This window comes from Megalobrama amblycephala, linkage group LG16 (genome assembly GCF_018812025.1).
Source record: "Megalobrama amblycephala isolate DHTTF-2021 linkage group LG16, ASM1881202v1, whole genome shotgun sequence".
NCBI classification, from domain to species: domain Eukaryota; kingdom Metazoa; phylum Chordata; class Actinopteri; order Cypriniformes; family Xenocyprididae; genus Megalobrama; species Megalobrama amblycephala.
In genome coordinates, this window is record NC_063059.1 from 43,595,537 (window position 1) to 43,667,625 (window position 72,089).

Sequence of the window (72,089 nt, forward strand, 5' to 3'; positions counted from 1 at the left end):
TGGACACACTCAGAGGGGACGAGATCAGCTGCTGCTGGTCTGGAGGTGATCCAGATGAGAGCAGAGGGAAGCAGATTCCCCACAATGAGGTTCATCAGCAGCTCGTCCACTGAGGCTGATTCAGTCACATCACACAACCTCACATCGCTCTGAAAATCCAGAGACAGACGACTCTCATCCAGACCATCAAAGATGAATGAAACTTTATACTTATCACTAGATATTTCCATTTCTTTTGTTTCAGGGAAAAAGACATGCAGAAGGTCTGAAAGACTCAGTGTTTTGTCTTTCATGAAGTTGAGCTCTCTGAATGGAAGTGGAAATATGAGCTGGACGTCCTGATTCTCTTTCCCTTCAGCCCAGTCCAGGATGAACTTCTGCACAGAGACTGTTTTTCCAATGCCAGCGACTCCCTTTGTCAGCACAGTTCTGATGGGTTTGTCTTGTCCAGGTAAAGGTCTAAAGATGTCATTGCATTTGATCGGTGTGTCCTCTATTTCTGCTCTCCTGGACTGTGTCTCAATCTGTCTCACCTCATGCTCATTACTGATCTCTCCACTTTCACTCTCTGTGATGTAGAGCTCTGTGTAGATCTCATTCAGGAGTGTTGGGTTTCCCTGCTTTGATATTCCCTCATACAAACACTCAAACTTCTTTCTCAGATTTGATCTCAATGTGTTGAGGACTTCAGCAGGTTTAGAGTCATGGCTGTAAGATGAAAATACCAAATTATTACACAAGTTAATGTAAAGTGAACAGCCATAAATTACAAAATGGATTTGTTGTTTGCTGTATTATGGGACACAGAACATCATTAGGTTTGAATTATTAATCATGTGTTTGAGTGATGTGTGATGTGATGCAGCACTTAAAATTAAACAACAACAACAAAAGTCCTACATTTTACCTGTAACCAGGATTCATGCTTTCATTAAAGTCATGTGGTTGAATCACAGGCATGAACACAGTTTTGTTTTTTACTGGTCTGGATAGAAGATTTGACCTTAAATCAGAATGAAGAGGGTAAAGAATCAGATGCACTGATATTGATGTAATTGTGTCATTAACTGAGTAACGGACAATATTAACAATACAATACATAGAGCTGTGCACAAGAGCACAATGATTATCATTAATAGACTGGAACTTGCAGGATATGATCTTAGAATTGTTTGGATCAAATCCAAATGCTGTATATTAATAATAATTTCATAAAAATCAAATACTACATGAACATCTTTTATAGAAATAATATACCTGAGATCAGGCCGTGTGTCTTCACTCTTAAACACTGGTGGCTCAATCATAGACCAGTTACTCTTCATAGACACACAGCTGGACTCTGGGTTTGAGCTCTTCTGCTGGACTGAACTGTAACAGAGAACAGATTCAATTTAATCCATTATATATATATATATATATATATATAGATAGATAGATTTAGTGTTCATTGTTTATGTCCATTTTTTTCTGAATTTCTAAAACACTAAACCCCATTTTTTGAACCAAATTCAGCCTAAACCAATTTGTTGAATAAATCACTCTTTCTGTAAAACCTTAGACAAGTACAGGCATTTAGACAGCATTTGCAAATTATCATGCACTCTTTTTGCAAAACTCTAAACACATTCTCACTCACTTAAACACATATCACACTGTGATGCACTTGTGTTGCAAAACTCAGTTGTCATCATTTACACACAACAACTCTAAATTTTTGTAAGAAGTGGTGGACGAGGATGAGGATGAGGACGTGAAAGAGCAGGAGAGTGTTGTAAAGGATGGATCCGCCACACTAGAGGGTTTTCCCTTTGCCTGACAAGAGACCACATTTTGCAATTGCACATTTTTTTTTTTTTTTTTTACCGTTTTGGCTTTTGCAGTTGGACTACTGTATTTTTACAGTATTCAAGTGCTGAATATACAGACATTCAGCAGTATTCAATACAATCCTATACAATTGTTTCACTTTACTACTGTAAGTTGTGATTATTATACTTTATTACGTAATTGCAAAATTTGTTTACTGTTACAATGATGGTGTGGTTCTTCATTTTTTCATGCAGTGTCTAATGAATGATCTGTAGTATTAATAATATTGAGTCATGTGTTTGATCTCAAAGCATTAATTATTTTTGAGCACAAATAAAATGGTTTTGGGGCAATTGTTTGATTTTGCCAGAAGAGAAAGATGTTCTCTGAATGTAGTTTAAAGTTTTGATTTTGTGTTTAAGATTTTGAGAAAGTGGGTGATACATTCAAGAAATGTTTTAGTAATTCGGAAAAACTGTAATATAAGTTTCAAGTTTATAAAAACTTATTTAATTTTATAAAAAATAAAAACATTTCATCAAAAAAACTTTGAGGAAACTTTATGATCTTTTTATTTAATATTTCATGTTAGTTTTAAAACAAAAACACATAATATTTGTTCTGTATAATGCTTCTGTGACCTGTGATATCTTTGTCTGTGATGTAATACAATATTTAACAGTTTTTGTTGAAAGTACCTGGATCTTGGATAAAAATCTCCATCTCTGGATCCTTGTGAATCAGTCATGATGAAGCTGCAGGAGAATCTGATGAGTTTGATCTCCTCCACTGACCCTTAAAAAAAATTTCACACACAAAATGAAATGATTGAATTAATTAAACAACTTTCATATGTTCAGCTAAATTATCTTGAGTGTGGGAGAAAAAGGATCATGTGACTGTGTAAACTCAAGCTCAGTCATTTATGTTTACACATATGCTGTTAAACTTCTGAAGAATCACACACATCACCAAACACAAAAGAAACCTTGAAGTGAAAGAAACCCTTTATTAAAGATTTTATATCAAACAATCACTAAAAATGTCCTCCAGTGATTCATATTAATATGAGGAAGTCACCACACGTGAACACTCACCTCGATCAAACTTTTAGAAGATACAGCTTCTCAAATCTTTCAGCTTCAACAACAGGAAGGTACACTGAAATTCCTGCGTAAACTTTTCTATTAAACACATTAATGCTCTGTTTTTTCTGTATTGTTTTCGTATTTTACCTGCTTAAAATGGCAACAAGAGAATTCTAACTTCTTACTTTCACTTTCTATTTGTGACGAGAGAGAGAAAGAGAGAGAGAGTGACGTAAACAGAGATGCGCGTTCATGAGAGCACCAGTATGGACCAGCATGGACCAGCTCAGGACCAGCATGGACCAGCATAGGACCAGCACTTGAACAGCATAAACCAGCTCAAACCGGCATACCAGCTTCAAAACCTGGTAAGGTTACCAGCATATGCTGTTTTTTTTCAGGAGGGTACACAGTGCTTCATAGAGTTACACAGGCGTTACCCGGCACGAGATTGGTCCTGGTTAACTATTTTAGTAAAACACTCTCACACGTTACTTTTCTTTACTTTTCTTTACTTTCTTTACAAATTATTGCCTGAAGAAAAATGAAACTTTAAACATGATTATTTACAATCATTATGTTGGTAAACACAATTAGAATAATTTATGCTAAGCATGTGTACATTTTTAGGCAAACCTGTTAAGTTATTAAACAATATTTTATGTAGATTTCTTTGTGTTTTATATAATGACCACTAGGAGGTGTTTTAGGCTTATGTTTTCCTTGATTGGTTTTCCATGAAGAGTTGAAAACGAAAGTTAAAAAGTAATGCACGTTTGTTGCATTTTACCACGAAATGAGAGTTTTGTGTCTTTATCAAACACATTAATGATTTATCTCTCATTCACCCGCAAATAATTGGAATGTTATTTTTTATTACTTGGCCAATCGGTGGATATAACCATGAACCGCGTGCATCACTAACACACACACACACACACACACACACACACACACACACACACACACACACACACACACACACACACACACACACACCTATTTAGGCAGTGATTTTGGTAGCCTGACTGGAAAACACATTAGCCCCAAGACGTCAGGCCAGCGATTCTGCGAGCCCTGACCACTGTTGTAATAAATTATATAACACTACTAACCTACAACATCCACAAAACAAATGCACCAAAGTTTCATTTTGGGTACAAAATGGACAGTCCACCCTTCTAAATGTTTATGTTTATTAGTGGCTATAGCCCCATGTATTATTCTCCACTGGAGATCTGCTGCCCGTTTATCAATTGGCTGTTAAACAAAGATCTCCAACAGCCTTTCACCGACTAATCTGGGCCAGAAAAAAAAAAAAAAAAAAAAAAAAATCCACCCACGTAAATGTTTTCATTTCTTCCAAAGATCTCATATGGAGTACCTTTACACACAGAATATAAGTCTGTTTCTTGTCCAGCTCTTCAAAAGAACACAGGTGTACATTGGAAAATAAAAGAAAACTATTCTCTAACCAAGACCCTCTACCACCATTGGGGAAACATCAAGAAATGGGAAAGTGCATTCACACCCATCCTCCCACTGACCAATCACATCACAATCACTAGCAAAATCCTTCAGTGACTGTGGCAATGACTCACAGATCTTTTGATGCCTTTAAAATCTGCCATGCCTGTAGAATTGAATCATAAAAAGCTCTGCAGCTCTAATCCAATGACACCTTGACCAAAAAAAATTAACATTTTCTTCTGTAAACTTTGAATCAATGCCTTTGGTGGATTTAAAAACATAAATATATGCCAAAACATGGAAGCAGCCAAATTATTAATTACTAAGACACATACTCTACACTACTTTCCAAATTATTATGCAAGTGACATATCAGTAAGATTTCAGTACAATAAACATTCAGATTTTAGTTTTTCTAAGAAAATGTTTGTTTGTTTATTTATCCATGTCTTTTTAGATAACTGGTATCAATCTCAGACAAAATATCTAATCTAATTGATGGAATCTATGGATATAATCTATGGAAACCCTACTTAGAGGTTGATCCACATTATTAAGCAAGTCACAGTTCTCATGCAATATGGGCAGGAAGAAATATCTCAATGTTGTGCAAAAGGCATGAAAACAACTAATATTGTGTGAAAACTGAATGGATATTATTGAATTATCATAAGATTTGTGAGTGATTTAGAGCACAGCAGAACTTGGTCAGATAAAGGTTTATTAATGAAAGTTCCTGTCCAAAAAAATTTATTGTATTAAAAAGCCAGCAATAAAAAAGCCAGTGTTGAGCAGCAAACAAGTATTTGAAGCTGCTGGTGTCTCTGGAGTCTCGAGAAGCTCTCCGTGCAGGCTGACAGTTGTGCGTAAAGATGCATTTCAGCCACTCCAAACCAAAGCTCACAAAGAGAAACATTTACAGTGGGTGTAGAAATACATGAAGACTCATTTTTAAATAGTTTTATTCACTGACTAATGCCGTACGACATTGAATGGTCTAAATGGATGGGTTTCTGGATGCGATTGCGACGTCAGCAAGGAGCTGGCGGGTGCTACAGGTAGCCTATATGCACTTCAGACAGGAGCAGGGACCTCTCCAGGCCAGCAGACATGAGTATGTTTAGGGCAGAGATTGTATGTATAAATAAATAGTAAATTAAAGATTTGAATATTAAAATCTATCTGAATTATATAATTAAATTATATCTGAATTTTTTTTTCTCAATTACAAATTGCATATATTTAGGTCATGACTACCTATGTCACACTTTTTTGATGCCATTGGTGTAAGACAATCAATATTGATATTTTGTCCCAATCTCCAGGCAATACCGCTACACAGCATACAGGCAAGTTGTCCGCTGGGCCTATGGCATTCTGGGCAGGCACATCATGAAGCCCTTACCTGCATGTGTTGTGTCAGCCATTATGAGACAGTTTTCAGAGAAAGGAGGAATTTATAAAGGGACTGAATGGCCCCATTTTGGTGACGATGTATAAAAACTTGTAATTTATATAGAACTAAATCATAACAAAAGTTATCATGTGACAATTTAATGATAATAATAAGTTCCGGCTGCATGGTTACGGTGAGGCCTTCATGCAGCAGCCTCAGACTAATCACTTCTGCTTGGGAATCACACTAAAGTGTTGTTAACGTGTGTTGAATCGTGAATGCTGTGCTAGATACACACAACAGCCTCATCCTTGTTGATCCTCTGGAGGGATCTGGAACAGGGAGCAGGTGTAGTGGAAGACAAGACTCCACCTGGAGTATCCCACTCTCAGAGACTCCATGAGGGCTGATGCATGCTGAGGGAAGGAAGCAAAAGTTTAGATCACATTCATTGTCTGACTTAATGATATTTAGGAACTGCCTGAAACTGCTAACCGTGTGATGGCTTTTCCTTAACAGGACGGACTACACAGACACCTTTGAGGAACCTTGGGTAGTGAACCGCAAAACACACCTCACCATCACTGGATCGAGCAACTTCTCTGCTGACATTGTGGTTAAAATGCAGGGCTGCCAAGAGAAGTCTGTAGAAAAAGTATAATTTGTACCCATTACAAGTTGTGCATATGTGAATAAACCCAGAAGTAAAAACAACATATAGAAAATCTTTCTTGTATAGTGAGTTAGGGTGACGTGACTAAAAAGTTCCATTACTCATCGACAGGACACAATATCCAAACAGAATAAATCCTGGTCCCCATTAATAGGGTTTACCAAGATAATACAGTTCTACATTGTATTGTCATAAAGGTTGTAATGTTTTTTGTTAAAGGTGTTTCAAGTGGTGATGATTCAACTTAATATTCATTTTTGAGAGTGGTATGAGATGCTCTTGTTCAAACATTAACAATCTTTGCACAGCATCAATTACTGCACATTTACTGAAAGTTGGGCTGCTGTGTTAGACTGCATTAGTTTCAGAAAGTACTCATTCTTTCACCATCACATACTCACCTGCTGTACATCCCAAGGAAAGAGAACCCAGTGTGCTTTGGTGCAAAATGCAGGATGAGGGAATGAAATGCCTCCAGTGGAAAGGTCTGATGCTGTGGGGAAACTGGAAAAACAAGCACAATAAATATTCACTATACATTTTTCAGGCACATAATGGACACAGTATGTTGTACCTGGTTCCAGCAACTCCTTGTTCCTTGCTTCCCCCTCCAGAGGTGGATGTGCACAGCAGGGAAATGTAGGAGTGCCATGTTCTGGATGTTCATGGATGTCCTGAACATGGCTGACCATGCTTTTCCACTTGGCCTCCATCACATCTGCATCATTAGGAGTGGAAGCTGCAGTCCAGTAGAGGTGGTTAATAACAGCTGGCCTCCACAGCTTCAGATCTTCACAATCCCTCTCCTTTGCAGCAGCATCCAAAGCTTTCCCTAGACCTGTTTCGGAACAGAAACACAAAATGTTTAAAAGGAAAATGTAATTACCAAAACTACCTTCATCAACAGACATACTTTTGCCAATATGCCAGATGTCAAAAAAATGGCTTGTTCCTTTTGGACAAAACACCTCCCGCATCCACTTGGCAACCTAAAACGTGGGACACACATATTGATTATAAGAACATTTGATTTTAATTGTAAATAAAGTCAGCAGCAAGATTTTTTTGTGTACATGTGCGTCTTTACCTGCTGATTTCTGTCTGTGATGAGGGCTGACACTTAAAGATGTTGCTCAGTCAGAAACCTTATGCTGCGCTTTAGACCCTCTAACTCACACCAGGAGCTACTTTAGACCTCTGAGCTCTGTAAAACATTTGGTCATGTCAATGTGTAAAATTAGACAGGTGATATGAGTGTTTGATAACATTAACTTACCTGGACAAGTTGAAGATCTAAAACCGTGTTGATTCTGTCCTCAATCAAAGAGTATGTGCCATATTTTGCACAATGGCCAGGAGAATCTGACCTGTGAACATCAAAAACAGTTTAATTCAGATGTTTACGCACAAAAACTAATGCATTCAACTATATTATATCACACAGTTTTGACTTGTTTTCTATTTTAATGATATAAGCTGAAGTGTGCTACCTGCAGTCTCCAGACAGGATCAGTCCGCCCCTCATCTCGTTCAGATCTCTAATGACCTCTGCCTGCTTTTTTTCATACACAAACTAATATTAAAAGAATAAGGGTGGGATTCCTGAAGTGGTTCCTCATCAGATGTGTCACTTCTCATTTCCTCTGGGATCCATGACACATCACCAGGTTTGTGCATGAAAACAGAGGATGATTCATCATTGCTGTGCACAGGACTGGGCAGTGAAGTTGATGTTTGTTACGTAAACCTTTCTGTCTGAGTCCCACACTGACCATCTTGGGCTGTGCCTGGACAGCTAGAATAAGAATACGTCCACTTTTATGTAATTGTGCAACAGCATATGTCACTGCTTAGGTACCCCTGTCCAACCTACTGCAATCCCAAACAACAACTTTGTCACAAAATATAAATGTGTTAATTAAATTGTGTAAAAGTTGTACCTGCCTGCATCAAACAGAAAATGTTTTACAAATTATTTGCCCTCCTACATTATGTAAACAGATGATGGCATGTACAATTAGTTCTAGGTAAGAGTGTTAATCTCCCTGATGAACAATGTGAAGGTCAGAGGTTACACTGTGAGCCAAAGTGAAGCACAGATGATTGAGGGGCCAGTGGAGAGAAAGCCTCTTGCTCTGAGTCAGCAAACACTGCAGCACTGGCTGTAGATGCATCTTGCCCTTCATTGCTTGCAATGTCTCCCAAATCCTTATAAACATGATGATGACACCTGTTGAATCATAGGCTACGACGCAAGTTATGCTGCGCTCCAGACGAGGCTGGACATGGGAATATCCCAATTTAAATGGGATAAAATAGAAGTGTGTACTAAATTTCCTCATGCAATGATTATTTTGGGTGGGGATTTTAATACTGTTATGGATGAAGAAATAGACAGGTGGCAGCCTAAAAACAATGAAATAAACATGTGAATGAAAAAAAAACCTATGTGCACAGGGGCGTAGTGTCACGGTAAATCACGGAGACAAACAGACAGATCCAGGTGCAGGGTAGTTTAATGGGTAATCCAAAATCGTGAGTCCAGAAACAGGCAAGCGTAAAAATCCAAAAGGCAGTCAATCAGAGAACAGGAAAACAAACAACGAAACTGGTAAACTGAACTGAAAACTCCAGGACAAAGGCAGAAACAAACAGGGTATAACTAGACAGACACTGATGAGGGAACACAAAACAGCTGGGTGCAATGACATGAGATAATGAGTCCGGGAAGTGCGTTATGGGTAATAAAGTTCACAAGTGGGGTGAGACACAGTCCAGATTGGAGTTCCCTCTAGTGGCAAACAAGGGCACTACCAGTAATGATCATGACATTACCTCCCCTCAAAGGAGCGGCTACCAGACGCTCCAGACAAAAAAAAAAACAACAAAAAAAAACACAAAAACTCAGGAGGGAGGTGGAAAGGAGGAGGACCAGGGGGAGGTGGGATGGTGGGATGGTGGGCCAGGTCCAGAGTTTCCAACAGAAGGCCAGGGGGGAGCCGGGGGAACAGCACATGGAGACTCTAGTAGGATCGGGGTTCTGGCAAGTTGCCAAGGCGGTGCTGAAGGAACTGACCAAGCGGGTGCTAGCAGGCCTGGAGTCCTGGCTGACTGCCAGGGCGGCGCTGGAGGAACTGACCATGCGGGTGCTAGCAGGTCTAGAGTTCTGGCTGACTGCCAGGGCAGCGCTGGAGGAACTGACCAGGCGGTTTTCGACAATTCACACGGTCTTAGCGATGGCGGCAGGGCAGAGGGCCTGGGCAGTGGCGGCAGGGCTGACCAAGGGTGCTCCGCGGCCGTATCAGGGAGAGCGGGCAGCTCGGTGACGACCTCCGTGGCCGTATCAGGGAGAGCGGGCAGCTCGGTGACGACCTCCGTAGCCGTATCAGGAGAGCAGGCTGCTCCGGGACGGCAGCGGGCTCGGGCTGCTCAGGTGGCGCCGGCAGGGCAAGGCGCTTAGTTGGCACCAGCAGGGCAAGGTGCTTAGTTGGCGCCGGCAGGGCAAGGTGCTTGGGAAAACGAAGAGCAACCTCTAGAGTGGTCTCCGGGCCTTGAAGGACGGAGGAAGCCTTTCTCCTCCTTCTCCTCCTCTTATGATGGTGAGGCGGTGGCTCTGTGCCTACCTCATCTATAGGCACCAAAGTGGACTCACTGACTGGAGCGGGCTCACTGGCTGGAGCGGGCTCTGGAATGGACTCACTGGCTGGAGTGGGCTCTGAAGCGGGCTCATTGACTGGAGCGGGCTCACTGGCTGGAGTGGGCTCATTGACTGGAGCGGGCTCACTGGCTGGAGCGGGCTCTGGAGCGGGCTCACTGGCTGGAGCGGGCTCTGGAATGGACTCACTGGCTGGAGCGGGCTCTGGAGCGGGCTCACTGGCTGGAGCGGGCTCATTGACTGGAGCGGGCTCACTGGCTGGAGCGGGCTCACTGGCTGGAGCGGGCTCTGGAATGGGCTCACTGGCTGGAGCGGGCTCACTGGCTGGAGCAGACTCACTGGCTGGAGCGGGCTCACTGGCTGGAGCGGGCTCACTGGCTGGAGCGGGCTCTGGAATGGGCTCACTGGCTGGAGCGGGCTCACTGGCTGGAGCAGACTCACTGGCTGGAGCGGGCTCACTGGCTGGAGTGGGCTCTGGAATGGGCTCACTGGCTGGAGCGGACTCACTGGCTGGAGCGGGCTCTGGAGCGAACTCACTGGCTGGAGCGGACTCACTGGCTGGAGCGGACTCACTGGCTGGAGCGGACTCACTGGTTGGAGCGGGCTTACTGGCTGGAGCGGACTCACTGGCTGGAGCGGGCTCTGGAGCGGACTCACTGGCTGGAGCGGACTCACTGGCTGGAGCGCACTCACTGGCTGGAGCGCACTCACTGGCTGGAGCGGACTCTGGAGCGGGCTTACTGGCTGGAGCGGACTCACTGGCTGGAGCGGACTCACTGGCTGGAGCGGACTCACTGGCTGGAGCGGACTCACTGGCTGGAGCGTGCACACTGACTGGAGCGAACTCATTGGTTGGAGCGGGGTCTGGTTGACCCGGTGTGGCCCACTTACTCCGAAGTTCAAGATAGTGGACGAACCCCCAAAAGTCCAGGTCTCCCAGTCCATCCATCTCCCAAAGAGGTAGTAACGAGTTATCCAGGCAACCATTCAAAAGGTCCATTAAGGCAGCATCATTGTATCCCAGCCCTACCGCCAGGGTCCAAAACAATTGTGCAAAGCCTCCTACCTCCACCTCCTGTTGTTTCAGGGTCGGCAAATTTTCAAGACGACCCATCCGCTCCTTTACAGTAGCCGGAGGAGTGATACGGATACCCATCCTGCTGGATCTAGTATTGCTGGAGTTTTCTGTCACGGTAAATCACGGAGACAAACAGACAGATCCAGGTGCAGGGTAGTTTAATGGGTAATCCAAAATCGTGAGTCCAGAAACAGGGAAGGATAAAAATCCAAAAGGTAGTCAAACAGAGAACAGGAAAACAAACAACGAAACTGGTAAACTGAACTGAAAACTCCAGGACAAAGGCAGAAACAAACAGGGTATAAATAGACAGACACTGATGAGGGAACACAAAACAGCTGGATGCAATGACATGAGATAATGAGTCCGGGAAGTGCGTTATGGGTAATGAAGTTCACAAGTGGGGTGAGACACAGTCCAGATTGGAGTGCCCTCTAGTGGCAGACAAGGGCACTCCCAGTAATGATCATGACACGTAGTTTGTGGGGGGGATGGGGGGGAGGTAACCCCCCCAATATTCAAAGCCATCAGTTACAACCCCCCCAATACAATACAACCATACCAACGTTCAACCTCCCCAGAGTTGAAACCAAATCTACGCCCTTGTATGTGCAAGATTGGATCTTTTGGATATCTGGAGATATACTTACCCACACCAAAGAATGTATACCTGGAGCAATAATGATTTGACTAAACAATCTTGTTTTGATTTTTGGTTAATTTCTGCAAATAGTGCAGATGATGTTGAATTAATGAAAACTGAAACTTCAGTATTAACAGATCACAATAATTATTAAAATCAACAAAGATGCTGTAAGTCCAGCTGGTCCTAAAAAAATGTATTGGAAATTAAATAAAAACTTGATAGAGAATGAATGGTTTAAAAATAAAGCCACTGAACTTATTGGAAAATATTGGAAACAGGCATGTATCTTCAATAAATTTGGTCACAATTGGGAATTAATGAAATTTGAAATGCAAAGCGTAGCTATAAGTATAGGGTAAAAAATTGCAAAAGTAAAAAAAGAGAAAGAAAATAAATTAATTGAAGAAATAATAATATTTGTTTACTGGATAATTCTAACAAATGATGAACTTAATACTTAAACTCTTTGCAATTACAATTAAACACAATTTATGTAGACAAAGCTAGAGGTGACTTTATAAGACGTAGACAGAAGTGGATGGAAAACAATAAACAAGTATGTAAAAACAATCAAGATATCGCTGAATATGTCACCCAGTTTTATAAAAATATATATACTTCAGACCCTTATAATGATAGAGAAACAGATTTATTTTTGAGTAACATTTCTACACAAAGAAAATAGATGAAGAGTTTAAATTATTTTGTGACAAAGATATTAGTCTAGAAGAGGTTAAAAATTGTATTGTAGGCTTGAAAGATAATAAGTGTCCAGGGAACGATGGGTTTACCAGTGAATTCTATAAGATGTTCAGTGGTCAGTTTTCTCCTCTTTTAGCAGCCATGTTTAAAGAATCCATTGAATGTGGGGAATTACCTGCGACTCTCAAACAAGGTCTTATTACAATTATTCCTAAGGCTAATAAGAATAAACTTTACATGGACAACTGGAGACCAATTACCCTTCTGAATAATGATGCTAAACTTTTTGCTGTAGTTTTTGCCAGAAGATTAAAGAAAGGTCTGGAAGAAATCATTGAGAAAGAACAGTCAGGGTTTATGACTGGGAGACATATCAGAAATAATATCAGATTAATTTTAGATATGATTGATTACAATTGCTTTATACCAACTGATTCTTTTATTCATAGACTTTTACAAAGCATTTGATACCGTGAGTCATGAGTTTACGTTCAAATGTATTCAGCATTTTGGTTTTGGAGATTACTTCCAAAAAGCTGTTAAAATTATTTACAACGGATGTAATTATTAATGTGTACAATTGGTAGATTTAAGATTAATTAAGGTATACAGCAGGGTAGCCCTTTATCTCCATTTTTGTTTTTATTAGTTACACAAATTATTTAAATTGTGTGAATTGGCCAAGGATACTACTATTCTTCTTAAAAATGATTCAGAAATAACAAAAGTGATTAATTGCATTAAAGAGTTTTTCTCAGTATCGGGTCTTAAAATAAATATAAATAAATCAGTGCTGTTTCCACTTAAAGAATGTAATTGAACAGAATTACATGGTATTCCTATTAAACATGCAGTTACATATTTAGGAGTTATTATACATAAAGATGAGCATGAACACAGTGTGCTCAAATTCAAGCCAACAATTGACAAAACAAAATTTAAATATCTGGCTTCAAAGAGATTTATCCCTGAATATTACTATCCAAAGCAGAAGGGATATCAAGATATGTTTATGTGTCTTTAGCTTTAGATCTAATGTGCGCAAAGAATTAGACAAAATGTTATTTAATTTTTTATGGAGAAATAGACACCATTATTTGAGAATAGAAATTTTATGTAAACAAAAGAGCAAAGATGGATTATCTGAGCTAAATTTTTAAAACTTTAAATAATACATTCAAGATTAATTGATTGACCAAATTTATTAAAGAAAAGGATAATATTTCCAAAACATGTGTTTGACATGGTGGGCGGCATAGATCTTCTTTTGAGATGTGATTTTAAAAGTGAAAATTTAGTCAAATTAGCTAAATTTCACAAACAAGCTTTATTGGCCTGGATGCTGGTGTTTAAGTACAATTTCCCCCCAAATAAAAATGTTATTTGGAATAATAGGTGCATTCAATAAAAAAAAATAGATTTATCTTCTATAATAGTTGGTATGAAAATAATATTTTGGTAGTTAGACAACTTTTAAATTCAAATGGTAATTTGTTCTCTTATAGTGAATTCTTGGATAAATTTGGGTTCATTTACGCTGTTGTATTTGACGCCAAACCTCAACAAGTTATACATTTTGTAAGAGCTTGTGGAAGTGATTCTTCTGAGGCAATATTCATTAAAGACAGCATGTTTATAGGAGACATCATGATATTTTGAAACACAACTGTACAAATAAACATATTAGGAATATTATAACAGGTGAAACAGCTACTCATAAAAGCTTATTGCGGACCTGTGTATTTAGAAATATAAACTGGAAAAAAGTTACAGTGGCATGAAAAAGTATGTGAACCTCTTGCAGAATCTGTGAAAATGAGAATTATTTTAATAAAATAAGAGGGATAATAAAAAATGCATGTTATTTTTTGTTTAGTACTGTCCTGAGTAAGATATTTTACATAAAAGATGTTTGCATTTAGTTCACAAGACGAAACAATAGCTGAATTTATTAAAATAACCCCATTCATAAGTATGTGAACCATTGATTCTCAATACTGTGTGTACCTGTCTGTACCTGATGATCCACGACTGTTTTTTTGTTTTGTGATGGTTGTTCATGAGTCTCTTGTTTGTCCTGAGCAGTTAAACTGAGCTCTGTTCTTCAGAAAAATCCTCCAGCTCCTGCAGATTCATCAGTTTTCATATTTGAACCCTTTCCAGCAGTGACTGTAGGATTTTGAGATCTGTGTTTTCATACTGAGGACAACTGAGGGACTCAAACACAACTATTAAAAAAGGTTCAAACATTCACTGATGCTCCAGAAGGTAACACGATGCATTAAGAGTCGGGGTGTGAAAACTTTTGAACAGGATGAAGATGTCACAATTTTTCTTATTTTGTTTAAATATCATTGTTTTTCATTCAGTACTGCCCTTCGGAACCAACAGAAGATACTTGCATGTTTCCCGGCAGAAAAATGAAGTACAATTTACCTTGATATTTGAATTCAAAAGTTTTCACCCCTCGGCTTCTCGGGATCTTTGGGTTCTTCTTTACCTCTCTCACCAAGGCTCTTCTCCCCCGATAGCTCAGTTTAGCTGGACGGCCAGCTCTAGGAAGGGCTCTGGTCGTCCCAAATGTCTTCCATTTAAGGATTATGGAGGCCACTGTGCTCTTAGGAACCTTAAGTGCAGCAGACATTTTTTGTAACCTTGGCCAGATCTGTGCCTTGCCACAATTCTGTCTCTGAGCTCTTCAGGCAGTTCCTTTGACCTCATGATTCTCATTTGCTCTGACATGCACTGTGAGCTGTAAGGTCTTATATAGACAGGTGTGTGGCTTTCCTAATCAAGTCCAATCAGTAAAATCAAACACAACTGGACTCAAATGAAGGTGTAGAACCATCTCAAGGATGATCAGAAGAAATGGACAGCATCTGAGTTAAATATATGAGTGTCACAGCAAAGAGTCTGAATACTTAGGACCATGTGATATTTCAGTTTTTCTTTTTTAATAAATCTGCAAAAATGCCAACAATTCTGTGTTTTTCTGTCAATATGGGGTGCTGTGTGTACATTAATGAGGGAAAAAAAATGAACTTAAATGATTTTAGCAAATGGCTGCAATATAACAAAGAGTGAAAAATTTAAGGGGGTCTGAATACTTTCTGTACCCACTGTATATATCCAGCTAGAAGTGTGTTAGAGAGGTTTAATTTAGAGATTGATTATTCATGTGATTTTTGTTCAATAGAAAAAAGAATCTATTGTCCATCTGTTTTGTAATTGTATATACACAAAGATTTTTTGGGTGGAAGTGAAAAATTTAATTAGAAAGGGACCCACTTTATATTAAGTGGCCTTAACTACTATGTACTTACATTTAAATTAATCATTTGATACAATGCACTTATTGTGTACATACATGTTTTTACATTGTACTTATATTTTAAAAACACCTGCATGTAATTACAACTGTAATTAATTTCTGTAATTACATTTATAATTACACTGTTGATCCATCCCTTAATCCTTACCCCTACCCTTAAACCTACCCATACCACCAAAGCTTTCCCTAACCATACCCATATCCCACCTCGATAGCTGCAAATGTGTTTTGCAATTCAATATGAACCCAATAAGTACATTGTACTTATTTTTTGATGTAAGTACATAGTAGTTAAGGCCACTTAATATAAAGTGGGACCTAATAATAATATTTTTACTTTTATTGTACAATTGTTTATTATTTTGGGGAAATTTCACATACACAAGAAGAAATGGTCAGGATCCAAGCCTAATTTTATTCATTTTCTTCAGGAGACTAAGGACTACTGCACCAGTTTGGAGAACATTATAAATAAAAAAGCAAGGAAGACTTGTCATATTTTTAAGGAATATTCAGTTTTTGATTAATGAATCAAGTTTGTATGCTCTGGCATGTTTTTTTTTTTTTTCTTTCTTTCTTTTGTGTAATACTTTTACACAAAAATACTTTTAAGTACCCCGACTTCAGAGGTCGAATGTCCCACTTTGAGTGGCGTTCCAGATGTTATTTCCTAGAAGGAGGTAGGAAAAATCCAAATTCCCATCTGTCTGGAACACAGCATTAATATAGAAGAATAAAATGTCATCAGTAAGTGCCAGTGGTAAACAAATAGAGCAAGATGAGTCGCACTTTGGTAATTGTGGTTTTTATGTGTGCTGAAAAAAGTGGAGGAAGTGAAAGAGGAGAATATGGATGTGGTCATGGCTAGGGAAAAGAGGTCAACTTGGTATGAGATTTTGCAAATGGAGCTTGAGGAAAGTAGCTTTAAGTTTTATCGCCATGTTGAGTTGATCAATACGCCATTTCATGTTGTATTTTTATTGGATAGTCAGTAGACGAAGGTCGTAGCAGCAAACATACAATGAGATGATCATGACACTGTCAGAAAATTATCGCAGGCTATCTTTGATCACAAGACAGTCTTTGAACCTCTCTCACTGTATGATATTTAGGAGCCACAATTGTTTCACGATGTCCATCTTTCGTCTGGGACAGCCCAAAATCATACAGTGTGTACTAGGCATTAGATAGAATAAATCTTTTTGAAGGAGACTTTGAGCTTTGTAATTTTGCAGATATTATACAGTTGAAAACGCATCATATGAGCCCTTTAATACATTAATACAAATGTAACACAACTATTATTAAAAACATGATGTATACACTCAAGCTTCCATTATTTGTTTTCCAAAAGTGAGCTTGAACTTTTTTTTTCTTCATAATTATGAAAAACAAATCTTTCATTAGTCTTTGTCTCCCTCTGCTGGTACAACACAAACACAAACATATTCAGGCTCTATATTTTCTTTGAAACAAAACTAACTTTTTTGAGTTTATACTGTGCCTTTATACAAATACAATGGTTAATCCCTGATTGAGAAACTGTAATTTGCTGCTCTAAAATAAAAGGTGTTTCACTGCCGCCTTCATTATGTCTGTCAGAGGATCATTGAAAACTAAATTAAGTCTTAATTTATAACAGTGAAGTCACTGTATCTTCAGTCTCTGTTGATTCTGTTGACTGTGAGTCTCTGTAGTGGATCCTTATTCACGATCAGATGATCATCAGAAGATCAGACTGTCATCTAATCCTAAAATAAAACACACAGTCACATATGCAGTATGAGACATTACATCTCTCATGTAATGTCGCAGATGTAATTACATCTGTGTTCTTTTCATAAGAAAACTTAGCACTGACTAGATAAGCTATATTAATTCATTATGATAATATTGCTTCTATCTGATGCTCAAAGAGACTTTACTAAATCAAAAGGACAAGAAAGGTCACTTTAACACAATCGACAGCTGATCCAGAACCAGCAGAAATGATCACTACACTCTAGGGCTGTGCCGATAAACGATATCATATCGAATCGCAATAAAATATATGTCGATAACGATGATAAGCTCTGGGCATTTTTACTCGAAATGGATTAATTTAAGAGCCAATCATACAGCAGAAATATGCGACAACAGCCAATCAGCGTGCAGCTTTAAACGTTCAGGTCAAAGAACAAAGTCAATTTCCTACAGCATTTTGCAAAGAAAACTCGACACAAGGACGACAAAAATGAGTGGAAGCAGCAACAAAAGTTAAACTAACCTCGAGTTATTTTCCAAAAATGATGAAATTGTCGACAAAAAAGGTACCACGAATTCAGTTGTATATATTATTTTCAGTTATGTAAGTGGTTTGTTTATTTGAAAAGCGACCAGGCGCAGATTAAAACGATCTGTAAAATACGTTGTCGGACGGTGAAAAACAAGAAAAAATTCCAGTGTTTCCCACACACAGACTTTACTTGGGTGGCCGCCCAAGTATATTTGGAGACACATTTATACTTTTATTATTTTTATCCTCTCATACTTTTGTATCTGCCCAAGATAATGAAACTAGTGGAAAATCTCCCCTCGCCCTTCGTGTAAATTCGTACCTGCTCATTATGTGCGTCAGAACTGTTTACTCCCGCTGACATTCCCACATACATGTTGCAATGTCACAAGGTGGCACTGTTGCGCATTCTACACTTCCACATGCTCGCACAAAAGCGCTTCAGACTGCTTTAAAGTGATTCTCAATTAAAGAAAAGCGCAGATTTATGCCAAGCGATTGCTAATGAACTCGAGTTGATGAATTATGACAATGTCTACTTTATGGCCTTTATATAAAATGTTTTATACAGTTTTAAGAATCTGAAGGATCAGCCTGCAATTGTGTTGTCCCGGTGTATTTCGGGCTTGTTTATAATTAAGTGACACGCTAAATTAGTAAATTGTCTTAATTTTTTAAGGCCAAATGTGTAATCTGTTTTTGTTAATAAACTATACTTCAAAATGTAATTAATAAACCCTCAAAGGGGAAAAGCTGAAAATAACATTAATGACATTTATACAACCAGTCACAACAATGTTAGCAGAATTAAACTCATATTAAACAGAGTTTAAACTTCAGAGACCTACAGAAACTGAAGCTGAATTTAAGACTCATTATCTGATGATCTCAGACAAAATGTTCACACACACGTGGTGTTACTGAACCTGGTACAATTTCCTTTTATTTGAACTTTAAATGAAAATATGATGATGAAAATTGTTAAAAAACTACTGTTACCATAGTGTCTCCAGTTTATAATGTGGATCATCCTTCAGATCCTTCAGCAGCTTCACTCCTGAGTCTCCTAGATTATTCTCAGACAGATCCAGTAATCTCAGGTGTGAGGGGTTTGATCTCAGAGCTGAAGCCAGAGCAGCACAACCTTCATCTGTGACACCACAATTCCTCAACCTGTAGAGAACAATGACACACTCTTCACTCTCTCAGATCAGACACACAGATCAGATCAACAGATCACAGATCACCATGTTTAATGTAAGATTTACCATGTTATTCGTGTGTTTGTGTGAGAGGGAAAGCTTATAAAAACTTATATAACAATTATTTACAGTATATCACATTAAATAATATGTAAAGATGATCACAGAAAAGAGATGGATGTGATGGTCATTAAGGATTCTTGTTCTTCATGTATCAAAGTCCTGACTAGTGTTGTCACGTTACTGGAATTTCTAACTTCGATACGATACCTTGAAAAGTCTCGAAATTCGATGCCATTTTCGATACCATGGGAAAAAACGCTGCATATACTGTCATATAGATATTTTTAATAATATTTATTTTCTGGCCATCTATTTCAAGTCTATCCAATCAAAAATTCTTCTGAGGAGATCACTTTATATGATAAAGCTTTTAAGCATTTTTCATATATAAACTTTGATCAATTACCATTACAATTATCTCACAAATATTTTCTAACTCATTGTATTTGTTTTATAGTCACATCAAATGTAAGTACAGTCCAAAAGTTTGGAACCACTAAGATTTTTAATGTTTTTAAAAGAAGTTTCGTCTGCTCACCAAGGCTACATTTAATTAAAATTACATTTAATTAATTTATTTAATTAAAAATACAGTAAAAAACAGTAATATTGTGAAATATTATTACAATTTAAAATAACTGTGTACTATTTAAATATATTTGACAAAGTAATTTATTCCTGTCATGCAAAGCTGAATTTTCAGCATCGTTACTCCAGTCTTCAGTGTCACATGATCCTTCAGAAATCATTCTAATATGCTGATTTGCTGCTCAATAAACATTTATGATTATTTTCAATGTTGAAAACAGTTGTGTACTTTTTTTTTCAGGATTCCTTGATGAATAGAAAGTTCAAAAGAACAGCATTTATCTGAAATACAAAGCTTCTGTAGCATTATACTCTACCGTTCAAAAGTTTGGGGTCAGTAAGAATTTTTATTTTTATTTTTTTGAAAAGAAATTAAAGAAATGAATACTTTAATTCAGCAAGGATGCATTAAATCAATCAAAAGTGGCAGTAAAGACATTTATAATGTTACAAAAGATTAGATTTCAGATAAACACTGTTCTTTTGAACTTTCTATTCATCAAATAATCCTGAAAAAAAAATATTGTACACAAATATTTTGTACAATTGTACACATTAAATGTTTCTTGAGCAGCAGATCAGCATATTAGAATGATTTCTGAAGGATCATGTGACACTGAAGACTGGAGTAATGATGCTGAAAATTCAGCTTTGCCATCACAGGAATAAATTACTTTGTGAAATATATTCAAATAGAAAACAGTTATTTTAAATTGTAATAATATTTCACAATATTACTGTTTTTACTGTATTTTTAATTAAATAAATGTAGCCTTGGTGAGCAGACGAAAATTCTTTTAAAAACATTCAAAATCTTAGTGGTTCCAAACTTTTGGACTGTACTGTAGCTGCTAACTCACTTTATAAGCTGCACTCTAAAGGTGCGTTCAGACGTGGCCACTATACCACCTGACTGCTGTAGATTCATTAGGCATTGATAGTGGTGCCATAAAAATGCATAATTCCCAGTCAAAGGACGTGAACAGCTCCGAATACAGTGTCACGTGTTATCATCTCAAGATTTCGGTAAATACGAGGTGGCGTGAACGCAGCATAACACACACACATTGCTGAGTATTGTTTAGCCTTTGGTTTGCATGCCGTTTGTTTCTTGTCCGGCCTTGTCTTGCCTTGCCTGTGTTTTGACCCTGGACTGTTTCCTTGTTTTTGATCGATATCTGCCTGCCTTGACCATTGCCTGTGTTTTTGGATTACTCTTTTGCCTTGCCTTCCTGTTACTGTTTGCTGGTGATCGACCTACTGCCTGTTTGACTACGCTGTTCTTATGAATAAAGCCTGCACGTGGATCTCCAACTCTGTTGTCCCGCTCCCTACATTACAGAATACTCAGCCATACCAAGATCCAGCGACTTTTATAAGCGTTTCCAATCCAACCATAGATCCAGTCACTCAGCTACTACGCCTTCGGCAAAGAGACTTATCCATTAAGAAACACTCACACCTGTTGTAACTTTACAAGGTTCTATGCCTTCCACCCTGATTATCGCGACCCCGATACTCTCTGCGCTTCCAAACCCAGTAATTCCCTTACCAGAGCCTGTTCACGTGATGGCTGCATCAGAGCCTGTATTTGCAGCCATTCCTGAGCCTTGTCACATCTCAGCAGATCTTCCAGAGCCTCGTCATGTCTCAGCAGATCTAACAGAGCCTCATCACATCTCGGCAGATCTAACAGAGCCTCATCACGTCTTGGCAGATCTTCCAGACCCTCATCACATCTCGGCAGATCTTCCAGAGCCTCGTCACGTCTCGGTAGATCTTCCAGAGCCTCGTCACGTCTCGGCAGATCTTCCAGAGCCTCGTCACATCTTGGCAGATCTTCCAGAGCCTCGTCACGTCTCGGCAGATCTTCCAGAGCCCTCAGACGAGATGGCTGTCAAAGATTGCAGCATTGGCCATTATGGCCACAGCCATTTGGTGCATGTGGGCTGCACACACATCAGCTCCAGTCCATGAGTCCACTCCAGAGGCCGCTCCAGAACATGAGTCTGCTCCAGAGCCCGCACCAGTCCATGAATCTGCTCCTGAGCTTGCTTCAATCTATGAGTCCATTCCTGAGTCCACTTCTGTCCATGAGTCCAGTCCAGTGTCTATCCCAGTCCTAGAATCCAGCCTCGTGGTCGTTCCTAAGTTTACTGTCTGCCTTGACGTGACCACGGAGGTCGTCCCTGAGTTTCCTGTCTGCCTTGACACGACCACGGAGATCGTCCCTGAGTTTCCTGTCTGCCTTGACACGACCAAGGTGGTTGTCCCTGAGTTTCTTGTTTGCCTTGACACTACTATGGAGGTGGTCTCTGAGTTTCCTGTCTGCCTCAACATGACTGCAGAGGTTGTACCAGAACTGTCAGTTTGTCCCGACGCAACCGCAGAGGTTGTTCCTGAACTGTCTGCTCGCAGCTACATGACCAGAGAGGACGTTCCAGTCAGTGCCCTGGAGGGCTTTTCTGAGCTCCCTGCCTGTACTGTCATGACCCTAATTGCCAATGCTAACCTCTCTGTGATTCATGTTTCAGTTTCTCCTGTTCAGCCATGTTGGTTCCCAGTGCTAACTGATCTGCTGTTGTGATCGCCTGCTCCACCGTGGGGGTCTTCAAGCCCGTCTGAGCTGCAGCGGTGGTCGTCTGCTCGGCCATGGGGGTCTTCAAGCCCGTCTGAGCTGCAGTGGTGGTCATCTGCTCCGCCGTGGGGGTCTTCAAGCCTGTCTGAACTGCTTTGGCGGTCATCTGCTCCACCATGGGAGTCTTCAAGGCCATCTGACCTGCAGTGGTGGTTGTCTGCTCCTCCGTGGGGGTCTTCAAGCCCATCTGAACTGCTTTGGTGGTCGTCTGCTCTGCCGTGGGGGTCTTCAAGCCTGTCTACCTGGTCGTCTGTCCAGTCTTCTTCTCCCTGGCTGTCTGCCCTGCACCTACTGCCTGACTACGCTCTTCTTATGAATAAAGCCTGCACGTGGATCTCCCTACATTACACAGCCAATGGCTCTTTTACAATCAGCAAATGGTGGCATAGAGACCGCCTTCTGATGTTTGATTGACACCCTCTCATTAGCATGTTGCGATAAGGAAAAATAAATATGAAGCGACATTCAAAAATGTATAAATGGTTAAATGGAAAAAAAGCCAACTTTCAGTTTAGTGTTTCCTTTAACATTTTTTTTTATTTCACCCCAACATTTGTTTTATTTATTTATATCCTCGTACATTCAATTATTTATGTATTTATTTATGCAGGAGTATGTGGATTTATGTATTTATTTGCACATTTATTTATGTATAATTTTATGTATTTATTTATTTATGTATTTATATATTTATTATTTTTGCAGGTTTTGTCCTCCATACTGCGGGGTGACGATATGTGAATCCTCATGTTTTTTTGTTTGTGCTGCTATTTGCACATGTAAAGCTAAAGCCCTGGGGAAAAAAACAGTATTGTATGGTATTTTTAATGGGTCACAATCACCCATCTATTCTAATTTAATTTTAATTTGACATTCTAATCTTAACAGTTTATGGTCAACTAATGAGCTTCAATTGTTTGTCAGGAAAATAATCTAAATCAGTGGTTCCCAAACTGGGGTACGCATACCCCTGGGGGTACGTGAGGTGACAAAACGTGGTTAGTGAACAAAATGCTGAGTAGTTCATTTAGTTCTACCCTACCTTAAAATAATATTAAAACCAAGCATGTATTTCTAACTGGCAAAATGCCGTAAAGCCATAACATTTAATCAAATTACCTCATCTTTTGCAGTCAAAAATGACTGCATCCACAGAAGCAGCACACACAAGCAGCGTGCATATCTATGTGCAGAATCTGCTGCCTTAAATTGCACTAAATTACTGCCGTTCTCGACAATGCACCTTTGTAAAAGTGGGGATTTAGCACTTACTCGCATGAAAAACAAATACAGACACAGATAGTGGATTGGTATCGATTTAAGTCTCCTACTGGTGGTTTTAGTTTAATATTTAAAAGTATCACTTCGTTTTACCATCATTGCATATTTCTCCATTGAACTTTTTTTTTTTTTTAAATATTATTTATTTTAAGTTATTCATAAAGGTAAAAATATGCACTGGAAAATCAATTTATGGGACAAATATTGTCCCTTAATGGTAAAGGTGTGACTGCAGTCTAAGTGGAAGAAAGGGGGTATGCAGAAGGATGGTAATCCCTTCAGGGGGTACTCCACTCTAAAAAGTTTGGGAACCACTGATCTAAATGATCAAAATGCTCTCATTACAATTCTCCACCAGATAAACAATGCTGCATGCAAGTTCATGCTAACTCAAAAAATTTGACCGTAGCTATCGCTTACATCCTTATTGAAAAATGCCAAGTTTTGCATGGAAACAGCCGTACGCACCGTTTTGCGTTGTACATTTGTTTCATAAATGAGGCCCAATGTGTGCCATTTCATTAGATTTGTAAGGTAAATCAATTAGAAACCTACGACAACACAGGAGAATACATCAATGTCTTTGAAATATGTGAACTGTTCATCACGATTTCAAAATAAAAGTTTAATCTCAGAGTTGAGTTTGCATTTATGATGTCCACATATTCTTGTTCAAGAAATTACAGTGGCTGTAACATTTCTGTTATAAAGATGTTGCCAAATATTAAAGATTAAGTTAACATTTAAAATAATGTAGTTTGGCCAGTATTAAATAGAGATTTGATTTGATGTAAAGTGGGATAACAACAATCATGTCCTCGCGCCCTCTGCAGGCATTTGTTATAACACATAATATAATTGTTTATACAATGTATATTATATTATGTATTTTAAATGTTTGTTATATCAAACCATATGATTAGGTGTTTTTGATCCAGATATTATTGCCTCATTGTTATTATATATGTATTTTAAGTCATGTTAAAGACCATTGTTTGCTTAGGTCTATTTTTATTATCACAAAAAATATCAGATTACTTGATTAATTGTGAAAATAATCAACAGATTACTTGATCACCAAAATAATCATTAGTGACTGCCCTAAATATAATAATAGTTTGATTCTCCTATTCCATTTTATTAATTTATGAATAAATTAAATTGTAAAATTCAGTGATGTATGATCTTACCACAGTTTCTCCAGTTTACAGTGAGGATTCTCCAGTCCAGCAGAGACTAGCTTCACTCCTGAGTCTCCTAGATTATTCACAGACAGATCCAGTTTTCTCAGGTGCGAGGGGTTTGATCCCAGAGCTGAAGCCAGAGCAGCACAACCTTCATCTGTGACACCACACTTATCCAACCTATAGAGAACAATAACACACTCTTCACTCTCTCAGATCAACAGAGACTTCATTATCAAAGAGAAACCAATAAAATAAACTCAAATCACCATGTTAGATGATCTTGATCTGTGTCACAGAGCACAAAACATTATCACAACACACGTACAGTCAAATTAAAGCAGGAATAATACATATTTTTAAATGTATGATCATAATTTGTGCAATATCTCTTTTTTTAACCAATTAATTAAATATGTCTGTGAGTTTTGCTGTTATTCTGAGAGATTATATAAAAACTGATAACAAATTAAAACTGTTTATCACATAAAAATCTAGAAAAATTGTAACAGGAGAAGTTAATGTAATGAACATTAAAGAGTCATGAAACCCACTCTTTCAGCTCAAGTCTACCTCACAATCATCTTAAATGTGTGTCAGCTAGAGATAAAAAAGCAGGAAAATCATATGTATATATATATATATATATATATATATATATATATATATATTATCACATTTAAAGATATATTTCATATTGTAGTAATACATTTGTCCTGCGGCAATTTATAATCATAATAATTAATATATTATATAATATAATGAAAGTATTAATAGAATTGTTATATTTAAAATACCTTCCAAAAGTCTGGAAACAATTATTAATGATTTTTAAATAAATATCTTTTGCTCACCAAGGTTTTATTTTAATAAACATAAATGAAAAAGAGTCTTGTTCTTACAGACTTGCACTCCAGAGTGGAGCGCAGTGAAAAATCGCCAGTAGGTGGCTGCAATTCACGTCTTATTTAGTCATTGAACCATTCATTCAAATAATTTTATTAAGAAATGTCATTCCACAGTGAAATGTGAAGGGAGGAGGAGCACAGCGAGGGGGCGGGGAGTGAGAGGATGCACGGGATATTTTCGCTTCGGCTAGGGTTACAAACAGCTTTCATATTTTAAATAATTCAAATAATCTAAATAATAATGTTCAATTGATCAGAAATCCTATTTTCGGACACATCTGTAATCTACCTCATTAGAAAAATATTCATTAGGAAAATGTTACTGGGGCACGTGCCCCAGTAAAAAGGGTCTAGCGACGCCCCTGGTTGAATGTGATACTGTTACGTTCACCGTCTCGTCCAGGTTGTTTGACTGTCACGTGTTCCTTTGTGTTTTGCTCCCGCCACTCATTATTCACCATGGACACTGATTTCATCCCCAGCTGTTTCTTGTTAGTGTGTGTACTTAAGTTCCTCCCTGTCTTCAGTCCAGTGTCCGGTATTGTTTTATGTTACTAGTGTTTCCGTGTATCCTGACTGCTTAATGTTATTAAACTACGTTATTGTTCCTACTCCTGCCTTCCTCGTCTTCTCTGGGATACCACCGTAACAGAATACCGGACCAAAAAACGAAAGATGGATTTCTGCAGCAGATTCACGCTAGTGGCACAGAAAAACCAAGATTTTTGTTTATTCACCAAGGAATTCATCAGTGTTGCACTCTCCTGCCCCTACAACGACGAAACCCTGAAGTCGTTGTTCTGGATCGGGGCCAACTACCATCGTCCCGTGGAGAGCGTTCGTCCCCGATCCAGAGCACAGCCAGACCCAGAGCCCGTACTTTCCCCAAGGACCGCGGAGTACTCGTGTGAGCCCCCCGCAGACGGAGAGTTACCACCGGCAGCTACAGGTCAACCAGATCCCGAGACCCCGAGGACAGAGGTGACCAGCGCCCAGGAAGTGGAACTCCACCAGACGTCTGACCAGGGGTGTGAGCCCACGACATCTGCGGACGAGGGAGATTCGACTACGGAGAGGGAGGACTGGCTGATTGACTTCAGCGAGGAGTCAACGCCCACCCAAACCCACCCGTCATTTTCATCCTCGTTACTTAACAGAGACTGTACTATGGACTGTGTTTTATTTATAGATTTTCCACCGATCTCTCGCTCAGCCAGTCCTCCTACACCATCGCTGCTGGATGTCATCTGCCCTGCGCCGTCTCCGGGGAACCCCTGTAACGTCGAGCCGCAGGTCACACTCCCACCAGCAGCACATAAGCCAGAGGTTCCGGTGGCTCCGCCTCCAGCTGCCGTCCTCAACGCTCCATCTCGGCCCGTCGACCTGCCGGCTCCGTCCAGGCTCCTCCCAGCTACGGTTCCGCCGGAGACCCTCCGACTGACGGCTCCTCCGGCCTCCTTTGTCCGGCCGGCTCCCCCTTGGTCAGTCGTCCCTCCTCTTCCACCACGGACTTTCGAGACATCGAGTACTCTCCGTCCCTCCACCCCTTCGGCTACAGAGGGCTCCTCCTTCCCCTCGGAGTCACCTCTGTCCTCGGTCGAGCCGACGTCACCGCAGCCCTCGGGATCTCCAGCTACACCTCCGCTGATCGTCGCCTGTACATCGCCGCAGTCTCCTAGGCCAGCGACGTCGCGGGAGTTCGCCAGCTCTCCGTCTGCGCACCAGAATCCACCTGCCGAGTCTCCATCGGTCATCCCCCAGATGCCTTCAGTCCGCCCTTCATCACCTGGACTCCGCCCTCCATCTACCCGGCCGTGGACTGTCGGATCTGGGGAGCTCTGGGTCTGTGCCAGCGATCATCCACCTACGCCGCCAGGGGATCGTCGTCTTCCCTTCATCACTCCATCACCTTCACTCCGCCCACCTCCAGAGCCCCTGGTGTTACGTTCACCGTCTCGTCCAGGTTGTTTGACTGTCACATGTTCCTTTGTGTTTTGCTCCCGCCACTCATTATTCACCATGGACACTGATTTCATCCCCAGCTGTTTCTTGTTAGTGTGTGTACTTAAGTTTCTCCCTGTCTTCAGTCCAGTGTCCGGTATTGTTTTATGTTACTAGTGTTTCCGTGTATCCTGACTGCTTAATGTTATTAAACTACGTTATTGTTCCTACTCCTGCCTTCCTCGTCTTCTCTGGGATACCACGGTAACAGATACATCTAAAATCATTATTTGTTCATTACAATCCCAAACACAGTGATTTGGTCTCACTAATGTATTAACATTTATATCAAATTTAAATGAATACAGATTTTTTTTTAAATATAAATATTTATCATACATGCATTATATATATATATATATATATATATATATATATATATATATATATATATATGCATATATATAAATAAAAAAATAAAAGACTTTGAAAATAAATTTCTCACACAAATGTCATAAAAACGGTTAGGTAGATCACAAATCAGGTCAGAGAGGTGGAGAGTTTAAAAGCTGAAGTGTGACACTCATATTTTTTTTATTAAACCATTAATTTATAAGTAAGAAATGTAATAATGTTTTAACAGTGATGATTGTTCTCAGTGTTACTTACCAAGCTGATCTAGTTGCTGTAACCACAGGCAGCAGCTTCTGAAGTACTTCATCTGCTGTGTTTTCTGTGTGACTATTTGAAAATAAAAACAAGATAATTATTAATTTATTATTTATTGTCATCACTATGAGCACTGGATACTGTGTTTTCAATTCATACTTGCAGCCGAAGGGTGCTCTGTGCACCTTTATTCCACAAATGACTCAGTGAAGAAAAGGCATGCCATGTGAAATTCCAGGAACTAACAGAGGCTTCCAGAGATCGCTATAATGATGGCAGATGGACACTTTTGAAGATAATAAATACACGATTGCGATGATGTACAGTGGGTACGGAAAGTATTCAGACCCCCTTAAATTTTTCACTCTTTGTTATATTGCAGCCATTTGCTAAAATCATTTAAGTTCATTTTTTTTCCTCATTAATGTACACACAGCACCCCATATTGACAGAAAAACACAGAATTGTTGACATTTTTGCAGATTTATTAAAAAAGAAAAACTGAAATATCACATGGTCCTAAGTATTCAGACTCTTTGCTGTGACACTAATATATTTAACTCAGGTGCTGTCGATTTCTTCTGATCATCCTTGAGATGGTTCTACACCTTCATTTGAGTCCAGCTGTGTTTGATTATACTGATTGGACTTGATTAGGAAAGCCACACACCTGTCTATATAAGACCTTACAGCTCACAGTGCATGTCAGAGCAAATGAGAATCATGAGGTCAAAGGAACTGCCTGAAGAGCTCAGAGACAGAATTGTGGCAAGGCACAGATCTGGCCAAGGTTACAAAAAAATTTCTGCTGCACTTAAGGTTCCTAAGAGCTCAGTGGCCTCCATAATCCTTAAATGGAAGACGTTTGGGACGACCAGAACCCTTCCTAGAGCTGGCCGTCCGGCCAAACTGAGCGATCGGGGGAGAAGAGCCTTGGTGAGAGAGATAAAGAAGAACCCAAAGATCACTGTGGCTGAGCTCCAGAGATGCAGTCGGGAGATGGGAGAAAGTTGTAGAAAGTCAACCATCACTGCAGCCCTTCACCAGTCGGGGCTTTATGGCAGAGTGGCCTGACGGAAGCCTCTCCTCAGTGCAAGACACATGAAAGCCTGCATGCAGTTTGCCAATATGGTGAGAAATAAGATTCTCTGGTCTAATGAGACCAAGATAGAACTTTTTGGCCTTAATTCTAAGTGGTATGTGTGGAGAAAACCAGGCACTGCTCATCACCTGTCCAATACAGTCCCAACAGTGAAGCATGGTGGTGGCAGCATCATGCTGTGGGGGTGTTTTTCAGCTATAGGCACAGGACGACTGCTTGCAATCGAGGGAAAGATGAATGCGGCCAAGTACAGGGATATCCTGGACGAAAACCTTCTCCAGAGTGCTCAGGACCTCAGACTGGGCCGAAGGTTTACCTTCCAACAAGACAATGACCCTAAGCACACAGCTAAAATAACAAAGGAGTGGCTTCATAACAACTCTGTGACTGTTCTTGAATGGCCCAGCCAGAGCCCTGACTTAAACCCAATTGAGCATCTCTGGAGAGACCTAAAAATGGCTGTCCATCAACGTTTACCATCCAACCTGACAGAACTGGAGAGGATCTGCAAGGAGGAATGGCAGAGGATCCCCAAATCCAGGTGTGAAAAACTTGTTGAATCTTTCCCAAAAAGACTCATGGCTGTATTAGATCAAAAGGGTGCTTCTACTAAATACTGAGCAAAGGGTCTGAATACTTAGGACCATGTGATATTTCAGTTTTTCTTTTTTAAAAAATTTGCAAAAATGTCAACAATTCTGTGTTTTTCTGTCAATATGGGGTGCTGTGTGTACATTAATGAGGGAAAAAATGAACTTAAATGATTTTAGCAAATGGCTGCAATATAACAAAGAGTGAAAAATTTAAGGGGGTCTGAATACTTTCCGTACCCACTGTATACATGTATTGCCTAAGAATTTGCGTCTGAATAGCGCTCTCTCCATGGGTGTGGCCGCATCAGCGGATAATGAGCTGAATCACGGACGTCTAACATGGCCCTCTTTCATACAGATTACATAAACAGAGAATATTTGTTTTCGATTTGACTTACACGATTTAAAACCTGACATTTCAACATTTCTTTAGACATAAGTCTCATTTTGTGTCATTAGTATTCACTAAGTTACAGTTCATTTTCTGAGAACTATCAGATTGGATTTCATTCAGAGAGAGACGAGAGATCACGCATCATGTTAGTTTTCCTTATTTTGCAAAAAGCACAACATTTTGTTTTTACTCTGAGTGTACACCAATAAAAGTAGACATTCTATAGCTTCAATTGATATTTTACTTATGTCTCTATGACAAAAAATGACGGAGTATTTTAAGTCTGTTTTGTTGCAATGTGAAAAAAATCCTGCAAAACGTGCTGGTGTGTTTTCTGACTCCAGAGTGTTAATACTTAGTTTTGGAAACATACTTTGTATTAAAAATCTTTATATTAACTGGCTTTTTTATTAATGCAATAAAGTGAATGACAGCCGTCTGTCTCCCCCAGTGGCTTACATTATTGGCAGTTTAGTGTTCAGTGATTCATTTACACCAAAACAAAAGATAACATGTATGCTTTCATCTCTGAAACCATGTAACCATGGTTCCCTGAGAACAGGGAATGAGACGCTGTGTAAAACACGCTAGGGGAACGCCTCCGTGGGAACCTATGTCTGAAACACATATCCAATCTCAGCAATATCATATTGACCGGTGACAGCCCATGACATCATAACAATGCGACCCGCATGTATAAAAGGGGTGCCCAAACAACATGTCATCCGCTTATTGTCTGAAGGGACTGTAAGCAGGAGGGCCCCGAGGCATGGCTAAAAGAGCAGCGTCTTGTTCCCTGTTCTCAGGGAACCATGGTTACATGCGTAACCTGCTATGTTCCCTTTCGAAAGGGAACTCAACGCTGCTTAAACACGCTAGGGGAATGATATACCCACGCCACCATGCTGAGGGGAGTGCGTGCCATGCATGGCAGTGACAACTGTCAGAATCCGGCAAGTTCAAATGAAATTTCAGACCCACTCGCCCTACGGGTCACAAATGAGCTGTCAGTGACAGCGCTTCCAGCGGTCAAAGCCTCAGCTACAAGCCTCAAAGTGGCCTCCATATCTTACACATGAAGGCCAGCCAAGGCCACACAAAGGCCTGGAACCAACCACTTCAAAGGAAAGGGGTCCCTTTAAGGGAGCGTGGCTAGGGGGCCAGAAGGTAACCCAGCCAGCTGCTTCTCAGGTGAACACAATCAACCCTGAATGCCACCAGGGAGGCTGACCTGACTTCTAGCTGAACTAGTAACCTAGTCTGCCAACAACCTGTCTGTTTCCTCAGAAACAGAGTCTCTAGACACATAAGTTTGACAAAGAGACATCAAGAAAGAGGGACTGCAGAAAGGGCAGTAGACCAACTCAAACCGGATCTTAGAGATGGGCATCCTGGAGAGCAGGACTCAGCGAAGTGCCATCGACCCTTGCAAGCGAGGTGAGTTACTCTGCTTGATCCTAGGATCTACAAAGCACCTATGTTTCAAGGTGCTAAGGAGGCCGTGCACTCTAAGGAACCCTCGCGAGGGGAATGCTCACAGCCTAAGAGCTGATCTAACTGGGAGGCTTCAGGGAAGCCTTCAACCACTGACAGGACTTAGGAAGCTAAGTACTCAAGCCCACTCTCAGAGCAAAGAGAGTACCAGCTCAACCTATCAGGTCGACCAGGCTATAAGCTAGAAACAAAGGTGAAAAAGGTTAGCCAAGCCAGCAACATGCAGAAGCGTGCAGTCTCAGGAAGGCCTCAAGTCCAACCACCTGATAACAAAACCCTGCTGACCAATACCCAGCTGCTGGGGACTCGCATCAGGGAGGCCTACTGTGGCCAACCACCTGGTATCAAGTCTAGACTGGCAGAGAAGAAACCATACTATGGGAAATTCACCTCAAAAAGGGGCCTACTATGGCCACGCATCTCAATGGCGAACGTTCACTGGCTGACTGTGGCCATCGCTAGCTGCCATACACCTACTCATTAGTGGCTGGCTCTCAGAGAGGCCTGTTAAGGCCTGCTGCCCGAAAACTAGCTGCTATGGCCAGCAGCCTGATAGCAAATAGCTAAGTAGCTGTCTTCCAGCGGTCTGCTAAGGCCAACAAACTGAAAACAAGCAAAAGCTGGATGCCAGATGCCCACACTGCTGGGGACTCATCCTCAGAGATTGCAGGTAAATCTTGCAATCTGAAGCAAGTCCACTACTGCCAGGGACTAGCCTTCAGGGTGGCCCATCAAGGCCGACTGCCTGGTAGCCAGTTTTAAGTGGCTAAACCATTCTAAAGAATTCCCACACAACAGAAGCTCACTCACAGAGAGGCCTGCTAAGGCTTACTATCTGACGGCATACGAAATAGCTACCAGAAAACCCATTTACTGGGGCTGCTAACAGGGAGGCCTGTTAAGGCCAGCTACCTGACAGCGCAAGTGCTGGCTGTTAGGAGCCCAACATGGTGGGAACTCACTGTGAGAGGAGTCCTGTTATGGCCTACTACACTATAGCGAGTCTAGTAGCAGAGATAGTTTACTATTCAACAACATTTGGGACCTACCACATCGCCAACGAGCGGTGTACTCAGTCAAAGCACTTTTTACCCTTTAAGCAAGGGGAGTACAAACATACACCAACATGCCCTGGAGGAGGCCCACCTGGGCCTACTACTCCAGATGAACACTGGCGTCAGCTCGTGGCAATGCTGAGCTACAAGGGACTGTACTAAATTACCAGCCCACAGTTAAGGGTCAAATACCGCTCGACCTGAGCCACATTGGTGCAGGGTAGATAACAGAGCTATAAGCAAAGCACTCTGAAAACACCTTGTTTACAAGGGACTACTATCCGCCTAATCCTGAGAAACTACAGGGTGGAGGCCAACCAAAAAGACTCCATCATGACAGAAATAATATCTGTAGGCTTTTCATAGAAAAACCACCCACACTCAACCCAACACTTGAATGCTAGTTCAGCGGGCTTAAGAAGAGCCTAGTGAGGGCCTACCTGAGCTCAACTTCCAAAATGCAGGCTGCAGCAAGCATTACTAATCACAGTAGAAAAGGGAACCATCTATTCTGCCTCTACACCAATCTGCACCATGCAGAAGGGGGGTGGGTCTTGGCCAAACGACTCTCAAATGAGAGGAGGCCAGCACTAGGAATACAAAAGGGAACCTACACTCACTAATGAGGGGTCAGAGGTGGGAATGTAAAACAGACCGTCTTCACTATTCCTAGTACTATCCTAGGCGAGCCATCAGGGCGGCCCGGGTGAGGGCCAGCCCATAGCACATAGTTCTACCTGGCGCTCCTCAGAGCAGCGGCCTCTAAAGAGCAACTCTGAGCTGAGAGGAGGCAAAATCTCTCAAAATGACACAGCTAAGGTGGTTAAAGAATACCAAAAAGCCTGGGATATCCTAAATTAATCTTAGGATGAGTGACGCTAACCAGGTAACAATAGTGCTCGTCTCTTTGCAAAAGCAGCACTCCAAACCTATAGGAGAGGAGACAAACAACTCTACCCTGAGGTGGCTATCAAGGCGGCCTGAAGAGGCCCAGCCTGCAACAGAGCAGCGGCCTCAAAACCACTCTCAAATGGGAGGAGGCCAGCTTACTCGCTAATAAAAACAAAAACAAAGGAGTATGGTCTCACCAGAGAACATACAATAAGCACAAAACAAACCCTCTCTCCTAGGAAGATCCAAATTGTACTTCTTTCTCTCTAAAAATCATACTAGCCAACCTACAGGGAACTTCAGGGCTTTAATTATTATATTTTTACAATAGATACAATAAAAATAAAAACTTCCTTCCTAATTTAGATGAATGCCCAAACACATCCTACACAGGGAACAGTGGTCTAAAGAAATACATTAGTATTTCAAATAGATCCAAGAAGACCTGGTAACCGTTCAGACCCAAGACACCGGTTCCCATGGAGGCGTTCCCCTAGCGTGTTTTACGCAGCGTTGAGTTCTTTCAAAAGGGAACTTTTTTTTTGTCTTATATTTCATAATGAACTCAGATAAATGTGATTTAAACACCTCTGATGTCTTTGATTCTCTTTGTTCATAATGTTTTAGACTGTAATGATTGTACTCAGTGTTACTTACTGATCATTTTCAGCTCCAATTAATCTGTTCAGGTTAAACTGATGCATTGTCTGCTCTGAGGTCAACAACATAAAAACTAAAGCTGACCACTGAGATGAGGAGAGTTTCACATCACGTAATCCTCCATATGTATGAGGTTGAGCTTCGTTCACTAGTGAAAGATCACCCAGTTCTTTCAGACAGTGAAACAGATTGATGTATTTATCTGGAGAGGGATTCTCACTGATCTTTTCTTTAATATAGTCAACTGTTTTCTCATTGTTGTGAGAGCTGTTTCCTGTCTGTGTCTTTAGTTCTTGTAAGAGACTCTGATTAGACTCCACTGACAGACCCAGAAGGAAACGAAGGAAAAGGTCCAGATGCCCATTTTTACTGTCTAAAGCTTCATCCACAGCTCTCTGATGGAGATCTGATAGTGAAACTTTGTCTCCATTAGTTGGTTTGGTAATCTGGTCAAACACATTGATGTTCTTGTTTATAAAGGAGAGATGCACATATAGAGCTGCTAGATGTTCCTGAATGCTCAGATGAACAAAGCAGAAGACTTTCCCCTGATACAAGCCCAACTCCTCTCTGAAGATCTGAGTGCACAATCCTGAGTACACTGATGCTTCTGTCACATCAATGCCACACTCTCTCAGGTCTTCCTCATAGAAGATCAGGTTTCCTTTCACAAGCTGCTGATAAGCCAGTTTCCCCATGTTGACAATCATGTCTTCATCTTTCACATTCTTCTCATAGTCCTTCTCATGTTTGATGTTGGCCTGAATGATCAGGAAGTGTGTGTACATTTGAGTGAGAGTCTTGGGAACCTCTCCAGTCTCTGCTTCACTCAACATCTTCTCTAGAACAGTGGCTGAGATCCAGCAGAACACTGGGATTTGACACATAATAAAGAGGCTCCTTGATGACTTCAGGTGTGAGATGATCCTGTCGGCCAGACTCTGATCACTGATTCTCTTCCTGAAGTATTCCTTCTTCTGTGGCTCACTGAAGCCTCGTACCTCTGTCACTCGATGGACACACTCAGAGGGGACGACATCAGCTGCTGCTGGTCTAGAGGTGATCCAGATGAGAGCAGAGGGAAGCAGATTCCCCACAATAAGGTTCATCAGCATCACGTCCACTGAGGCTGATTCAGTCACATCACACAACCTCACATCGCTCTGAAAATCCAGAGACAGACGACACTCATCCAGACCATCAAAGATGAACAACACTTTATATTTGTCACTGGATATTTCCATTTCCTTTGTTTCAGGGAAAAAGACTTGAAGAAGATCTGAAAGACTCAGTGTTTTGTCCTTCATCAAGTTGAGCTCTCTGAAAGGAAGTGGAAATATGAGCTGGACATCCTGATTCTCTTTCCCTTCAGCCCAGTCCATGATGAACTTCTGCACAGAGACTGTTTTTCCAATGCCAGCGACTCCCTTTGTCAGCACAGTTCTGATGGGTTTGTCTTGTCCAGGTAAAGGTCTAAAGATGTCACTGCATTTGATCAGTGTGTCCTTTGTTTCTGCTCTCCTGGACTGTGTCTCAATCTGTCTCACCTCATGCTCATTACTGATCTCTCCACTTTCACTCTCTGTGATGTAGAGCTCTGTGTAGATCTTATTCAGGAGTGTTGGGTTTCCCTGCTTTGATATTCCCTCATGCAGACACTCAAACTTCTTTATCAGATTTGATCTCAATGTGTTGAGGACTTCAGCAGGTTTAGAGTCATGGCTGTAAGATTAAAATACCACATTATTATACAAGTTAGATAAGTAAACAGCCATAAATTACAAAAAATGATTATTTGTTTGCTGTATTATGGGACACAGAACATTTCTGAAGTGTTTTAATGATTAATCATTAATTTGAGTGATGAGTGATGTGCAGCACCTAAAATTAAACAACAATAAAAGTCCTACATTTTACCTGAAACCAGGACTCATGCTTTCATTAAAGTCTTGTGGTTGAATCACAGACGTGAACACAGTTTTGTTTTTAACTGCACTGGATAGAAGATTTGATCTTAAATCAGAATGAAGAGGGTAAAGAATCGGAAACGCTGATATTGATGTTATTGTGTCATTAACTAACAGAACAACAGCTTTTACAGTGTGTGAATTTATTAACAATAAAATACATAAAGCTTTGCACAAGTGAGCAATGGTAATCACTAATAGACTGAAACTGGCAGGTATGTGAACTCATTACATTGCTTTATATTAATAACAATTTAATAAAAATCAAATACTATGAGCACAAATTACCTGAGATCTGGTCATATGTTTCCACTCTTAAACAATGGTGGCTCATCCACATTGCAGTCACTCTTCATAGACACACAGCTGGACTCTGGTTTTGATCTCTTCTGCTGGACTGAACTGATTTTAAAATTAAGAAAAATAAAAAGCATACAGACTTTTATATGTTGTGCACATTTACTGGAATCTTCTGTCTTAGGAAAGACCAGGGAGTGTTGTAACACTTTTGCTTTAACATCTATAACTCAGCAACTGTTTTGAACTGTGTCTCAAACTTTGATTACAATTATTTTGAGAAATTAACTTAGTGATTTGCAGATGTTAAGCTAGATTAAAAAAATGTACCAAAGCGACTGAAAACAAATATAGGTTAATTAGAAAATTCAAAACCAACAAATTGAAAACAACTATAGAATTATAGAATGATTCAACTCAGATGAACATCAATCATGATCACATGACTCTTTTCAATGGCACAATGGAGGATGAAGACTCAACTGACTTAAGAGACCTTGTAACATACATTGACTCGATGCAACCTGGACACATCATCAGTGATGTTACCTGGGGTCACGGAGTGTTTCGGGTCTTTCAAGCATCATACACTCTCACCCAGGCGACCCAGCTGGGGTTGATCAGGCCCCAGCTTGTGTCCAGGTAGCCCTGGGGTAGGCTCTCCTACCCATGGCTCTCCTCTGTTGAGGTGGCAACAGCTTCTGGGAATTTCAGTTGCTTCCCCAGGTCAACTTTCAACTCCCAGTCTTGTGCTGTTACTAGCAGGCCAGATGAGGTGGCCCTGGCAGCTAATGGTGGCTTCTCCCCAGCCCGGACGAAAGCAATGGTGTTCTTCATTGGGTGGAGGCGCTTACAGTGGGCAATTTCACAGCTGATGGTATTCGCTATGGCCTTCAGAACTTGGTCACGGTGCCAACGGTAGCGCAACCGTGACTCAGCCACATCCACTGCCTCTGCTGCCCTCCACTTTCGCCCTGTCCTCACCTCGATCCCAGCCTGGGAGACCTTCGGGTCTTGTGACTCTCTGTATTGCAGCACTTCCCTGGCACGGCCTACCTTGAACTCCTCATTCAGGTTGCTGATGGGGAGCTTCAGCTTGTTGTTCTGGCCATACAGAGCGATGCTGCTCAGGCTTCGAGGTAGGCCCAGCCACTTCCGTAAAAACCTGCTGACTCTCCTCTCAAAGCCCTCGATGGTGGAGATTGGGACCTCATAAATCAGGAGGGGCCAGAGAATCCGTGGGAGGATGCTGTGTTGGTAAATCCAGGCCTTGAACTTGCCAGGTAGGCCTGCCTTGTCCACAACAGATAGCCAGCCTTCCAGTTCAAGGTTGGTTGTATGGATGGCTGCTGTATCTTTCAGGCTGCAGTTAAACACCTTTCCCAAGCTCTTCACTGGTTTGTTGTTGACCAATGTTTTGCTGGCCTTTAAAGATAAACCACCGTACTGTACTCTTGTAATGTACTCTTGGTGTGAAACATCATGTTCTGACCAGACACTTTCAACAAATCTGAGCCAGTAGTTTAAAAAAAATCCACTTTGACATCTTCTCCATTATATGAAGGTGGAAACAATCTCAGCTTACATTAACTTGATGTCATTGCTAGTATTAGACTTACTGACCAATAAATTATGCTTCTAATTAAAAAATGTCATACTATAAGCATAACTTTTATAGAAATAATATACCTGATATCAGGCCATTTGTCTCCACTCTTAAACATTATTGGGTGATTCATAGAGCAGTTACTCTTCATAGACACACAGCTGGACACTGGGTTTGAGCTCTTCTGCTGGACTGAACTGTAACAGAGAACACATTCAGTTTAATCCTTTAGATCAGTTGTTCTCAAACTGGGGTACATGAGGTGACAAGAGGGGGTAAGCGAACAAAATGCTGAGTTTTGCCATTCATTTAATTCTACCCCTCCTCAAAATTACATTAAAACCGAGCACTTATTTCTAACAGGCAAAATGTTGTAAATACATGACAATACCTTTGTAAAGTGGTGATTTAGCACTTACTAGCATGAAGAACAAATAAACACAGGCTGTGCATAGAAATCGATTTAAGACTCAAACTCTCTTTGATACAAAAACCCTGCAAGTTCTTGTTTTTAATGTTGATAATGTATTATATGAGCAAGAATGCAATTTTTCCCCAAAATCCACACAATTGCAAATTTGACAGTTCAACAACAAAAAAAGAGGTAATATTAAGTGATAAACATGTTAAGTGGACCCAGGTGAAAAAGAATTCTATTAAAAATATACTTTAATAAAGTGTACTAAGTATATTTTCTACATTTTGTACTATTTTCGTCAAATCCAAGTATAGTTAAGTGTATTCAATTATGTATTATCTTCAACTTAACATATATTTAACTACACTTCTAGTGTAAATTGTATACTAAAATGGAACAACTTTTTTTAAACTTCAAGTGCACTAAAATACACTAATGAAAATCAAGATTCATGAGCAATTAAGCACACTTAGAGTACAATTGCATTGTATTTCTATTCTAATGGAAATACACTTAAAAAGGCATTGCAGTGCAAATTATAGTTGTGTTTAAGTACATTTTGTGCATACTGCTATCATACTTATAATTACTATAAACAGTTAATTTAGTATGCCTCTGTAACATTTCAAGTGATCTACAAATGCACTTCCTAACTATATTTAGTGCTTTTAAAGTGTCCCACTATGACAATAATAATGTTTTTGAAGTGAAGTTCAATTACAACCTAAACATCATAGACACATACTTTCAGTGCAATGTTATTATAGTGTAAGGTAGAAACAAATTGAAAGTACATTTCATTTGTAATTTTATCCCCATTTTGTTATACTTAAGCATGAATGTTGGTATTACACTACAAGTGTATTACATTAAAATTCAGTTCAAGTACATTAAATCAACAGATTACAAATTGCATTTCAGAAAAGGAATCTTTATTATTAACACAAAAGTAACACACAAAAGCAGATATTGGCAAAAGGAAGAACTTTGAACAGTCGACTTTCTCTGAAATGCCGGGAACAGAACAATGGCAAACAACTTACTACACATGCATATCTACAGGTGCTGGTCATATAATTAGAATATCGTGAAAAAGTTCATTTTTTCATTGTAAATTATTTAAAAAAATGAAACTTTCATTTATACTAGATTCCCTACATGTAAAGTAAAACATTTCAAAAGTTTTTTTTTTTAATTTGTTGATTAGAGCGTACAGCTCATGAAAGTCCAAAATCCAGTATCTCAAAATATTAGAATATTTACATTTGAGTTTCATTAAATGACCATCCCTACAGTATAAATTCTGGGTATCTCTTGTTCTTTGTAACCACACTAATGGGGAAGACTGCTGACTTGGCAATGGTCCAGGAGACAATCATTGACACCCTCCAGAGAGTAAGTCACAGATGGTCATTACTGAATGTGGTGGCTGTTTACAGAGTGATGTATCAAAGCATATTAAATGCAAAGTTGACTAGAAGGAAAAAATTGGGTAAGCAAAGGTGCACAAGCAACAGGGATGACCGCAAGCTTGAGAATACTGTCAAGTAAAGCCGATTCAGACACTTGGGAGAGCTTCACAATGAGTCGAATGAAGCCGGAGTCAGCGCATCAAGAGTCCACCACACTCAGACATCTTCAGGAAAAGGACTACCAAGCCACTTCTGAAACAGAAACAACGTCAGAAGCATCTTACCTGGGCTAAGGAGAAAAAGAACTGGACAGTGAACAGTGGTCGAAAGTCCTCTTTTCAGATAAAATTAAATTTTGCATTTCATGTTGAAATCATGGTCCCAGAGTCTGAAGGAAGACTGGAGAGGCACAGAATCCAAGCTGCTTGAAGTCTAGTGGGAATTTTCTGAAGTTAGTAATGATTTGGGGGGGCCGTGACGTCTTCTGGTGTTGGTCCATTGTGTTTTATCAAGTGCAAAGTCAATGCAGCCATCTTCCAGGAGATTTTGGAGCACTTTATGCTTCCATCTGCTGATAAGCTTTATGGAGATGCTGATTTCCTTTTCCAGCAGGACTTTAGCACCTGCTAACAGTGCAACAACCACTTCCAAGTGGTTTGCTGACCATGATATTACTGTGTTTTATTGGCCAGCCAACATGCCTGACCTGAATCTATGGGATATTTTTAATAGAAAGATGAGAAACAGTCGATCCAACAATATACAGATGATCTGAAGGCTCAATAGTGCCTCAGCAGTGCCACAGGCTGATCACTTCCATGCCACACTTCACTGATGCTGTAATTTGTGCTAGGAGCAAGTCATTTGCTGAAATATGTGCTGCCGACCAAGTATTGAGTGTACAAATGAACATACTTTAAAGAACTTGAACTTTTCTGTTTTGAAAATCCATTTTTTGATTGATCTTAGGAAATATTCTAATATTTTGAGATACTGGATTTTGGACTTTCATGAGCTGTACTCTCTAATCATCAAAATTAAAAAAAAAAAAAACTTTTGAAATGTTTTACTTTACATGTAGGGAATCTAGAATATATGAAAGTTTCACTTTTAAAAATAATTTACAATAAAAAAAATTAACTTTTTCACGATATTCTAATTATATGACCAGCACCTGTAGCTCGGACTTGAGTTACTAGAGGCCTTGTAGCTCTCATTGTTGCACTTCCTCCGTAGAAGGGCCCGGATCTCTGCCACCTCGGTGTTGGGGAATCGCTCCCTCACTGCATCTGTGAAAACAGGAAAGAGACATGGGGATGAATTAAAACAGGATAGACAATGTATAACATTGAAATACAATCATTGATTATAATGGATTTGTCAATCAATCATGACAATGGATTTGGATTCATAACTATGACATTACTGTACCTAAAATTGCGTTGGTTTTTTCTGGCTCAAGCTGCTCCTTCAGCTTGCCTTTTTTTCCTTTCCCTGTGAGGGTTGCCTATAAACGCAACATGTCACTTGTGGTCACAGTATTGGTACCTGCGCCAATTTGCCAGAGGCCTTGTAGTTATATCCGTACCAGGGCTGGGATGAACAAAGTTTCACGTGGAGCATTCTGAGATATTTTTTTTGCTGAATTACCGCGGAGTGCGAGTTGTGCTAAAAAATAAACTGCCGGGATAATCACACAGCGCTTGCCGTAGGCTACACGTCCAATAATGACATGTCCGATTCGTGAACTAATGACTCATTTGAACTGATTCACTTAAATGAATAGTTAAAACAACTGATCTGTCCAACACTGAACTCATGAGACGTCTGAATCGGTGTATAACAAATCGGTACACTTTACAATAATGTTCCATTTATTAAATTCTAGTTACCTACATTAGTATTTTTTTTAAGAAAAAGGTGAGTGGCAGAGTGTACTACTATACGTTGTTGTTATTTTTATGTGAATGAAGAATTAAAAGATGCACTTTTTTTCAGTAAGCTTAAAGCTATGTGTTTTCAACAAATGTTAAATTCTGTTGGTTCAGGAAGGACACCATGACAGGCTGCTGGCTCCCACTGTCGCTGTTAATTTTTATTTATTTTTTGTTTGTTGGAAAAGCACTTAAATAGCTTAAAGCCCTCAAGTTTACATTGGTTACTGTATTCTTTCAATTGCTCTAAACAAGTATTTTGGGTGACCTTTTTTTTATTGAATGACATCAATTTGTTATTTTCATCTGAAAGAAGAATTACAAGATGCACTTTTTTATTAGTAAGCTAGGCCTATGTGTTTAAGGCTTCAAGGTTTTATCGAACGCTACCTCTGACTAAGAATGCATTACTTTGCACTTGTATAGTCTTTTATTTTGGACTTTTTACAAATTGGTAATAGTCAATTAATGGGGAGATTATCGATAATCGAATCAAACCGAAATAGAAACGGACTGAAAAAAACAAAAACAAAAAAGAGCCGTTAGATTAATCGATGCACCGAAAAATAATCGCTAAATTAATCGTAAAAAAAATTATCGTTTATCCCAGCCCTAATCCAACCCACTGTCACTTTTACCATATTGCTTAATCAGTGAAATTCAAACAAGAAGTATTAACAGTAGTCAATGACGGCAAAAATGGCAGAGTTAAGTGGATTTTCAAATTTGTAATCTGGGAAGTCAGGTCTGTATTCCAAGACATAACGTGAACATGCATGTTCTTCAAATTAAAGGGTTAGTTCACCCAAATAGCAAAATTATGTCATTAATAACTTACCCTCATGTTGTTCCAAACCCGTAAGACCTCCGTTTATCTTTGGAACAAAGTTTATTTTAGATTTAGTCCGAGAGCTCTCTGTGTGTCCAGAAAGGTAAGAAAAACATCATCAAAGTAGTCCATGTGACATCAGAGGGTCAGTTAGAATTTTTTGAAGCATCAAAAATACATTTTGGTCCAAAAATAGCAAAAACTACGACTTTATTCAGCATTGTCTTCTTTTCCGTGTCTGTTGTGAGAGAGAGTTCAAAACAAAGCAGTTTGTGATATCCGGTTCGCGAACGAATCATTCGATGTAACCGGATCTTTTTGAACCAGTTCACCAAATCGAACTGAATCGTTTTAAACGGTTCGCGTCTCCAATACGCATTAATCCACAAATGACTTAAGCTGGTTAACTTTTTTAATGTGGCTGACACTCCCTCTGAATTCAAACAAACCAATATCCCCGAGTAATTCATGTACTCAAACAGTACACTGACTGAACTGCTGTGAAGAGAGAACTGAAGATGAACACCGAGCCGAGCCAGATAACGAACAACAGACTGACTGATTACACTACAGATGAAGTGAAATCAGTGTACACTTTAATAAATTATACTTTGTATTAAAAATAAGCGTACTTACTAAAAGTACACTAAATTACCACTATACATTTTTGTATTTTAACATATTTTATGAGAGTACTCTGATATGCCACTAAAAATACACTTATTTTAGAGTGTACTGTATAAAGTGTACAGAAGTCACACTTCTAATGAAGTGAGAACATAGTACACTTTAAAAAAGTATACTAACAATTAATTTAAAAAAAAATATACTTCCCATAAGTACACTGAATTGCCACTCTAAGTATGTCAAATTTAATACACTTAAAAAAAATAAACTTCAATACAATTTAAAATACATTTACAACAAAGTACACTTTCAAAAAGTACATTTAAAAAATAATTTGATTACTGATAAATTAGTATACTTACTGTTTGGACTATTAAGTTGAACTTAATTACATCTTTTTCGAAGTATACTTTTAAAAAGTACAAACCAAATACTCTTTAAATAAAGTACAACAAGTAGAAGTATACTTGTTTTATAATTCATGTACTTCATTCATATTTCAAATACACTAAAGTATACTACTTTTTTACCTGGGGAGTATTGTCAGTGATCAGTTTTGAAACAAAATAATCCAACGAAAGCCACAGAACAACTGCAACACGCAGCAATGTTTTGTGAATTAATCTGTGGCTCTGAACAAATCAAAAGAGTAAATGATTTAATGATTCATATACAGCCACTTGCTTCATTACTGAATGGATTAATGACTTGATGACTCACTCACTAAAATAGTGACTTACCGCCACCTACTGGTTTTAGTTTAATATTTAAATGTATCACTTCGTTTTACCATCATTGCATATCTCTCTATTGAACCTTTTTAATTTAAAACATTATCTATTTAAAAAAAAAAAGGTGTTTATAAAGATAAAAAATGCAACTATTGTCCCTTAATGGAAAAAGTATGGGGGGGGCAAACTGAGAACTTCTTTGTGTGATTAACAATATTTAACAGTGTTTGTTGAAAGCACCTGCATCCTTGTGAATCAGCCATGATGAAGCTGCAGGAGAATCTGATGAGTTCTTGAGTATCTTGAGTGTGGGAGAAAAAGGATCATGTGACTGTGTTAACTCAAGCTCAGTCATACATGTTTACACATAGGCCTATGCTGTAAATCATCTCACTACTGGACTACCATAATAAGCGTTACAGACGCTTCATATTAAAAGCCCACGACCGATCTTCTCTTCCTCTTTTTCCAGAACGAAATATCAACATCAGAAGGTAGGCCTATGATACAGTACAAGGAGCTCATTGCTTCTACCTTCAATTAAATTGCTAACAGTGATTGTAAATTAATTGACTAAATTATTACATTATTTGCTAACATTTACATTCTCTAAATTGTAATGTTGACATGCATTCTCTGTAAAGCTGCTTTGAAACGGTATTGTGAAAAGCGCTATACAAATAAATGTGAATTGAATTGAATGTCATGTTTTTACCTGTTGGTTAAAACATGAATAGCCTATTGATCATAATCCCGTGATCAAGCTAACAAAATAATAATAATAATATTGCAATAATTTTGACATGAAATAAAATGTGATCATTTTGACTCAAGACTTTGCTTTAAACTGCGCAAAATAGCCGAAAACCGTGCAATCATTTAGACACAAAACATAAAACGGACATGATTGTGAATGACAACAGTGTAAATCGGTTCACCTGACTGTGGGGAAAACCTGCGATTTTAAACTGCTTTATGATAAACATTAATATTTGTTAAAGGTGCCCTAGAACTTTTTTTAAAATATGTAATATAAGTCTAAGGTGTCTCCTGAATGTGTCTGTGAAGTTTCAGCTCAAAATACCCCATAGATTTTTTTTTATTAATTTTTTTAACTGCCTATTTTGGGGCATAATTAGAAATGAGCCGATTCAAGGTGTGTGGCCCTTTAATTCTCGTGCTCCACGCCCACGGAGCTCGCGCTTGCCTTAAACAACATAAAAAAAGTTCAAACAGCTAATATAACCCTCAAAATGGATCTTTACAAAGTGTTCGTCATGCAGCATGTCTAATCGCGTAAGTACAGTGTTTATTTTGATGTTTACATTGATTCTGAATGAGTTTGACTGTGCTCCATGGCTAACGGCTAATGCTACACTATTGGAGAGATTTATAAAGAATGAAGATGTGTTTATGAATTATACAGACTGCAAGTGTTTAAAAATGAAAATAGTGACGGCTCTCTTGTCTCTGTGAATACAGTAATAAACGATGGTAACTTTAACCACATTTAACAGTACATTAGCAACATGCTAACGAAACATTTATAAAGACAATTTACAAATATCACTAAAAATATCGTTATCAAGGATCATGTCAGTTATTATCGCTCCATTTGCCATTTTTCGCTATTGTTCTTGCTTGCTTACCTAGTCTGATGATTCAGCTGTGCACAGATCCAGACGTTCTGCCCTTGTGTAATGCATTGAACATGGGCTGGCATATGCAAATATTGGGGGCGTACACCCCGACTGTTACGTAACAGTCGGTGTTATGTTGAGATTCACCTGTTTTCCGGAGGTCTTTTAAACAAATGAGATTTATATAAGAAGGAGGAAACAATGGAGTTTGAGACTCACTGTATGTCTTTTCCATGTACTGAACTCTTGTTATTTAACTATGCTGAGGTAAATTCAATTTTTGAATCTAGGGCACCATTAATGTATTTTAGCAAAGCAGTTGTTAGAAGGAAAATCATGGTCTCTAAATTGATTCTTGAACAACGCATGCTTGTCAACATGAGAAATAATCCATAACCACTTGCAATAATCCTAAAGGGTATTAAGCTGTATAAAGTTTAGCATAAAGTTGATTATTTCTGCAGTCTTACCATACTGGTATCCCAGATATCAACATGTGGTGGTTTAAATTCCCGCTCGAGGTCTCTGTGAAAGTTTTAAAGCAGTCTTCTGAGCCGGTTTCAGACCAGTCACGTCCGTAATGTTGTTTTTTCCTCATAAATGTGAACACGAAAGATAAAATAAAATGTATATTTTATGCTCTGTGGAGAGACGAACCTTCTTCATTTGGTGGGCAGTATTACTTTTTGTTCGCATAGTGTAATTCACAGAATTCCTAAAAAATATGTTGACACCTAAAACTTGGTGACTTTTTTGTCACGTTCGTAACACATGTATTTCCCTCATCTAAAAAATAAAACGATTGTATAGACTGACATTTTTTAACATTTTAATGACTCCTTTAATAAGGGACTATGAATATATAAACAGACAGTTCAATATGTTGGTATTAAATGCATTCTTTAAGAATTTATATTTCAAGTTTTGACTCTAAATGTCATGTCCATAACGCTGGAATTGCCCAATGAAAAAAATGGCACAAATTACTATGATACTTAGTCCATATTATATTTAAGCTCCATGCATGTCTTTGTAAACATTTCTTACATTTTTAAAGGAAAACATTGTCTTTTTTTACCATTGCTTACTGTGATACCATTTAAGCCCACCTTATGTGTTTCAATGAGGAATCTAATTGCTCTAATTTAGGGGTGTGACAAGACAGGTATCTCACGAGACGAGACGAGACTCGAGATTGAGTTCACGAGACGAGACGAGACAAGATTTTTACACACTATTTTTAAGAAATCCTTAATGGCGAAATACATGACTAGAAAAAATATTCTGCAGGTGTATTTGAAATGTTTTAACTAATCATCTTGTAATTAATGTCATTTCAGTTCTACTTTCTTACTATGAATTATCATATGCAGTAAAAGACAACACTCAAGCACTGTAAAAGGTTTTGGTTCTAACTCAGCTGACTTCTCTTCTGTATGATTTCTGTAACGAATGGAGACTCAGGCGGGAGATCCAAGTGCAGCATTTATTTACAAGTGAGAGTGGTCGTACAGGCAGGGTCAAAACAGGAACAAACAGGAACAGTGAGGAACAGGCAGAGTCGTAGTCAAGGGACAGGCAAAGATCAGGACAGGCAGCAACGGGTCAAAAACAAGAAACAGGCAGGAACGATAACAAGCAGGCAGACAGGATAGAAACGCTCAGAAATGACACAATGGTAATCAAGACTTCGCGATTAGATGGTGTGAGTGAGAGTCCTTTTATAGTCCAGGTAACAAGCTGCAGCTGGGTGTGGTGATTAGTGAGGAGTGTGTGCATGGCTGTATGTGGCGACAGGTGATTGGTGTGGAGTGAACATGTGACTGACAAGGAGAATTGTGGGAAGTGTAGTCCGGGGAGTGACAGGAACAGACGGTGATCATGACATAACGCCCCCCTCCCGGAAGGCGCGTCCTCGCGGCGTAGATGACACCAATAGGGAGGGGGGGTGGGTGCATTGGAGCTCTAGTAGCGGACAGGAACGGATTCTCCAATGCAGGTTCCAGGACCGCCATGGCGGGTCAGGTGCTACGGGCGGCCATGGCGGGTCAGGTGCCACGGGCGGCCACGGCGGGTCAGGTGCCACGGGCGGCCACGGCGGGTCAGGTGACTCAGGCGGCCACGGCGGGTCAGGTGACTCAGGCGGCCACGGCGGGTCAGGTGACTCAGGCGGCCACGGCGGGTCAGGTGACTCAGGCGGCCACGGCGGGTCAGGTGACTCAGGCGGCCACGGCGGGTCAGGTGACTCAGGCGGCCACGGCGGGTCAGGTGACTCAGGCGGCCACGGCAGGTCAGGTGGCTTGGGCAGCCACGGCGAGACAGAGTCCGTGAATGACCACGGCGGGTCAGAGTTCATTAATGGCCAAAATAGTTCAAAGGCCGATGACGGCAGTGGCCGAGCAGGGTCCCCACCCACAAGCTTCCCACCCCTGGGTATACTGCCCCCCCCCAAAAAGTTCTTGGGGATTTCCACGGGGTCCATAGCAGGTTCGTGGACAGAAGGCCTGGATGGCGACAGCAGGGCAAAATGCTTGGGCGGCGGCAGCGGCAGGGCAGGCAGCCTGGGCGGCGGCGGTAGGCCTGGCCAAGGGAACTCAGTGGCCATATCGGGGAGAGCGGACAGCTCAGTGACGGCAGCAGGTTCAGGCTGGGGCTGCTCTGGGACGATAGCGAGCTGCTCGGGCTGCTCCGTGACGACAGCGGGCAGCTCGGGCTGCTCCGGGACGGCAGCGGGCAGCTCGGGCTGCTCCGGGACGGCAGCGGGCAGCTCGGGCTGCTCCGGGACGGCAGCGGGCAGCTCGGGCTGCTCCGGGACGGCAGCGGGCAGCTCGGGCTGCTCCGGGACGGCAGCGGGCTCGGGCTGCTCCGGGACTGCAGCGGGCTCGGGTCGCTCCGGGACTGCAGCGGGCTCAGGCTGGCAAACTGGTCCATGGTCAAAGAAGCCTGAGTGCATCCTCCAGGCCCGCAAAACAGCCAGAACATAGAATGTGAGCACAGCCCTTCTGGCCATGACGGGACTGACAGGAAGCGCATGCGGGGCTGGAGCAGACTCACTCGCTGGAGCGGATTCTAGAGCGGACTCACTGGCTGGAGCGGATTCTGGAACGGACTCACTGGCTGGAGCGGATTCTGGAACGGACTCACTGGCTGGAGCGGATTCTGGAACGGACTCAATGGCTGGAACGCCCCCTGCATCCTTGAGCAACGCAGGGGCGGCCATCTTGCCCATGGGCACTGGCAAAGCAGCCATCTTGTCCATAGCGTCCAGGGCGCTTGAGTGCGTTGAAACAGACGAGCTTGAGTGCGTTGAAACAGACGAGCTTGAGTGCGTTGAAACAGACGCGCTTGAGAGCGTTGAAACAGACGCGCTTGAGAGCGTTGAAACAGACGCGCTTGAGAGCGTTGAAACAGACGCGCTTGAGAGCGTTGAAACAGACGCGCTTGAGAGCGTTGAAACAGACGCGCTTGAGAGCGTTGAAACAGACGCGCTTGAGAGCGTTGAAACAGACGCACTTGAGAGCGTTGAAACAGACGAGCTTGAGTGCGTTGAAACAGACGAGCTTGAGTGCGCTGAAACAGACGGGCTTGAGAGCGCTGAAACAGACGGGCTTGAGAGAGACGCGGCCGGCTGATGCTTAGGAATGCCCGCCGCTCGGGCAGAAGTCAGCGGTTGATCAGCCACACTGGAACGCAGCCCTCTCGGCTCCCTGACTGATCTGGAGGTAACGTGACATTGCGCTGGGTGATCAACGAAGGCGTGACGTTGCTCTGGGAAATCAGCGGCGACGTGACATTGCTCTGGGTGATCAACGAAGGCGTGACATTGCTCTGGGTGATCAACGAAGGCGCGACGTTGCTCTGGGCAATCAGCGGCGACATGACTCGTTGTAGTGACCGTCATTTTGTGTGTGTTCTCGGGCTTGGCAGCCATTACGGGATTCTCCGTGGTGTCGGAATCCTCTGCGACACCCACAGTGAAAGATGAACCAACTGCAAGCAAGGCAAAGTCCAGGAATTCTAGGAACGATCCGCGGGAACCATTGGTGAGTACGTAGTCCTTTAGTGGTTCGTTTAATCCATAAGCAAAAAAGTCAATGAGGGCACAGTCCGGCAGATCAGACAGATAAGCAATATCAAAAAAGTTCTGAATGTGCACCTCGAGGGTACGGGTACCTTGGCGTAGGCTGACCAGTTGCATTGCTGGGTCCATGTTGCGACAGGAAAGACGCTCACCGAAGCTGCTGGATCTGGTTGTGGCGAAGTCTTCTGTAACGAATGGAGACTCAGGCGGGAGATCCAAGTGCAGCATTTATTTACAAGTGAGAGTGGTCGTACAGGCAGGGTCAAAACAGGAACAAACAGGAACAGTGAGGAACAGGCAGAGTCGTAGTCAAGGGACAGGCAAAGATCAGGACAGGCAGCAACGGGTCAAAAACAAGAAACAGGCAGGAACGATAACAAGCAGGCAGACAGGATAGAAACGCTCAGAAATGACACAATGGTAATCAAGACTTCGCGATTAGATGGTGTGAGTGAGAGTCCTTTTATAGTCCAGGTAACAAGCTGCAGCTGGGTGTGGTGATTAGTGAGGAGTGTGTGCATGGCTGTATGTGGCGACAGGTGATTGGTGTGGAGTGAACATGTGACTGACAAGGAGAATTGTGGGAAGTGTAGTCCGGGGAGTGACAGGAACAGACGGTGATCATGACAATTTCAGTCTCTTCAGACCTTACTGTACATGATTTATGAGCTTCTACAACATAGAAATAAAAACAGTATAAATAAAAATGTTAACACTTTACAATAAGGTCTCATTTATTAACATTAATGTATTAACCAACATCAACTAACAATGAGCAATATATTTGCTACAGTATTTATTAATCTTTGTTTAATGTTAGTTAATAAAAACAGTCATTCATTGTTAGTTCATGATAGTTCACAGTGCATTAACTAATGTTAACAAATGAAACCTTACTGTTTGTGCTTAATAAGATTAAGAGAAAACTGTTATTAATTTTTTTATGGTAACACTTTACAATAAGTGCAACCATAATCACACTCTCTCAATATTCAAAGTGCAAATAAGACCAAATTTTTCTCTGATACAGAGCTAAGAGATGGTTACAACTACACTGCCCAGCCTAAAATAGCTTTCATATTGAGAGATATTTGCATTCATCATGGAGCCGTTTTCAAAATGCGGGGTATTGAAATCGCGTTTGAATGCACGATCGCGCGTAACTCTGTAAATATGGAGCGGCGGCGACCATTATCAAACTGGATTAAATGTTTTTTATTTAAATACAAAGCAAAACGACAGTGGAGGCGTAATGTAAACGAAGCGGTGGCATATTCTTTCCTAATCATCCTAACCACTCTGTCATGGCAATATCAGGAGACTACTTTTCGCCTCGACGAGAAATCTCGTCACATATTAGTCTCGCGAGATCTCGTCCCACGAGATCTCGTCACACACCCCTACTCTAATTACAAACTTTGATCAATTTTCTGAGTGAAAGTGTTTAATGATAACATTTCTTTGTGTGCTTTTACCTTACTAACCTTTTATCTTAAACTTACCTTACTTACTACCTTAATTTACAACTATATTTAGATAAGCCTACAAATTACACACATTAATTCAATAGAGATAGAGCCTTTTTTGTCCTAAAGTTCCTTATGTATAACCGGGCATAACTTTGGAGCCGTTAAGATAAGGCTCCATACTCCGGGTGTGGGGGACCCACTAGGGGAGCCACAACTCGGCTTCGCTCCTGAGATACACCAGCTCAAATTTCCTCCGGCCACATCCACACGAAGCCAGAGCTTTCCCTGTCCAATCTTTTTTCCCCTTGTCTCAAGAAATATCTACGTACACACAAAACCACTGAAACCGACTCAAAAAGATGTAGTATACATGCCAGATCAGTATGTGGCGTTGTAATTCTGAATAAGACTTGGAGTATGCACATAAATTTTGCATGCTGTACACAAACTTTACTAAAGTTTAGAAATCAAGCTTTATTTTAGTAAAGCTAGGCTCGGTAGCTTCTGCGGCACGAACACAAGCATGTAATCCGCTATTGTTGTTGTTGTTGTTGCTGTTACGTGACGTAGCGGTGTCTGACTAGGGTCGATGCATGGGGGTGATGACTAGGGTTGTAACGGTATGAGATTTCCACGATATGATAACCGTCTGAGTAAATATCACGGTTTCATTGTATCACGGTATACGGTATTAAACAATCAATTTTTTATTTATATCATCAATTAAAATGACCAATAAATTAATTAAAATGTTTGTTTTCTCTATTCAGATTTCAATAATCAAAAACAATCAAATACATTTAATAAATTATTATGGATTAGAAATTGAACAACTTTTATTAATAATTAAAATGCAGAAATTCTGCTTTGACTTAATTCTTCTGGCTTTTTTTTAATACAAATATTATCAAAAATGCTGGAAATGAACTTAACTTTTTTTATAATTATTTTGAGAAGTACATTCTATTTAACAATCATAATAAATTTGTCAATTTCTTCGAGTTAAAAACCGGTCTTTTATTTTGACGGGATGTAGTGAAGAGCTTTGAGTTTCAGTGTATTTGACAATGGTTTTTCTCAAATAAAATGATGAAATGCTCATTAAGCGCTATCTCAGAGCAACCGTGGATATGTTTGTGTTCATGTCCTCTGATAACGAGACGGCAAACACTTAAAAAACAATAAGAGCGCCGCGCATACTTAAGTAGGCTATGTAGTTAGTACACGAAACAGCGCGGCTCATTCACACAGGCAGACACGTTAAACAGACAGATATATTTATACAGCAGTCTGTTTGCGTTTAATATTCAAAGACCCCGCCTAGACCATGTCGCGATCTGATTTATTGTACAGCTCTGCTTTCGTTTTATTCATCAGTCCAACAAATCGCGCGTTTTTACCTGACATCGCTGCGTTATACTGTACATTCCATTTTCATGACTGGATCCCGGGATTCCTCTCTCCATCACGCACATCATACGACCTAAGTTATAAACGGAACATACCTGCATCTACACGGATGGTGTTCTCGAATATAGGTCAACATGTTTGATGTGTTTCCTCCTTTTGCAGGTAGGCCTACTTTGCGCCCGCATTGTTTTTGGATATCTACACTCGAGGACAGCCCCGCGTTTGTTTATCTATATCTAAAGTATTCCCATACTGAAAATTGTAGGCTAACTTATTTTTCAACGGGGCACAGAGAATAGAGATAGCAACTTCTGTCTCTGACATTGTCTGCTGTATGTGTGGGTGTGGAGCAAGTTTAGTGAAGTGGAAAGTTGTTGTCTATGCGCAAGTGAAATTCTGCGTCTTGATTTTTTTTATTATTATTTTTTTTACCATACTGTAAGTTAGCAAATGTACACGATATACCGGTATATCGTTACAACCCTAGTGATGACATCATCGTTTCACAAAATATATGGATTGGCTGTACACACGAAAATGCAAGGGTGTCGCTTTCATATTTATCCACTCTGGAACCCGGTTTCAAAAAATATCAGTTTCACTTTATGAAAACGCCGGATCGTCTGGATGAAACGCCTATACGATACAATTTTTTTTCCGTTTGGACGGGCCCTTCATCTACAATGGAGCCAAAAAACAAAATAACGACTTTATAATAATGACTGTTTCGAATCATTTGTGACACTTATGGCATAACAAAGCCTCATTTACTGAAATCATGTGACTTTGGCAGTTTGAGATCGTTTGATATGCGCTCCGAACCACTGATTCAAAACAAAAGATTTGTAAAGCGTCGAAGCTTCATGAAGCAGTGTTTTGAAATCGCCCATCACTAGATATTGTTGAGTAAAGTCGATATTTTGTTTTTTTGGCGCACAAAAAGTATTCTCGTCGCTTCATAACATTAAGGTTGAACCACTGCAGTCACATGAACTGTTTTAAATATGTCTTTAGTAGCTTTCTGGGCATTGAAAGTCTAAATTAACTTGCTCACACCCCACAAGCCATCAGATTTTATCAAAAATAACTTAATTTGTGTTCAGAAGATGAACAAAGGTCTTGCGGGTTTGGAACGACATGAGGGTGAGTAATAAATGACAGAATTTTATTAATTTTATTTAGTGACCTCCCCTTCCACTTGAGCAATAGCAGGAACACAAAGATTCAAAATCTGATGAGAAGTTTCTAAGATTTTCTTTGACATACTGGAAGTCCAGGAGGTCACACTAAATACAGATTTTTGTATAAAGAAGCCAAAAAAAAAAAAAAAAAAGTTTTAAATATTTTCTGTATTTTCTGTTTGAATCTTAATAAAGAGAAATATTAATACGGATGGTCATTAAAACATTTATAAAACAACAAATCTTGTGTTGGCCAAAGACTTTTGCACAGTAATGTATATGCCTTCTCCACATCAAAAAATACTGTCATCACAGACTCTTTATTTACTTCATCTTTCCTTCCTTCATCCTCTAAACACAACACTGCATCTCCTAAATACATGTTGAGATTCCATTAACATGCCTCTTTTCTCCAAGAAACACATTAACCGACAATTCTTTCCATCAGATTACACATATGCGAAGTCAACGATTTAGGCCTGTAGTTTGATGGCTTTTACTCATCGTTTTATGTTTTTTTCTTAATCAAAATTTCCTTCCAGCTCTCAGTAAGTTTCCCTTCTTCCCATACTTTATTAAATAACATTAGCCTAACAACTTCTCCTTACCTTCTCTATACTTAAATGTTTCGACACAATATAGCTTGTTTTCCTAGTTTTAGCTAATGCTCTTTTTAACTCTCCCATATTAAAACTGAGACATGTTGTTCTCTCAAAGCCTCGATTATATATATATATATATATATATATATATATATATATATATATATATATATATATATATATATATATTATTATTTTTTATTATTATTATTATTATTATTATTATTTGGTGTTCTCTCTTTTCTTTCCTCCTCTGATAAATTATAAATCATATTCTTTTACATGTGAATTTGTACATTATAGCATTCTACAATGATGTTTAGCTCATTTGTTAATGTGATGGGAGTATTCATGATTCATAATTTCTCTCGAGTGGATTTCTGACCAAAGTACTCGATTATTTCTAGATATACAGATATCTAATCAATCTAAAACAATAAAGGAATAATATTGAACTCACTTTAGTCGAATGGACGCACACAGTCTTTGATAAACTCCACAAACTCTGCAGTGTGACTTCTCGAACAATCCTGCAGTGCAGAGCTCAACTGTTACAATAGTATGATACTATCCAGCTGCAGACACACATTTCAGCTACGCGTTATATCATCTGTACACATAACGTCTAAAGAAGTAAATGTCTTTATGGTCTTCCATACAGGCCACATGTTTTTTCTGTATTTTACTAACTTAAAATGGCGGCAGGAGAACTCTAACTTACTTTCATTTTCTATTTGAGAGAGAGAGAGAGAGAGAGAGAGGGGGGGGAGGTCTTCATTCTTCAACATTTGGTTCTAAAAACACAGACCCTGAATTTCTGAAAAATATCAAAGATGCAGATATTATCATTCTCACTGATGTAGAAATTATGTGCTTACCTACTGTCCCTCAGGCTACTTTGAAGTAATTGTGCCTTCGGTTAAATTAGGTACAGTCCATCGTGGACGAGACTCGTGAGGAATTCTGGTGTGGTACTGGGACGATCTGGCCAAACACATTTTTTGTTATTACAGTTGGGAAATTTCATTGCTGGTTAAACCTAAACAAACAAATTGGCATTTCAACTACTGACACTTATATCTGTGCCATCTACATTCCTCTAGCAGAATCCCCTTACTATGAACATCTGAACAACCTCCACACAGATATCAGCCATTTCCAGGGCCAGGGAAATGTGCTGCTGTGTGGAGACTTCAATGCAAGAACAGGATTTGAGCCTGATAACATAGATCCAAAGGGCAATGAATATGTCTTTGGCCAAAACCCTCTGAGTCTCACAAAAAAATCTCCCACCAAGAAACAACCTTGACCAAACGGTAAATAAAAACGGTAGAGAGTTAGTGCAGCTCTGCCGAGCCTCGGGCCTGTACATTCTTAACAGCAGGATCAGAGGGGACTCTTTAGGGAGGTTCACGTGTTGTTCAGGTCTTGGAGCTAGTGTAGTTGACTATGCCATCACTGACATGGACCCTTCCTCTTTCAGTGCATTTACTGTCAAACAGCAAACTCCACTCTCTGACCATAACCAAACTAACATCTATATCAAAACTCATCACACACCAGAACAAAACAGGCTGAAAACCTGCAAAATGTATCAGATTCAGCAGAGATACAGATGGGCTCCAGACAGCCCAGATAAATTTATCCAAGCCCTCAATTCAGAAGAACTAAAAAATTTGATAAATACATTCATTAATAAAAAATTTGGAAAACAACTAAAGATGGTGTTAATTTGGTTACAAATGAAATAAATTACATATTTAAAAAAGCAGCACATAGAAGTGAATTGAAAAAGAAAGGCAAAAAATATGCTAAAAATACACCAAAAGATGAAAAATGGTTTGACTCACACTGCAAAATATTAAGGAAACAACTTTGAAAATTATAAAATCTGAAACATAAAGAACCAAAAAACACAGACATCAGAACTGAATACTGTTCAAAACTAAAACAATACAAAGACACAATTAGAGCGAAACAGCAACACCATCTGACCAAAAGTTTACAGGAGATTAATCTGGAATAATCTGAGCACAACAAAACCACAAGACCTACCAATACAAGATGGAGAAATCTGGACAAAACATTTTGAAAATTTATATAAAGAAATCCCACCAAAACAACTCAATGACAATTATAATCTGATCAACCAAAATCTACAAACTTATGAAGACACAATTAAAAACAATCAAAATCCACTCGACTTCCTAATTACACATGAAGAATTGACAAACAAACTCAAAAGCCAAAAATGTAAGAAATCTTGTGGTGCTGACAGCATTCTGGGTGAAATGCTGAAACACAGCACACCTGAGCTGCAGACGGCTGTGCTCAAATTATTCAACATTGTACTTAGTTCAGGCTGCTTTCCTGACATCTGGAGCCAAGGACTTATTACCCCAATTCATAAGAGTGGGAATAAATTGGACCATAAATTAATAAATTAATCCATAAATTGGATTAATAATTTCAGAGGCTTTTGTGTGAGCAGTAATCTGGGGAAGTTATTTAGCAGTATTTTAAACAAGAGAATTGTAAACTTCCTTACCAAACACAATGTCCTGAGTCCGAGTCAGATTGGCTTCCTTCCAAATCACAGAACAACCGACCACATTTACACCCTACACACCCTAATCAATAAACACGTAAAACAGATCAAAAACTGAAAAATATTTGCATGCTTTGTCGATTTCAAAAAAGCACTTGATTCTATTTGGCATGACGGATTATATTACAAAGTTTTACAAAGCGGTGTAGGGGTAAAGTTTATGACATTATAAAATCAATGTATTCAAACAACAAATATGCAATACGAATTGGCAACAATTTTCTTTTGTTTGATGTAATACCAGCTACAGTGGTATGCGAAAGTTTGGGAACCCCTTGCAGAATCTGTGAAAATGTGAATAATTTTAACAAAATAAGAGAGATCATACAAAATGCATGTGAAAACTCTTTGAATTTAAAGATCAAGGTAAATTGTACTTAATTTGTCTTCCGGGAAACATGCAAGTATCTTCTGTTGCTTCCGAAGGAAAGTACTAAATAAAAAAAAATTTCAACAAAATAAGAAAAATTTTGACTTCTTCATCCTGTTCAAAAGTTTTCACCCCCCGGCTCTTAATGCATCGTGTTTCCTTCTGGAGCATCAGTGAATGTTTGAACCTTTTTTAATAGTTGTGTTTGAGTCCCTCAGTTGTCCTCGGTGTGAAAAGATGAATCTCAAAATCATTCAGTCACTGCTGGAAAGGGTTCAAATATGCAAAAATGCTGGAAAACTGAAGAATCTGCAGGAGCTGGAGGATTTTTCTGAAGAACAGAGCTCAGTTTAACTGCTCAGGACAAACAAGAGACTCATGAACAACCATCACAAAACACACAAACAGTCATGGATCATCAGGTAACCACACAGTATTAAGATCCAAGGGTTCCCAAACTTTTGAATGGAGATATTTTAATAAATTCAGCTACTTTTTTGTCTTGTGGATTATATGTAAACATCTTTTATGTAAAATATCTTACTCAGGACAGTACTAAATAAAAAATAACATGCATTTTGTATGATCTCTCTTATTTTGTTAAAACTATTCACATTTTCACAGATTCTGCAAGGGGTTCCCAAACTTTCGCATACCACCGTATTTTCGCATGGATGTGGTATAGGATTTATATATGTACAATATTTAATAACAATAGGCCTACCCGTTTAGTTACTAAAAATATTGGTAACACTTTCCAATAAGGTTTAATTTATTAACATAAGTTACATTACTTAAATCAGATCAATATTACTGTTAGATTTAATGTTATTACCTTGACAAACTATACATCATTAAAAAGATCTAAGACTCAAACTTCAGTATTTGACCTCTATTTTATTCTGAGAGACTTACAGTGACAGTTACGTCTTAATTTGTGTCAAGAGTTATGAAAAAATGTGTTGATACCTTTAATATGAATTATGAGAGTCCCCAGCAAACAATAGCTGTCATTTCACAGTCACATTTAACTTTAGACCCGATACAGTCTATGAGTAACCCACTGCTAGCCACAGGGATGCAAACAGGTAAGGGGGAAAAAAGGTGAGAACATTGCATGGGGCAGTGTCGTGAGGTGGATGAAAGGAGGACTCAAATTGCGGTGAACAAAAATAATAAGTTTATTCAGGATGAAACCTGACACACAAAAATGACACAGTCAAAGTAACAGGTGACAGTTTGAGGAAACTGGTGTAAGGCCCGCCCAATCGGCCCAATGGCGGTTTCCCACAGGACGGGGAAGGTTTCTTGCGCGTTCGGTCTTTTCAGCGTGGCAAAGTAGTTTAATTCCAAATAATCTTTTATCTGACTCCATTTTATTATGACCTTGAATTTAGTTTAGAATGTCAATTGATTATTGGTCATTTGTATAATAATTTGCCTTTACATTTGAATATTCTATTTAACTCTTTACTCTTATTATACTCGTTCATTCGGTTCTCAGTGTCACACAGGGTCCTCGCACTGGCCATTCATTAAATATGCGGGCCCACGATCACAAACTCGCCAGTCACTAGACAGAGGTAATTGACTATACTGTTTAGAAGGCCGCTTTCATGCTTGCTCTATCTAAAAGTATTTGTTTAGTCACCATAGATCTGTATACACTTGAATTAAAGTAACACTAACTCTAGTCAGAGGTCATAACCACTACTACAGATAAGCCAACCAATATTACTTCTCTTATGGTAGCTTTGGTTTGGTTATGCCATGGTTTCCCATGTACACTTAGCTAGAGTAACATTACAATAAACAGAGGTAAGGCTCACCCTTTTTAGGCTGGTCGATCAACATTTTGTTGTCCTAAATGGAAATTCCCTTTTAGCCTTTACAGTCTAAGTACACTTGAACTAATGCCAAGCGTTAGTCGGAGCTCTAAAATCACAGTTAGTGTGCCCTATGCTCCACTCAAAACTGGACTTTAGTCCGTTACTAACCTGACGCAGATTTGCGGTAACAATGGATACATCGGAATCTACTAAAGTCAATAATTTCAGAGTAAATAAAGAATAAATGTAAAAATGTAAATAATTTTATCAGAATAAAATCAAATGTGACAATTTATTAGTCATGTAAATGTATCATGCCAATTATGTAATCAATTTAAAGATGATAAATACAAAACATCAAATGCTCAGAAATAGAGTAAGATGAATACCTGACATGCACATTGCTGAGTGTCCTGGACTCTCAGCAATGTGGGCTCCATCTGAATACAGAGTCGCCCCGAGCCTTTTGCAACATTTCCTTAAATGCACAGACCAAGACAAAACATCCCCCAATGTGGGCCATGAACTTACAATCAGAATTTGCATTGACTAGGGTCACAGACCTCAGGGGTCCGCACCTTGCTGTGGAACAGGAGGTAATTTAGATGAAAGACCCTGGGAAAGGGGCACACCCACAGTTGGAACCAAAGTATCTCTAAACTCTTAAAACCTTTAATACCTTTGGTTTACTTCCATATAGACAAGACCATTGTACCAGTTGCACTGAGACATTTCAAATGATACCAAACATGTATAGCATTCTTTGATGATTATTCACATTAAACCAGATAGATTTTGGGTGAATTTGAGGTCATCTCTGCATGTAGAGAGAAGAGATGAGGGAAGAGGGGGTAAAGGAAGGGAAAATGTAGATTAAGGCAATGCTGAGGTGTGATTGACTCAGTGTGATTGCATCTCGGGTGGGGATGCTAATTTTGCAAGAGAGAGTTCAAACGTTAATTTCCTTTGTTTTCTCAAAGAGTAGCCCTTTCTTGGTCCAGGCACTCCGGCATCAGTCTTACACTGGTGGCTCTCATGGTGTCTGTGCACACACAGCAGACAGTGGCAGGAGAGACCACCGAGAAAGCAGGTGACAGGATGACCTAGCAGAAGACGAGTACGAGCCCAGCAAGAGAAAATGACTTGCTTGAAAACTCCTCGTCTAAGGGTCCTGAACACAAAATCAAACAGGTGAGACACAGAGCAAAAACGCAGTGCAGACATGTAACATCCACGCAACATGAAGTGATCAACTGACAACAAGGGGAGACACAGCTGGGCATATAAAGGGTAGAGGGAACAAGCGACAGGTGTGGGAGATCAGCTCATGATTAAGCACCGTAGCGCTGATTACTCCAATCACGGGCTGCCGAAAAAAGACAGGACAAGACAAACAACAGGAAGAGCCGGTGTCACACCCTGAAATGTGACAGGCATGGCTTAAAGTTATTTGCTTTACATGCTCATTTGTAGTTATTTTTATTACCCTATATGTTCAAAACTATAATTTTTCACGAAAAAAAAAATAACATATTGTTGCAACATTTTACCAAATCAACATTTGGTTAAAATCTCATGTTATAAAAGACGAAGTGCTATGCAGGATATTTAAGACAATATTGGCTGATTAGACAGCAATACTGTTTGCCACATCTCAGACCTCAAATACATAAAATATTACCCATTATAGACATAATAATTTTAAAGTAAAGAGTAAAGGAAGCACTGTACAGTACTTACTGAAACAACCAGTTCTTTATTTACCCTTGTATTTGTATTTACCAAGGCTTCACTCAAAGCAAGGAGAGTCTGCTTTTAGCTGTTACGCCAGCCGCAGCTGGAACCAGCTTCCAGAACAGATCAGGTGTGCTCCAACAGTAGCCACATTCAAATCCAGACTCAAAACACATCTTTTTATCTATGCATTTGCTGATTGAGCACTGTGCTATGTCCGAACTGTTTGCATTTTTTATTTTATACGTATTATCTTTTTATTTTAATTTTAATTCCTTTCCTGTTTTTATTTCATTTTTAATGTATTTTATATCTTTTATGTATCATCTTGTTATTCCTGACTTTTAATGCATTTTAAATATTGCTGTCTGGTTGAAAGAGCTGGGGAGAATTAGGAAGAAAGCATTTGTGATTAGGTTAAAATTTGGTAAATTTGGACAAACTATGGGGAAATTTGAGCTGTGGTGCATGGTTAAGATATCTCTGGATTACAGTCAGGACACTTTCCAAAGGGGAAATTTGAACTGTGTTCCATAGATAAGATATCTCCGGAAGGGGGAATAGGGTTGTGTGGCGCAGTTTGAGGTGTCTTGGCAAAAGGGGAGATTGAAACTTTGTTTATCAGTTCAAGGTGCCTTAACAGGTAGAGCTAGACAACGGTCCTGACGTGTGAGGAAGATCCAGTTAGATCCGCTCTGATGAATAGATCCGTTTAGATCCACTCTGACGGACAACAACAACAACAACAACAACAAACTCCCTGAAACTTCCTAGCTCTTCCATCCAGATAACAAAATTCTCTGTTTTTACTGTTATTTCTATTTCTTATGTTCTATTTGTATTCTTCCTCTTTATGTAAAGCACTTTGAATTGCCATTGTGTATGAAATGTGCTATACAAATAAAATTGCCTTGCCTTGCCTAATAATTAATGCAACACATCTCAAACGAGCGTGTATAATCATGCAATATATTTGTTTATTTCGTTGTGCTAACCTTAAGGTTTTTTATGCCATTGCAGCACTTTTACATTATTTTTCTAAGTAAACATGCGCTTAAAAAACAAACAAAATAAAACATGTTTGACCGTCGAGCTCGTCTCTGTTGTGTTTTATTTGTTTAGCTGCTTCAAGCCAAGCGTGCACTTCCAGTGTTACCATGGCCACTTATATGCATTTTTGGGCTTGTTATTTTATTATTATTATTTTTATTATTTTTTTCCATATTAAGAGGTGAAGGCCTTAGTTCAGCTGGAATGGCCGGTGTGTCCTTTAAACGGAGAAAAGTCAGCAGTTAATGCGGTGCTTGCGCAACAGAGGTGGCCAGCGGAATGGCCAAGCTTCAATCAGGGAGACTTGTAATGCTTCCTCCAACTTATGAACATTTACACCTTAATTAAAGCTTCCTTGGGACAAAATATGAATAAATCCAGACGTTAGTCCACACGTACGTTATCTAGACGCAAAGTAAAAAATATACCATCGCCGTATGGCGCTCAAAATGTATGACGTTCGGACGAGCTCATTAATATGACGTTGTATGGCGCGGAGTAAGTGCCAAAAGCAAGCTTCCGAACGACCGACCTATGAGGTGTCCTTTCTCTATTTACGATGCTAACTAAGCAATCAGTCGTGTCGATCGTCGCGTACCTTGCCGTGAGCAGAAGCCGTGACCAATGACGTGTGATAAGAAGCGTGACACTTTCGTCGCCCCTCTTCTCGCCTGAGAAACCGTGTGAGAAGCTACGTGAGAAGCTACGTGACGTCTGCGCCGTGACGTCTGAAGTAAGTTTTGCCAGTTGTTATTTTGTAAATTGTCTGAAGTTCTGTAAATTAATGTTTTTGCTTTGTTTTGAGCAAAAAGAAAACACATTTAACGCACCTCAAAATCGCTGAATATTTCTCCATTCCTAATTTTGTTTAAATATGTTGACGAAAACATGACCTAACGTACACTATTAGCCAATCAACTGACATTAAAAGATGTGCTATTGCTTAACTTGAAAATGCCTGGGCTTAATGTCCTAAAATGACAACCAGAGACAACTAATCAACACATTTCTCCTGTCATAAACACTACTGCTAAGATAATGACAGCATTATCCAAGTAAAACATATTGTTACAGAATTTTGTCCCCCATAGAAACCAAATTCGAAATTAAAAGATTAATTCGGAGTGCAAGCTATGGCCTATTATCAAACACTTTAATCATGTATTTTAATAGAAATTATAATATTGTAAGCTATATACCGGAAAAAAGAAATGCACATGCAGAACAAACTGTCATAGGCTATTAGTTAAGACAGCATATAAAAATAATTATTCTTGGGATAAGCATTTCTCATATGTCAATGTACAGTAAAACTATATTGTCAGAACATGGTTAAAGAAATTTAATGGTTATAGTTCAAAAGTATGGAAACAGATAAGCTTAAAAATAAGCTTAAAATATTCCTTATCCTGTGGCTCCCTCTATTGGACAACATTTTCAGGCGAACCTCTTTCAGATGAAATGCTGATCGTTAAGAAATTGCTGTTAGCTTCCCGAGCATCAATAACTGTATTTGGCTTCGATGAGTCTGAGACTCCCGGCCTGAGATTGTGTCCCAGACGGCAATAAATAATTCGTGAATTTTTAAATATTCATGGCTTAAACAGCTGGAAAATTGACTGTACTGCAGTTGTGGATGTTTTTCCCAGGCAGGGTTATTATAGTTAACTAAGAAAAAATAAAACTAGCTATTAAACATTTATGCTAATCGAAATAAACCTGAATATAAGAAAAAAAATATTAGTTAAAAAAAACTTAAACTAAACGAAAACTAAATGTTGCCTTTGTCATTTCGTTTCCTCCCCTGACTTTCAACCGACGAGATCATTATCTTTTCATTAACCGACAAGGTAAAATAAAATTAGAATTAAACGAAATTACAATGAATACGTGTCTGTGACCCATTAATAAAATCCCAGGGGTTTAATTAGTTTTAGCCTACATGAACAAATAGCAGAATAAACAACAGAACATGAGGATTCATCATCATCATCATCGGGCAGCAGCGCTTCTGAATGGAGAAATCCTATAAAAGGAATAAATAACCTATGCGCGAAATTTATTTCACCTAAATAATAAACATATTAACAAAATGAAAGGAACAAACTGCGACAAGTAAGTTATTTGAGTTTCGGTTCATTTTTGAGAAGTCCACAGAAAGGAAATTCTTTTTGCTTTCTTTATTTTACAGGCATTTTTTTTCTTGTGAAATAATAGGCCTATTTAACCCTTCACAGATTCGAAATGTTACATAAATGTGACCATAAATGTCTGAGTATTTTATTTTTTTCCCGCTTTTATAAGAAAATGTAAGTGATCGCGTCGGCGCCTCACGCACACACAACATTATTTATTTTTTTTATGACTGAGCACTGTTCTTAATTCACTTACCCAGCAACATCACCTAAAATATAACTAAAGCTTAAATATAATAATTCAATTTATTGCATTAGACAAATCGAATGCAAGCACATGAGAACAAATAAATAAGTCTAGGCCTACTAATAATAATTAATGCAACACATCTCAAACGAGCGTGTATAACCATGCAATATATTTGTTTATTTCGTTGTGCTAACCTTAATGTTTTTTATGCCATTGCAGCACTTTTACATTATTTTTCTAAGTAAACATGCGCTTAAAAAACAAAAAAACAAAAACCTGTTTGACCGTTGAGTTCGTCTCTGCTGTTTTATTTGTTTAGCTGCTTCAAGCCAAGCGCGCACTTGCAGTGTTACCATGGCCACTTATATGCATTTTTGGGCTTGTTATTTTTTTATTATTATTATTAGCCTATTATTATTATTATTATTTTCCATATTAAGAGGTGAAAGCCTATAGTTCAGCTGGAATGGCCGGTGTGTCCTTTAAACGGAGAAAAGTCAGCAAATGCGGTGCTTGCGCAACAGAGGTGGCCGGAGGAATGGCCAAGCTTCATTCAGAGAGACAGATTTGTAATGCTTCCTACAATTATGAACATTTACACCTTAATTAAAGCTTCCTTTGGACAAAATAAGAATAAAGCTAAAATATTATTATCAATGTTATCCACACATACATTATCCAGACGCTAGTCCACACGTACGTTATCCAGACGTTTATCCACACGTACGTTATCCAGGCGTTTATCCACACGTACATTATCCAGACGTTTATCCACACGTACGTTATCCAGACGTTTATCCACACGTACGTTATCCAGACGCAAAGTAAAAAATATACTTTCTCAACTACGTCGCCGCCATCGCCGCCGCGCACTTTGAGCGCAGCTCCAACACGTGACCGTGACGTCTAACGTCTCATATCTTACGTCTGACGCCTGAATACTATGGGATTTTGGCCAGACGGCTGGCGTGCGTATACACGTTAGTTCTCCTCTCAGTTTGCTTAGCAATCATCAAATTTTGTTGAATTCACCCCTCATAAATAGAGAAACGACACCTCATAGTCGGAAGTGCGAGTAACCGATCGTCTTCCCAACGTGTTGTTTACGTGTAAAGACACGTTGTAACACGTTTGTGTTTTTCTTACCTTAATTTAACTCATGATTCGATTGTATCCTTTTCCACATGCTTGGACGGCTAATTTGGAAAAGAACGAGACATTCCACGAACATTTTCTCCATCTCCCATTAAAAGTTTCAGGAACAGACTTCTAATTTCGGAATGTTTCAAATGAGAAATATGCTTTACCAAAAGTAGCGAAATCTGTAACCTAAATAGCCTATCTGCTTCTTATAAGCTATGCCTAAATTAAATAAGCTATTGATATATTGCATAAAATATCCTGACCATTTAAATCAGACATATACTTATACTTGCATCTACTTCTTACATCTACACACATCGGAATTCGGCCTGGTCTTTTGTAAACAGTAAAGTTTGATTTGATTGGCCAAAAACTTTTACAATTTATTTTTTTTTCATTCTAATTTGTTACAGAGCAGTGAATTGATCATATTATTTAACTTATAGAAATAGGATAGCTGCAAGATTCCTTAATGCTTATTATCAAATTATTGAGACCCTAACCCTATTTATAACTATATAAAACAATTATAAATTAATTATAAAATACTGCCCCTGCAACAATTTCTTCTTCTTTTTTTTTTTAATCAGTAGTGACCATTTATATCAGACATATACTTATACTTACATCTACTTCTTACATCTACACACATCGGAATTCGGCCTGGTCTTTTGTAAACAGTAAAGTTTGATTTGATTGGCCAAAAACTTTTACAATTTATTTTTTTTTCATTCTAATTTGTTACAGAGCAGTGAATTGATCATATTATTTAACTTATAGAAATAGGATAGCTGCAAGATTCCTTAATGCTTATTATCAAATTATTGAGACCCTAACCCTATTTATAATGATATAAAACAATTATAAATTAATTATAAAATACAGCCCCTGCAACAACAATTTCTTCTTTTTTTTTTTTTTTTTAATCAGTAGGCCTATTTGATGTGACCATACTTTGTTTTTAGAACCACATCAATTTGACTACATAAAAGTAGACATGTCAAGCTTTCTATAGATATATTTCTCATGTCTGTGAGTCAAGCAGACTATACTGAGTCTCGGTTCATTTAGCCTATAAGTCGCGCTCCAGTTCACGAGCCAGTGATCGCGCCGCGCCCGCGCCTGCCATGATTATATTGTCTACTTTATTTGCTTCTTATTTATTAAATCTAGGCAATTGGTTGATGAAACATTGATTTAAATTAAGATACATTTTTTACAAAACGAAATTCACTTTAAGAAAGGCTTTCTACAAAACAAAACTTAATGACCCACTCCATGTCTCCCGATATATTGGGCATCTTATGATGCATCTTACTCATGCTGTTCACTTTTCATTATCAAATAGAAATTAAAAAATAACATTATAATAGGCCTATTTAAACATAAATATGAAACTATACGTTTTCTTTAATGGCTACCAACAGTAGCCTACAGTACAGATAAATTTCATGTTGTGAGTAAGAGCGGATCATAAGTCAAGAAGGATCAAGCATAATTTATTTTTAGACTTATTTGTTGGCCAGTTGTAGCCTGTGCAATAAATATTAAAAGTTCTAAACCATATTGTGTTTTATTGTTCCATAGTAATGATAATATTTACAATAATATATTGAATTTGATAGTTGTCTCTCACGTTGCCCCACAGCAACATTAAAATAGTGTAGATTAGGTACAATGTTTTATAAAAATATTTTATTCTATTTAGTGTCCATTTCATTCATTTAACATATTTAATATTAGGGCATCCAAGTTATTTGACATATTTGAAAAAAGAAAATTAAAAAGTAACCCAATAGTTACTTTCCCTGGTAATTGAGAATGAAGTAACTTAGTTACTAACTCAGCTACTATTTGTGAGAAGTAACTACTATAACTAATTATTATTTTTTTAAAGTAACTGGTGGAAAAAGGTGTATAAAGCAAGGCTATACAATTTAGTTCCTGCAGGGACACGACCAGCAGAGTTTAGTTTAACAGCCCACACTAAAGGCTCTCCTGGAGCACATTACCTGATTGGTATTCTGTAGATTTCCTGGGAAGTATGATAAAGAGGTCTGATGGACTGGTATAGGCTATATTGTACAGTAGGCAATAAAGCTAACAGTTAACATGATTGTATGGATCAAATTAAGACTATGATGTATTTTACAGTTATATGCTAGTAAAACACATACTTTCATGCCTGTAATGTACATTTATAGTCTTTACACATCAGCTTGGCACCTTACATGGTTAAAAACCAGTTAATTTCAAGACGCTGGCGTCACGTCAGGTCGTCACGTGGGTCGACACGCTCAGTTAGACGCTCAAAGTACAAGACGTTCGGATAGACGTTCGGTTTGACGTTTGACCGGTCGGTCGGTCGTTCGGAAGCTTGATTTTGGCACGGACTCCGTGGGACTGCCGGTGGGTTCTATAATGTTGCGCTTATGGCAACATTAAATCCTGGAGAGAAGAAAATTCTAGATTCACGGCTGCACATGCAGGAGGACAAAGTCTGAGCGCGCAGATGTAATATCTGAGGAAGAGCGCGGGCGCGTCCAGTTTTGTGCAAAGGAAACTGCCTGTGAGCGGAGAGATTGCTCGCGCATTTGATGCGCTCTCGTGATACAATAATGCGCTCTCGACATTTTTCATTATAATAACGCCATAGAACCCGCATTAAATGAACTATAAACGTGAGTAGAATGTCGTGTCTGAACGTCGCAATTTTGTATTGGTTAAAATAAATGGAGAATATCTCGTTTTTCCTTAGGTGCAGTGCAGCTCGACCATTTCAGTGTGTGGCGCTTTATCGCCGCCGTTCGTTGGAAATATTTGCCATCAGAATGGATGATTACATGCTTTAAATCATCGATTTAGGCAGCTTTGAGCAGCTCTTGAGGTTCTTATATCATATGTGAGATGAAATCCTTGCTGGTGTAGTTGTGTTTATCGACTTTGATGAGGCCCGCTCTTATCCCTTTGCGCTGTCCACTCAGTTGATGTCCACTCTCTCTATGCACAAATTGGTTTTTTAAATGCCAGTCACAGTTTTTATTATATTTCTTACTGTTGTATTGTAATTTCAGGTATTAAAAAAAAAAAAAAAAATACAGACATAAATGAAATGCGGGACACTACTTAAGTCTTGCGGGACGCGGGACAAAGCTCCCAATTTCGGGAGTGTTCCGCAAAATGCGGGGCGGTAGTCTGGAGAATAAGGTGAATTAAATAAAAAATAAGGAACATCCTGGATCTGTTTTTCTCTCTTCTTTATTCTTTTTTTATGTATTATAGAAGTATCGGATCGGGACTCGGTATCGGTAGATACTCAAAATCAAATGACTCGGACTCGAGGGCAAAAAAACCTGATCGGGACATCCCTAGATTTAATAGCAAAAAATTAAGACGTCAGTGAGACGTTCAGTGAGACGAGTGCATGTTGCAACGTCATATTTTAGACCTCGTCCGAACGCCATATTTATGTTCTTCCATACAGGCCAGGCGGGGTTTTTTTTCCCGTATTGCATTCGTATTTAGGGTAGAGTGCAATAAAACGCCCCCCATCTGTTTTTCCCAAAATAACCACTAAGGGAGTCAAGATACATTTTCACTGTTGCTATGCACTGCATTTGACAATGGGGATAAACAAATCTCCTTGGAGAAGCTGACACCAGCGACGTATTTGAAGAGAAGAGGATTACATGATAAGCGCTATAATTTTCAGATATTAGTAAACAAGTGTTTAAGAGAATATTGTTCTGCAGGATATCACAGTGATGTATGATAGATGAATAGTGAAGTAGTTTGAGAGGATATGTTATTTATAAGGAATATAATTAAACATTTTTTTAAAAAGTCATGGCTTGTGGGGTAAAACGCCCCCCAGAGGGCATAGTTTCTCTCTATCATAATTACTATAATAACATATTACTGTCTATCAAATCCTTTGTGAGGTGGTACAATCAAAATATTTGAACAAAATTTAAAAAACAAAATTAGCCTACCTCAAGTGAGCATTAGGCTAGCTTGATAGCACAGTTAGCTCACTGATGGAAGGTGGTTAGGTGACCCAATGATAAAACATAGTGGCTTTTAATGCATTTATTGAATATATTTCACTACATAAATATACAAATTTATAAGTTTAATATTTATTTAGGGTTTTCTGTTTGTCTTGGTGATAGTGGTGAACAAATACATGAATTATCAAATGTTAAAAATTTGGATATGTTGGACATTCCTCAAATAAATATTAATATATATAGGCCTATACATGTTGATACATCACTTGCCTTTTACTTTTAGAGATTAAAAACTAGTCTGTTCATTTTGCTGTTGATCTATGAAGCAAACTGGTTGGTAAGAAAGGGGGCATTTTACCCCACCTTGGGGGGCGTTTTACCCCACCACTGGGGCAAAACGCCCCCTTTGTACAAAAATATTTTCAGTCAAAATACTAATTAATTATGAAGGCTGAGCAATTTTAATATTTGGTGAATAACTCCTGCCATAGTCACTCAAAACCAGGATGGCTGTAATGGCCTTTCCCTTTAAATCGCTTTGCTTGGCGCTACCACTAGAGGGAGCACTAAACTTAGAGGATATAAGTGAACGGAAACCGAGTAAGAGTAGTGCACGTTTGTTCTCGAGTTCGGGAAGATGGTTTAAACTTTAGTGTCCCTTTGGCAAGCAGAGCGAGGTATGTTATGTTTGTTTTCCATGTATTTTGTTGGTGTGATACTGTTGATTAATTTGAACAATGTCAAATGTGTAGTTTGACATAGTGTTTATTGTGAATGCTGTATTTTTCTTTATTTATGTTTCTTTATTTGTTTTCTTTGTAGTTTTACGGTGCTAGTCGGTGCTGTTTGGTGCTAACTGGTGTTATGATACTGTGAAGCTATTGTTATGATGCATGGAGAGAATTTGCAACAAAGAATTGAGACAACGAATACTTCAGCAATGAAGTTTATTGCATCTAAGAAAAATAAATCGAAAAAAACACCCGTCAAAAACTCTCTGCCTCTTTTCTTCGATGCCGGAGGGCCGCTACAATGGCAATTCTAGTCACATTTATGTTTTGTTTCACTGTAATGTCACAATATTGGCAATATTGTATTATTTACAGTCATGCCAATAAAGCAATTTTTGAATTTGAGAGAGAGAGAGAGAGAGCTGCACACGTCACAGGCCGGAAATGAAGGCAAACCATATCAGAGTCGCGCCACCTACAGTTTATTGTAATTTTCTTTTGTTCGATGTAATACCACCTATTTTTGCATGGATTTGGAACAATATTTAATAACAATGCCTGTTTAGTTACTAAAAATACATGATCTGATCATTTATTGATATTCATTTTGATCAATGTAGTTGGATGTAACATTGTAACAATGTAACATTATTGTTTTCCATTTGACTATGTGATAATTATTCACTTTATGTTCGTTTTGGAACAAATTATTAAAAGACACAGAGTATGGATATTCAATGTCAAATATATATTAAATAAACATTCAATTAAAAAACGTGCAACATGTACTTATAAAAATACACTGGTAACACTTTCCTATAAAGTTTCATTTGTTACCATTGGTTACATTTCTTAAAGGGATAGTACACCCAAAAATGAGAATTTTCTCATCATTTTCTCACCCAAAGTTATTCTAAACCTGTATGAGTTTCTTTGTCCTGTTGGACACAAAAGAAGATATTTTAAAAAAATGTTGGTGTCGATGACCAAACCGTTTCTTTGTTCATACTATGGAAGTCAATGAGCAAAACATCATTGTTGAATGCTTATGCATGTTGTTTGTATGTGTTCTTTTATTATCGAAAACTGATCATTAATTATTTGTTCTGTACAAATTCATATGTAAAAGAATAGTGATTTATAATCCATAATTTATCAAAGGAGGGAAAATTACCATTATGTTTTTTTTTAAGTTCCCCATGTCTTGTGCGCATTAAAATCCATTAAATCAAGCTT

At 39.2% G+C, this 72,089-nt stretch overlaps 2 protein-coding genes across 3 annotated transcripts in view; both read right to left on the bottom strand.

Moving 5' to 3' along the window:
* The window catches only part of LOC125249085 (NLR family CARD domain-containing protein 3-like), a 5,319-nt gene extending 2,257 nt beyond the window's left edge, over positions 1-3,062 (bottom strand). The window contains exons 1-5 of the mRNA XM_048161287.1: positions 2,910-3,062; positions 2,511-2,607; positions 1,258-1,371; positions 908-1,003; positions 1-708 (exon numbers count right to left, since the gene is read on the bottom strand). The exon at positions 1-708 is cut by the window's left edge and continues 1,022 nt beyond it. Of these exons, the coding sequence (XP_048017244.1) occupies positions 1-708; positions 908-1,003; positions 1,258-1,371; positions 2,511-2,560 (968 nt within the window). The 5' untranslated portion in view covers positions 2,561-2,607; positions 2,910-3,062. The remainder of the gene's footprint in view (positions 709-907; positions 1,004-1,257; positions 1,372-2,510; positions 2,608-2,909) is intronic.
* Positions 3,063-16,813: 13,751 nt separating this feature from the next.
* Positions 16,814-55,695, bottom strand: LOC125249077 (protein NLRC3-like). 2 transcript variants are annotated; one of them, XM_048161268.1, is made up of 10 exons: positions 55,454-55,695; positions 44,851-44,911; positions 38,743-38,856; positions 37,045-37,158; positions 36,707-36,802; positions 34,787-36,511; positions 28,601-28,672; positions 25,089-25,262; positions 19,126-19,299; positions 16,814-17,602 (listed from the first exon to the last, which is right to left on the bottom strand). In XM_048161268.1, exons 5-10 carry the CDS (start codon positions 36,721-36,723, stop codon positions 17,593-17,595), a joined length of 2,172 nt encoding a protein of 723 aa, XP_048017225.1. In that variant the 5' UTR covers positions 36,724-36,802; positions 37,045-37,158; positions 38,743-38,856; positions 44,851-44,911; positions 55,454-55,695; the 3' UTR covers positions 16,814-17,592. The 2 variants fall into 2 exon arrangements, with proteins under 2 accessions (XP_048017225.1, XP_048017226.1); XM_048161269.1 differs by lacking the exon at positions 44,851-44,911.
* Between the last annotated feature and the right edge of the window lie 16,394 nt (positions 55,696-72,089).

What these genes read in the sequence shown, in the direction of transcription:
- LOC125249077 (XM_048161269.1), bottom strand. An exon ending in ACAGCAACTAGATCAGCTTG is followed by an intron (nt 25,263 to 28,600) that starts GTAAGTAACACT and finishes TGTTCTCTATAG; the next exon opens with GTTGGATAAGTGTGGTGTCA. An exon ending in TGTAAACTGGAGAAACTGTG is followed by an intron (nt 19,300 to 25,088) that starts GTAAGATCATAC and finishes TGTTCTCTACAG; the next exon opens with GTTGAGGAATTGTGGTGTCA.